Source organism: Uloborus diversus, chromosome 4 (assembly GCF_026930045.1).
Source record: "Uloborus diversus isolate 005 chromosome 4, Udiv.v.3.1, whole genome shotgun sequence".
NCBI classification, from domain to species: Eukaryota; Metazoa; Arthropoda; class Arachnida; order Araneae; family Uloboridae; genus Uloborus; species Uloborus diversus.
In genome coordinates, this window is record NC_072734.1 from 123,728,934 (window position 1) to 123,801,022 (window position 72,089).

The 72,089-nt window shown below is 32.6% G+C and overlaps 1 protein-coding gene across 1 annotated transcript; it reads right to left on the reverse strand.

Annotated features, from left to right (window-relative positions):
- Nucleotides 1-208: 208 nt before the first annotated feature.
- Nucleotides 209-53,447, reverse strand: LOC129221351 (protein-serine O-palmitoleoyltransferase porcupine-like). Its single transcript, XM_054855822.1, has 11 exons — nucleotides 53,249-53,447; nucleotides 48,989-49,190; nucleotides 42,060-42,103; nucleotides 37,855-38,033; nucleotides 34,168-34,274; nucleotides 26,332-26,432; nucleotides 24,626-24,702; nucleotides 22,445-22,508; nucleotides 16,390-16,475; nucleotides 5,162-5,269; nucleotides 209-439 (listed from the first exon to the last, which is right to left on the reverse strand). The coding sequence occupies exons 1-11, from the start codon at nucleotides 53,445-53,447 to the stop codon at nucleotides 341-343; spliced, it is 1,266 nt and encodes a 421-aa protein (XP_054711797.1). The 3' UTR covers nucleotides 209-340.
- Nucleotides 53,448-72,089: the final 18,642 nt, after the last annotated feature.

Here is a 72,089-nt window from a genome sequence, read left to right on the forward strand (position 1 = left end):
TGACAATAATAGACCAAAAAATTTCAGATAAAGTTTTGGGTTAAAATAAGTATAGGATTAGAGTCCACAAACATAAGGATGGGATGGGAAAAGGAACAAAAGCAATCAACAAGAAGACGAAGAGGGGGAGGGGGGCGGAAGGAAAAAAAGAATACAACCAAGAAATATAACTATAAAAATGATTGTTGACAAATTGGGGTATAATACATTGTTTACATATTTTAACCATTTTAGTTAAAATAATTTTTGATCATTTTTCATATGAATTTACAACTATAGTGTCATTATATTCTACTTTTTACATGATTGCACATGTGTAAAGGCTATATTACTGCTAAGGTTATATCAGATAATAAAACAGGTAACAACACATAGCAACCCAAAGACTACTGTAGTCCAACTGGGACCATTTCTCTAAAGTGTGATTCATGCTGTAGCCCTGGAAGAGAAAAGAAATGATATTCAGTGATAATATGTTGTTTAGTTTTCATGAAATTGTATCAAATTAAACAAGAATTTAAAAAACCTTGAAATAAACAATATGTTCAACAGCAGTAGGATGTAACGATGTCCCACAGCTGTGTATAACTTAATTTTTGAATGAGCTAAAAATAATGATTTGGAATAAAACCATTGACTAAACTATTTCAATATACAAAAAAATATTAGGCGCTCTTTATTTACAACTTTAAAAGAATTTTATATTAATAAATAGCAAGCAAAAATTTTTAAAAGAGAATTGCACTTCATGTTGTGTTCACATCAAAACTAACTGCTTGGTAAATGATTTACTTTAATTATATTTTAAGTTCATTAGAAACATTAAGTTATATTTTGTTGTGCGCGTACTATTGCTTTCGCACATAGTTTCAAATTTTAAGTTCATTATTGCCACAAAAGACAAAATACTGGTACTCTATTACAAATGAAAAACTAATACATTTTTTTACTACTGTTGACAATGCTAAGGATTTATTAAAATAGGAAATGAAGTGTTACAAACATACATAAAAACTTCGATTACTAAAATTAGTTGTAGAAAATTACAAGACCTAACAACATATCACATAAAAATTACATAATTATACATTTTAAAATTTAATAATAGAGAGCAGGGTTTGAAAGATTGCTAAACTTTTGCATGACTTGTTTGGCAGGTTGATCCAAAACCTTACCATGCTTGAGTAAAACTTTTACAAGCGAAAATATTTTATCATATTGCATGTAAATAAAACTATACCATACACGTGAATCTACTACTGATATCTTGATAAAAAATCTACTTTAGTAACACATCTACATTAATATAAAATAATTTATGTACAGATGAATGAGGAAACATTATACACATGTTTATAATACATTACATATTTGGATAACATATTAACACCTGTAAGGGTTGGTTGGTAAGTTAATAACAAAAGGCTATGTAATATAATATTATCAACTTAAAATTAAACAGCACACAATGTATGACAATATTTACTGATTTCTTGAAACTTAGAAGTTCCGATTAAAGTCATAACGATAAAACATTTACCCTTGGAATTGCCTAACTATATCACCTATGTTTGGGTGATACTAACATAAGAAGGAAAGTGTTAAAATTTTTATAACAATAGAACTTTAAAATACAAATGCCAGAACAAATATAGATATTTTTTAATTCAAGGACAAAATTTTTAGTACAATATTATCAATAAAATTATAAATACTATAATTATGTATTTTTATAACAATTATTTGGTATTTTTCTTGGGAGAAACTAAAAAACATTTCTTGTAAATACTAGTGAAAAAAAGCAAAACAGGAAAATAATTATAAGTACAGTAAAGTATCATTTATACACCTCTTAAAAGAACTGACATGAAATGACGTATAAATGAAAACAATGCAGGGCCGTCCGAAGAGGGGGGAGAGTGGGGCAATCGCCCCGGGCGCCATGATGTATAAACTAAGCTTTTACTGCATTTCAAATTCCTGTTTAGAATAATTCTTTTTTAAAGAAAATTTTTTTTAAATCTAACACAGTTTCAGATTACTTGTTTAATTATGTACAGCTTAGTGCCTACACTTGTGACACTACCTTAACTTGGGACATTTTGCTGAATTTAGTTTTGGGGGCTGGTACACCAATATAAAATAAATGGTGTTACTACAGAATAAAGGAATCGTTATCTTTTGAGGCTATCTGAGTAAAAGTTTAATGTATCAACTTTATGGGTTAGATGAATGAATTTGTCAAGACATTACTTATGTTAGTTCTTACTAATGAAATTGAGTCTCATAGTATAGATGAGATCAATTTATTTGTAGTGAATTTCAAATATTATGAAGGAATGAAAAAGAATGTGAAAAGATGTGAAACGAGGAACATTGAGAGCTGAAAATCAGTTGCATTAAGAATTATTTCGTTTCACCAATTGGCTTTTTGCTTCCAAATATAGAGGGAAAACTAACACGGAAATATTATTTAAAAGAATTAAGAAGACTGGGGAGACATTCAATATTTTTAGGTGCAAATATACATCCTGAAATCTTTGAACGTTTCCAAGATTATATTATTTCTATGTAATGATATTTTTTCTTTATTGATTTTTAAAATAAATTTCGTTAAAATGATATTTGGTGTTGCAAACTATTATCTATTGCTGCATGCATGAAAGAAGGATCAAAACATTAAGTGTCCCAAGTTAGGGAGGGAGATCCCTAACTTGGAACAGTGAAAATTTTTTTGTTTCATTTTCAAAGGGGGATATCTACCCATCTATACCGTGTCCTGAGGTGAAGTAAAGCACATCCTAAAAATAGAATACTTCCTTTGGATGGAAAACATATGATTTATATGCTACTAGAGATTAAAGTTCAAACCTGTCCCAAATATGGGAACTTAACTGCAGTAATTAATATAAAAATGTTCGATACTTTTCCAAAAAACGCACACTATTCTATGTGTGGGAAGGAGGCGTAAGAAAATATTCTCCCCAAGCGCCATCCTCTCTTGGGACAGCCCTGAAAGATTGTGTCATCCAAACATTAACAAATAACTTTGGCTTTTACTAGTTTAACTATACCAATGCAAAATTATGCAAATACTGAGTTTAAAGTGAAATTTAAAATATTGAAAATAACTATTACAAATAATGTTTGAAATAACTGTTACAAATTACTCTGCAATAGTTTTATACTAAAAACATAAATTGAATTTCAAAGGAAAAGATACCTTTTAAGTAAAAAATACCTTGAATATCTTTAGTATCATGATAATTATATCACTTTTATTAGATATATTTACATGGCCGGAGTTTTGCTTTTTTTACTAGTGCTTTGACAAACAAAATACCCCCCCCCCCCCTGCACTTGACATTCTATGTAAGAGTGAATTCTCCCATTACTAGAAAACAAGGATAAAAACAGAAAATTTTTAAATTTTAGGGAGGGGAAAATGATACTTAAACAATATTTTGGAGAATACAGAAGATGCATTTTTGAATTTAAATGAATGGGAATGAATCAGGATTTTATGAAAATGACTTATAAATGTAAAAGATGTATAATCAAGAGACATATAAACAATGTTTTACTGTAGTATGTCTTCCCAAAAAAATTTGTTCCCCCAAAATATAACTTGGAGATATAATTTCCCCAAATTTATTTACGGTAATTTAATACAGTTAAACTTTTAACAACTTCTTGCTTTCTGTTGGTTTTCGCCGGTTTCTTCTATTTCTCGTCCTGCAGAATACAGGATTCCAGCTCATTTTTTTTTTGTTGGGAATTGAGCCCCTGTTACAACCCCAATCGCAGAAACAGCTTAACACTGCAATGCTCTGTAGCCAGGCCCGTATCTGCGTACGCGCAGATACGGGGAGGGGGGGGGGTGCATGTCCTTAAGAAGGCCTAAATGCCCGGGATATTTAAAAAAAAAATCTAGCACTAAGACTTATAACATTGCAAATATACCCTGCTGGCCTTTGGGGAAGGGCCCTACAAATTTTGTTGCAGGGAGGGGGGGGGGGCATCACATTTGTAGATCTGGGCCTGCCTGTGGCAGATTCTTGAGAAAATCTGAAGAGTATTTCTTCATTGGACTTTTTTTTCACTTTCTGCACTAATCTGTCGAATTTAAAGTAGAAAAATACAGTTCAGAACAAAACAGAACAACAAAAGTAAGAAAGTTTTATGACTGTTATGACTAATCTAAAGCTGGTTTGCCTTGCAGACTTATTTTGGATTTTGAATCTGTGTTGCAAAGTGCTGAAAAATTCTGCTCCCGGAGTTACAACTACTGTTAAACACCGATAACTGGTAAGCATACTTCATTCTGGACCTTGTTTTACATGAGGTGCACAGTTTTCATTGGGGAATGTGCTGATCATTAAATACTTGCTATATTTGAATTTGACTGAACATAAACCAAGGACGGATACAAGGGAGGGGCAATGGGGGCGATCCCCCCTTCCTTAAAGGACTTTGTACTGGCAGTTTTCTCGAATTCAAATCCTAAAACACAAGTGTAGGTCATTTGTAGTGACATTATGGAAAGGAATATTTTCGAATCTACCTTTTGCAAACTTTTCAGAACTGAAGTTTTAAAAAGCCATTTTTAGGCTATCATTCAACGATGATAGAAAGCCTCTTCTCTTGCACTTTGCAAAATTTAAGTTTTAAAGACCTGATTGTAGACACCACAGGAAGCATTAGGAGAAAGAATGGGTTCAGTGACTCTCTGCGAGTAATGTTCCAAAACTGAAGTTCCATAAAGTGCAATTTTAAACCGGGTTTGATGATGTTAGTGGGAGGTTGCTTAGAAGCATCCCAACGGAATTATTACAAAATTAAAATTCTAAGATGAAATTTTATATTATCTTTTTCATCGGTGAAGGAAAGGAATAGGTTCAGAGATCTCCTTGGTTAAATCTCCATATTTTAGTTGCTTTTGATAAAAGTGCTGTAGCAGCCTACCCTTCCTCCCTCCCCTCAAGCATGTATAAATCAGATGCGTAGTATGAAGTAAATTAAAAAATCAACTGCTCCCTCCTTAAAACGTCTCTAGATCTGCCCTTGATGTAAACTCCCCTTTTACCTGTTTCCAGTTTAAACCGGATAAAAAAAAACATTCCATAAAAAGTAGATTTCTCTAAAGATAAGACCAACTTACTTCTTCTTCAAGACAGGAAGAGCTGTCAAACATCACCCCAAGGTAAGCCAAGTGAAAAACAGCAAGGAATCCAAAAGCACAATTTGCTATGACAACATATGGATGAGTCTGAAAACAAATAAAATGAGCAATGTATCAAAACCAGGCCCAATTTCATAATAGCATTTTTTCTAACAAGTTTTCCTCATACATGGCAAAAATAAAACCCTGTTTTTCATCAAATAAAATGCTTTTTGAGTGTAAGAGGCAAGATATTTAAGCTTGTGAATTCCATAACAGCTATATGAACATAATCAAAAATAATCCTTTATGTGTGGTTGAGTAATGCATAAATGTCTATGTTTTAAGAAACCGTGTCAATCTTATAGAGCCAATGCATCACTAAATTGAAATACTACTTATAATTTCAAGTAAATGTAAAAATCAGCTAAAACTGACAATTCTTACTTAAAACATGTTGAATATTTTGTTAATAAGTTACTTTAAAGAGTCAGGGTTTGAAATAGAGTGCGGGATTGCGCGAAACGTGCACAAAATCAGTAAATCCCGGCAATCCAAGGGTTTGTGCGGGATTCCCCAACCCTCCAGTAAATTTCTAAACTCCATAACGAACCCCAGATGGGGAAAGCAGAGAAGAGAAAAAAAAATTTCCTCCATGTGGTAGTATTGGCGAAGAGCGAACAATTTCTTCCCCCTCCCGCCCCCACAAGCACAATCAGCGCAATCCAGAATTCCCCGTCTCATCAAACTTAGAGAACAACCTTACTGGAAACGAAACGTCATCCATTCTTTCATACAAATAAATAAGAGAGGTCATAGGTTACAACATATTTCTTTAAGCGCTCAGCTCGTTTTAAAATGCATCAAATCCTTTTCGCCATTTTGTCTTTGCGAGTTTAAACGTTTTTTTTTTAATTTCAAACTCCATAGCTCCTTTTTCATTTTGGAAAGATGGATAAATTTTTAATAAAGCATCTGTCAATTCAAAGCAATTCCAGTTACATCGAGGAATTCTGATTTGCCGGCATCAACGAATTCCGATCCGCCGACATCAACTGATTCCGATCCGCCGCGCGAAATGTGATCCGAAAGCTGCTGGAAACGACAGTCTATTTTCAATAGGTATAGGCAATTTTTTACTTCAATTATCAGGCAAGTTTTTGATCGTCAAAAAGTCTTTGTGCAGTAGAAATATTATTCTAATCAATGGGGACTGAACCCCATTCAGATAATTAGATCCAAAAAATGATCTATTTAAAAAAATAATTGAGTGTATGTGTATGGTACTTAGTTGTTAAATATGTTATTAAAAATGAAATAATGAAATAAAATCGCAAAATTACTAAATAATTATTTGAAAATGTGTGTGGGGTTTATATTACGCTAAAAAAAATTATAATTTAAAAATAAATAAATAGAAAAATAAAGAATTATTAAAAAATTCTAATCAAATTTTCAGTACTTATAAAAATTCTCCCTCAAATTCAAAAAATACCCCCTGGAATCTGAAGTAAAGGGGGACATTCCTCCCTAGAAATTGAACCCTATTTCAAACCCTGAGAGTTTTTAATAATAAAAGTTTTACTAATTCATAAGCCACTAATACGTTTTACAAACCTTCCTCCTTATTTAAATAAATAAATACTTCCATTACATCATAAATTTAGGCAGAAAAAAATATATAACACATTAGTTGTTATAAAAAAACCTTCACTCACAGATCTTTGGACCTGAAAGTTCTGAGAAAGATGAAGTTAAACAGTTGACAAGAAATATGGTTGAAATTGTACAAAAATTAATTAGGTTACCCACTGCCAGTACAAAAGAAATGTAATGATAAAAGATAATTTTCCAATTACAACATCCAAACTGTGATACTATGACATGACTAACAATAACATGAATAGAAATTATTAAACTTATTATATTTGACAGCAAAAAGTGCAAAATAGATTTTTTTTTTTTGGTGAAAAGAAAACAAACTACTACACACACTCTTACAAAACAGTACATTTGGTATTCATCAGCATAAAAGTGAAGTAAAAACACAGAAACTCATGCCTTTATTTTAAATTGTAGCAAATATATAAAAGGTGCAGGGGACCTCAGGGTCAGTGGCGTAGCTACACTTTCTGCCGCCCGGGGCGGTTCCTCAATTTGCCGCCCTTTATGATGAGATTTAGTTGACACATTAAAGAGTCAAATGTATTTCAATGTGATTTTAATAAACAAGAAAAGAAACTTATTTTTTTCCCTTATTATCTTTCTTGCAGAAGGAAAAAAAAGAATTCAGAGCAACACCGAAACATTCCAAAACTTAAGTCAAAATTCGGAATTTTTAGCAATTTTTAGTAACACTTATAGAAAAGATGCTTGGAGCTCCCACAAGGGTTTTTTCTTTTTCTTTTTTTTGTTTAAAAAATTAAAATTAGTTTTACGCATTCTTTGGTGACATGAGGGAGTCAGGACTTTTCAAGGAAAATTTCCAAAACTGAAGTGTTAAAAAAAGCAAATTTACGCTATTTTTGGATACGATAAGATATTGGGGAAGGTCCGGGGGAGCTGTCCAGAAAGTTTTTCAACTAAACAGAAAAACACGTAAATGTAGGAGGCTGTCTAGTGGTGTAGTGGTCTCCCCTAATTCCAACAGAGACTGGATTTTCCTGCAGAAATATTTTCAAACTTGAAATCAATTTTAGTCTATCTTTGATGACGTTAAAGAGAATAGGGAACGTTCAGGAGCTCTCTGAAAATTTTTCGATGACGAAGTTTCAAAAGCGCAATTATTAGCTATCTTTTAGGGCAACAGTTTCCAACTGTTTCCAAAAATGTTGGGAAGTCAGATGGTTTTTCTGTCTCCTCTTGAAACTTTTTCAAATGACGTCCTAAAAACGCGACTTCAGCCATTGTTTGACGGACAACGTAATGAGAGAGTTTAGATGGGGGTTTCCCACCTGAAATCTTTTTCAAAACTGTTGCTCATTTTAAGCTCTTCACTGTTAAAAAAAGGGGGTTTGCAGTCTTCCCTCAGAAATTTCTAAAAACGAAATTTGGAGCCAAATGTTATGACGTTAGGTGATTTACTGCACATCTGGGGTCCCTACCTTAGAATTTTTTTGAAGTTTAAGTTCCAAAAACCAAACTTTAAGCTATTTTTGGTGACATTGGATAAGATGGGGATTTTAAAGTTCGAAGTTGATGTCCCATTTAGACTATCTTTAATCATTATACAGGAAGGGTCACGGCTTGACCGCCCTCGTGAATTTGTTGGTATTAAAAGTTAGAAAAACTCAATAATCAATATTAGGGTAAAAGATGAGATGTGAAGGGTTGGGGTGGGCGTTATCCCTTGGAAATGTTTCGAGACTCAAGGCCTAAAACTGCACTTTTGGGCTGTTTGGTGACGCTAAGGGATAGGAAGTTTCGGTTACTCTTTCCAAAAATGTGACATTTATTGGGAGTTTAACAAAGCAATTTTAAGCTATCCTCAGTTGATCGAAGTCCCAAAACACATTTTAAAGCTATCTTTGACACACTTTAGACAACAAAAAGGGAAGGGGGAGTGTAAATGGCGCCCCCCAAAAAGCTGTTTTAGGCTATGTTTGGACAAATCAAGGGAGGAAGGGATAGTAAGTGACTCTCCTCTGGAATTTTTTCAAAATTAAAGTCCTGAAATTGCATTTTAAGCTTTGCGACAATAGGAAGAAGCGTAAAGGTTGGGGAAATTTTCCTAACTTTAGGTTTTAGAAACGCAAATTTAGGGTCGATTTGGTTTCTCAAAGGGATTTATTACTCCCTTTTGGATCTGTGCTTGACCAACTCGCCTAATGTTGACAAACTCAGAAGTTGCCATCCAGGTACGAGCAAGACTCATCCCCCCCCTTCCCTAGATCCGGAACTGCTATATTACCAAATTCGAATGATTTTCTTTTTCACTAATGGAGGTCCAAATGTTCTAAGCTTTGCCTAGAGATCGTTTTACTAATTAAAAACCTTTTCTTAAAATAAATGACTAAATGCGAAACTCATTGTGTAAAGGAATTACTTGATATAATACAGTAATACAAACAATTATGATTCGAATTGTGAATATTTTTTTTTATAAAATGAACATAAAATTCATTCTGTCTCAGTGAAAATTTTGTAGTCAATGACCAATCAAAGCAATTGTTAATACAAATAATGCTACCCTGAAAATGAGCAAGAAATCGCCCACCATTTGAGACCTTTCTCCTTTTACTCTTGTTGTCACTTTCCTTTAAAAAAAGTATTTTTTTCTAAATACGGTGGTTTCCTGGGAACTTACTTAAAACCAAGTGGTAGCTTCATCATATAACGAAAAGTTATGAAATTTATTGTTTCCTCTGTAGTAATTAACCTTAACAGCAAAAAGAAAAGAACAAAAACATGGTCCCTTGACTTTACACAACCACCTCCCTCAGTCTGTAGCTTCAGACGAAAGAAGAGAACAAACAAACAATAGTGCTGAGTCATTCCATGTCAACTGACCTAATTTTTCAAATCGTCCCCACTCGACCATTTCCGATTTGGATGAAATTTTATAGAGGCGTAGATATGCCTTTGGAACTAACCTGTGCAAATTTTCAGCTTCCTAGATCTAAATCCTGAGGATCTAGGATTTCCGAAAAATGTGATCCAAAATGGCGGATCAGCTTTTTTTGCCAAATTGCCAACTTTAGACTAAATTTACAGGAAGTTTTATCACACTGGAAGCCTGAAATTTTAGGCGTTTAAAGTACGTTTGGTCGTTAATATGTTCAAGTATTTTCGTGAATTTGAGCTCATTAGATTTTGTGTAGCACGCGCGTGAACTTGTGGAAAAGGGCGATGAGGCAAGATTTTCCTGGATTTTAAGTTGTCATAAAATCCAAACAAAAATAATTCAAAAGTTCTTGCTTCGTGATTTTATTGTAAAAATACTTGTTTTCAATGGGTTACAGTTACAGAGTTTAAATATCCATTTTCTAAACGATATTGTCATTCAAAGTGGCTATCAAAGCCGTTCAAGTAAAAAAATAGCCTATATTCAAAGCGTTATAGCTCAAGTTTGTCACCTCGCATCTTCTTTTCGTTTAAACCATTAGAAAGAAAAGATTTTTTCCTTTCAAAATAAATTTTTTTTTTGATGGTGTTCTTTCGTTTAAGGCCAAAAAAATGAGCTCGAAATTTTGTCTGTCGTAACGAATTGCGATGTTTAAGAGCAGGTCGCAAAAAATTTTATCACACTAATTAGGGGGAAAATTTTAGGGGCTCAAAGTACGTTTGGCCGTTAGTATATTCAAGTATTTTTGTGAATTTGAGTTCGTTAGATTTTGTGTAACATGCGGTTACACTCGTGGAAAAACGCGATTGTGAAAATTTTCCCTACATTTTAGGTTATTATAAAATCTGAACAAAATTAATTCAAAGGCTCAGGCTTCGTGATTCCACTGCAAAAATACTTGTTTTTAACGGGCCACAGTTTCAGAGCTTAAATATCTATTTTCTAAAAGAGATTGTCATCCAAAGTGGCTATCGAAACCGTTCAAGTGAAAAATATCTTATTTTCAACGCGCTGTAGCTCAAGTTTGTCATCTCGCTTCTTTTTTTCGATAAGACCATTAGAAAAAACAGATGTTTTCCTATCAAAATAAGTTTTTTCTTCGATGGTGTTCTCTCAAATAGTAGTTTAAAAATTAGCTTGAAAAGCTCTTTGTCGCTCGCACGAGAAAAGCTGGTTCCTTAATGTATAACGGGTAGTGTTTGCCTTGGAAACGAGTTTATGGTGGTTTATGGCAGCTACTAGTCAGAATTAGCTTTTCATTCTTCTTTCTAAGAGTTAAGTTTGCAAATTAAATATGACAGAAACAGAAAAATACCTTGTTCTGAATAAAATGAAAAAGGAAAAAAAAAAAAAAATTATTATTCGCATAAAGATCATCTGCAACAAAAATAGGAGGATATTAATGTAATGTAGCGTAAATTTGTCAAGATCTTTTTTTTTTTTTTGTACCATTATAAAAAGCAAATTTCCTCCTATCGTAATATGGTTTTTCAAGTGTGGTGTTCTTTCAGGTAGAAAGATAAAATGGGATTGAGTTTTTTTTTTTTTTTTTGCGTATATCATGAGGTACGCTGTTACCTAAAGTGTAATTAATGTTATAATATTCATATAACTCACTTTTGCCCCTGTCTTTTTTCAAACCAAAGTTAAAAATGATAATTTTTGAATGTCTGGAACTTTTTTTGAATCGACTTAATTGTAGATTCTGCAAAAGTATACTGCTTACGAAATGGTGTGGTGCTTAATACTGGTACGACTGAAATTATGTGATCTTCATGAATCCAGCACGTATCTCTTACTTTTGGCCAATGAAATGAATGTGCAGGGCCTTTCGGATGCAGAAAGTTTACCAAAACATCATGTTCTTCAATTGAAACCTCACAAACGTTACCAATCCACCACATATTGTCGTAAATGCAAGCAACAAAATTCCCCGGCTGAAGATTTGACGCAGAAGTTTTTAATATCTTTCCTGAATGAGAAACTTGTCCGATAAAGGATACAGAATTGTTTGAAACCCTTCTTATGCGTATTTGATTCGAGTCGATAGGAAGAAACTGATGATTTTCTCGAGTTCCTGCAACAGAAGATGCGTTCTGAAACCGTTTTTCCTGAATCAACCTGGTTGATTCAATTTCATCTTTGGAAACAAAAAAAAAATCAATATTTTTAATATGTTTATCACAAAAATGAAACAAATTGGTTGGTGTCAAAATTTGGTTATTTTTTGTTCTCTGTAAGCTTGCATGAGTTGCTAATCTTTTAACAGTACCACCAATGGCATCACAAGGTGATTTCCCGTGGCTAGTACCGAAAAAGTTCCACTCTGCTTTAATGCCAAAATCATCATAGTGATTACAAAGATTGACTAGATTCTTGAAATTTTTATACTGAGCAGATGGCCCATCACTGAAGTATATAACATAGTTTATCTCCGCAATTGATTATTTTACGAAGTCAATCACTTTTGTCAAAAATGCATGAATAGCTATTGTATCATGTCTTAAACAGTCACTTATAACACACATACTTAAACATTGCACTTTATCAGTGGAATCACGAAAATAGACTACAATAGGGTGCAGTGTAGCATGACTGTTCTCCCAATAAAATCCTTGAACTGCATCTTGGATTAAAAACGAATAGTTTTCTGAAAAATCCAATATAGTTACGATTTCGTCAGATTTCAGATTTTCTTTAACACTTTTGAGGTACATTGCTTGATGTTTTGAAATGTAATAATGAACCGATAGATCAAAAAGTTTTCTTGCTAGTTCTTCCAAAAAGTCTTCCACTGTCATTTGCTTGGATTCTAACAAAGTACGGTCAGTTTGAGCCCACTGTTTGAATTCAACAGTTTCCTCAGGATCAATATTCCTGTAACTTTCCGATAAATAGAGATCAAGAGCTTTTCTGCCTGGACATTCATCACACTTTCTCAACATACAGTCTTTGGACTCAATGTCACACACAGTTTTTGATAAAAGAACTTTATAATCATCTTTCAATAGACTACTTGAAAGCAAAAGCTTAACGTTCTGGTGAGCAGTGCACACGCAAACAGTATGCATTCCGGATGAGCCAACAGTAACACACCACTTTGGTCTAAGTTCACAAAATTTCGAGAAACTAACTTCTGGGTCAAATTTTTCACGATATGAAACAAACATCTCCTTCAAATTGGAAAGCAAAAGACGCTTTTGCATCTGTTTTTCCTCGCCTCCTATCCTAACAGATACATAATCCTTTTCTCCTGGGCAAATGCGGCTAAACTCATCGTCTTCAAAAAAACTAACTACTCGATTTTTAACCACTTCAGACAAAACTTTGCCCCTTTTTCTGGCTGGCAAGGCAAGCACACCACATTCTGCTTTTAGCTTTCTCGCCGTTTTGATCATTCTTTCAGAAACACAAAACTCGGACATTACTTTTTTAATTGACCAACTGCTTGGAGCCAAAGTTAAGATTTGTAGTTTTTCATCTCGATTTGTCGAAGTATTCAATTTATCTTTGATGTCATTTAGGAGCTCAGCATAATCAGAGCAATCTGTACAATGTTGTATGATGGCAGCACTAGGTTGTGAAACAATTGCAGCATTTAAATTACCTGAAGCTGCAATTTTCTTTCCGATTAAGATCTGTGTCTCAGCAATTTTGCGTTTTGCATATCCCTCTGAATCCCGTTTACTCACTCTTTGAAATTTCAAAGGAGATACGCCGATGGCTGTTAAACTGCGATTTAGTTTTCGGTAGCTTCAACTGGTTCATCACAATCAGATGATGAGGATGATGATAATGATAAAGTCAAACTTCCTAATTTTTTACGACAGCTGATAGACAATTTTTGACCAGGTAGAAAGTCCTTCTTTGTTACTTTTTTTAGTCGATCAATTGTAGATGTATTTAAAGCTCTTAGACTTTTTTTCGAAGAATGACCAGGATTTTGAAACGGATTGCAACAGCATTTTTGCAAGTACTCATATTGGGATAAAAGCAGTGCTTCTTGGTGCAAACATATTGTTGATACATTGTTAAAAGTTCGACGAGTATGCTTAAATAGCAAATTCTGGTGATCTGGATCAAGATCGCGAATCAATTTCAATCCTTTTTTTTTTTAATTAAAAGTCATTAAATGGCAACTTGAATCATTTATAAGTCCAATGGAGCATGGGGAAAAATCGTCACCTTTATTTGATTCCATTGAAAGTTAATAAAAATTCAAACGTAAATAAATTGAAAAGTACAAGTAAACCAAAATAAATTACTAATGTCTATTATCGAAACCATGCTTGATAAATAAAGTAATGCAGATGAAAAATGACTACTCACTAGAAAGCATTTCGAATATCTCCCAGCAATGTCGACATAAGTATAACATATTATGATGAGATAGGCCAAGTAAAGACATTTTTTTGTATCCAACTTTACAATAAATAATCGAATTGAAGAAGAAAAGCGATAAATAGTTTCTATTTTTTTTTTTTTTTGAGCAGCAAACGATTTTTAAATTATTATTATTCAAGCTGTTGCCATACACTTGTTCTTAACGTTATTTTTTAATCTGTCAGAGAAATCGTTTGTAATAACTCCTTTTATTAAAAGAAAATTTCAGGTATCCTATTTAACTTGAAAGATTAACTCTCAAAAAGAAGAATGAAAAACTAATTCTGACTAGTAGCTGCCATAAACCACCATAAACCCGTTTCCAAGGCAATCACTACCCGTTATACATTGAGGAACCAGCTTTTCTCGTGCGAGCGACAAAGAGCTTTTCAAGCTAATTTTTAAACCACTATTTAAGAGAACCCTATCGAAGAAAAAACTTATTTTGATAGGAAAACATCTGTTTTTTCTAATGGTCTTATCGAAAAAAAGAATCGAGATGACAAACTTCAGCTACAACGCGTTGAAAATAGGATATTTTTCAATTGAACGGTTTCGATAGCCACTTTGGATGACAATATTTTTTAAGAAAATAGATATTTAAGCTCTGCAACTGTGGCACATTACAAACAAGTATTTTTGCAGTGGAATCACGAAGCATGAGCCTTTGAATTAATTTTGTTCAGATTTTAAGATAACCTAAAATGTAGGGAAAATTTTCCCAATCGCGTTTTTCCACGAGTTTAAACGCATGTTACTAAAAATCTAACGAACTCAAATTCACAAAAATACTTGAATATACTAACGGCCAAACGTACTTTCAGCCCCTAAAATTTCAGGGCGTCCAGTGTGATAAAATTTTCCGTGACCTGCCCTTAAACATCGCAATTCGTTACGACAGACAAATTTCGAGCTCATTTTTTTTCGCCTTAAACGAAAGAACACCATCAAAAAAAAATATTATTTTGAAAGGAAAAAATCTGTTTTTTCTAATGGTTTAAACGAAAAGAAGATGCGAGGTGACAAACTTGAGCTATGACGCTTTGAATATAGGCTATTTTTCACTTGAACGGCTTTGATAGCCACTTTGAATGACAGTATCGTTTAGAAAATAGATATTTAAGCTCTGTAACTGTAACCCATTAAAAACAAGTGTTTTTACAATGGAATCACAAAGCAAGAACTTTTGAATTATTTTTGTTTGGATTTTATGACAACTTAAAATCCAGGAAAATCTTGCCTCATCGCCCTTTTCCACAAGTTCACGCGCGTGCTACACAAAATCTAATGAGCTCAAATTCACGAAAATACTTGAACATATTTACGACCAAACGTACTTTAAGCGTCTAAAATTTCAGGCTTCCAGTGTGATAAAACTTCCTGTAAATTTAGTCTAAAGTTGGCAATTTCACACAAAAAGCTGATCCGCCATTTTGGATCACTTTTTTCGGCGATCCTAGATCCTCAGGATTTAGATCTAGGAAGCTGAAAATTTGCACAGGTTAGTTCCAAAGGCATCTCTTCGCCTTTGTGAAATTTCATCCAAATCGAAGATGGTCGAGTGGGGACGCCTAGGTCACTTGACATGGAATGACTCTGCTGTGATATATACAAGAAAAACACATGGTTTGTATTACAGTAGTTTTATTATCATAGTCGTACTAAAACCTTACTATTCGAACACTTTTTCTTCTTGTTTGCCTCCAGTAATAGATCAAAAGCATGATTTCCTTACTGTGAAAACGCGATATATTTTTTTCGCATCAAAAGTGAAATTGCCACCCCCAAAAAGTGCCGCCCGGGGCGGACTGCCCCCTCCGCCCCTCCCTAGTTACGCCACTGCTCAGGGTGGAAAAAATGAGCATATATATACATACATGCATACATACATTATATATATATATATATGTACAATATATATTCAAACATTTCCTTTTCCTTAGATAAAAATAAAAAAGACAGAAAGTTAAATGTAAATTCAGTACTGCAAATTTTGAAATTTCAGAAGTGTTGTTTGGGAACTGAAGAGGATGATTCAAACTTCGAAAATTGTGCTACATAGAAAGCTAAAAGCAAGCAATGTTTTGAGAAGCAAAAAATGTCTGTAAAAGCTGAGTAATATTAGAAAGCATCCTGCTGCAAAGGCTTCAAAATGATATACAATGGGAAGAACACCATAAGTTCAAAGACAGAGGGAAAATAGAGAGCAATGGTATTTTTAAATTTCAGGAGAAAGTTTAAGTTTATAACCTTAATAATCTATTTAAAAACATCAACTCACATGTTTATAGGCATGATTGCACTCAGCCTTACACTTTCGAGCCAAAATACATGCTTTGAAAATACTAGCCAACTTCCTTCTCAGAACTGAAACAAAACAAGTTTTTAAAAATCATTGATACATTTTACATCAAAATGTCAAACATAATACACTAAAACCTCTCTTATGCGGATAATTTTTAATTCCTGATTCCAAGGCAAATAACATTATTGAACCCCTGTCCAGCGGACACCCCTTTATTGCCCCCGGCCGAAAGGTCAGTACTCTGGAAGCCCACGATGGCACAGCAGAGCGAGGTTCCCTTTTGTGTACCCCTTTATTGCAGAATAAAAACATTTGTCTTGTTAGTGTCCGCATTGAAGAGTTGTACTATAATAACAAAATATAGTGAAGCACCATTTATACGTTTTTGAAGGGACTGTATGAAAAGAGCATATAAATGTAAAAAACGTATAATAGGTAAACATTAATGTGTATTAGACTCTGCAGGGATCAATTTGAAAAACGTGTAATTGATAAAAACGTATAAAAGAGAAACGTATAAACGGTGTTCCACTGTATATATAAATTAGGCACAAATGATAAACTATTTTGAATATAAAGAGAAACTACAATTTAAATGATGATTAACATAATCAATCAAATGAATATTATGATCTTATAAGTTAAAACTGCTGAGCTTTTATTTTGATCTTTTTAACATCTCATTCTTAAATTTGTTTGGTACGACATTTTTGCAAGAAACATTGAAAAAGAAAGAGAAAAAAACTGCTATGAATGAAACTAATCAGTTTTGTACTTAATAAAATTCAAACTTTATCTGTGAATGAAAGATATCAAATGAATTAAAGAGCTTTGTAGCTGTCCAATTTGCAACTGATGTACTGTTAAACTTAATTTATTTGCTAGACATTTTATCTTTATTATTTTTAATGAAATTATTTTTGAAATAAAAATTGAATAATAATACAAAAAATAGTTTAGTTTGGTAAAATTAGAAATTGAACAAATAGACCAAAATATACACAAGATATTTATTCATCTTGAGACATTTACGGTTAATTTTAGATGTTAGGGTTTCAAATCACACAAAAATTTCAGTTCGCTTCAATGAAATTTTATTTGCTGTATGTATTTATGCAACTTTTCAATTTGCAATTGATGCACTGCTAAACTTAATTTATTTGCCAGACATTTGCACACAAAATATTTATTCATCTTGAGTAAAATTTAGATATCAACAGTTTCAAGTCACACAAATATTTTTAGTTCATTTGAACGAAACTTTATTTACAAATAGTGACATAAAAGTAGTTATTAAAAAAGTTAGTATTAAAAAAAAGAAAACTTCGGAACTAAGGAAAAAGAAACTTAATTTAAAAATTAAAATTAGGGTAAAACATCATAGACAATAATTAAAAAACAAATATTGCCTCTCCATTAATGATGTAAAATTTCCGGAAATTTTGAAGTGATGGAAGAAAACCGTTTTTTTTTTCCGGAAAAATTAGAAAAAATTCAAAATTTGATTTTTTATGAATAAAAATAGGGTTTCTTCATTTTTCTTGGAACATATAAAGGGTTAAACATTAAATAAGTAAGTTTCATTGGAAAAAAATAGTCGTTTTGTTTTATAACCGAGAGCTTTCTTTTTTTGGTCAAACACAAGAAATAAGTCAAATCGTGGTTCAACCATCAATATTGGGCAAGGTGTACCTACTCATAACAATGTGGTTTTCTATTTTAAATTAATTGCCTTTGAAACTTGAAATAATAATAGCAATCATTGACATTCAAACATGATTGATATTGTTTGAAAGAAAACTAAGTAGGATTTCCCTACCTTTCAATATGTAAGTTTACTGTCTGAAAATGAAAGCTTTTGAAGTATGATTTTTTCCAATCCAGTCTAAGTCCAAATCAAAACTAAATTGGTTTTTCTTTATCTTTCTAGCAGAAACCCCAAACCAAACTGCCTAATGGTTTCTAAAGCTGAAACAAAACTCACGCTGGAGTTTCAGTAAACTATACGGCTGTGGTAAGCACAGTAGTAAAAGTAGTCATACCTGCACTTTTGAACAAAATTGAGTTAAGGTAACCAAGTCGTTATCTGTTTCGCATTTTGCTTAATAAATGAAATGTTTTAGTGTCATTTTATTGGGAACAATTTTTTAGAAAAATTCTGAAAAAAAAAAAAAGACAACTGAATCAAATATATGGTAGAGATATTAACCCCTTAACGATCGGATAATTTTCAAGAAAACAGTCATAAAAGTGTCTTATTTTTTTTATTTAAGAAAATGATATAAAAATAAGTGTATGAACAACAAGTGCATTCATTTTTTCATTTTCAACATTTTTTCGATTGAAATTTTAAAAAAATTTAAAATTTTATGAAAAGTCAACAAGCAAGTCTAAGCAAGCAGCGAAAATTTAAGAAATACGTCTTTTATACATTAAAAAATAATTTTATTAATATATTGTGTAATATAAGTAAAGATAAGTAAATTTTTCTTGTGTGGTAAATTTCAAAGCTTGAGATACAGAGGCCAACATCAAAATCTCATTGATTTGAAAATGTGTTCTCTAATAATTTTTTAACTTGATATTTTATTTTTTAAATGTGTGTGAATAATTCTTTAATAGGTACATTGAAAACAAATCAATTTTTTGAAAAAAATTATAAATTTTAGGCCTCTTGATGGCCATCTAAATATTTTTCAATTTGGATAAATATTTTTTGTGGTACATGTTGGGTTACAAAGCCAACATTTTTTATCAACATGAAATTTCCAACTTCCAAAAAAAAAAAAAAACTTATTCTGCTTAGTATAGGGTTTACACTTTCAGGCGCAAGTCAGCATGTGTGTGGGTAGCAGTTGTTTAAATTATATGAAACTTTTTTTACAGTTGTTTTGATCTAAAAGGAAAAATATAAGAGGATGTGTGACTTGAGAAACCGACTTTCGTTTTTTTAGGACACTCAAATAAATAAATAAATAAATATATAATTGTTTTTATTGAGAAAATTTTGTGGAAAAAATTTCATTTTTTGGGCAAAAAATATTAAATGTTTTTTGATCTATATACGCAAATTTTATTATCATACAACGACTTGCATTATCGAAGTTAGACAGTATTTTAACATACAAGAAGGGGGGGGGGGAGAAGGAAATAGCATCAAAATTTAAGTATGATATTTACTAATTTTATCACTTTTTGCTGAAAATTTCAGCTAAAACTTCCTGAAAAGTTGAAAAAAATTCAATTTTTGGTTTTTTCGAACTGTTTTTATCTCTACACTGTATACAATATCCCTACAGTAATAACTCAACAAAGCCCCCTGAGTATCAGAACAGGGTTCATACTCTATTTAGATGAAAAAATTCCATGACTTTTCCAAGACTTTTTCATAACTTCAATGAAAATTTTCACGACCTCGTTACACGAAGAGAATAGCACTATTTAATCTCAAACTTGGTAATATTTGGAAATGAGCATTAGCAAAACGTCTATATGAATGCCACAGCCTCATTGAAGCACATACTCGTAATGGAAAATATGTAAGTGCACACTTAAAAAACTATTCTCATTTGTCTTCATGGTATAAATTTAAGAAAAGTAAAAAAGCACTGAAGCGAATATGATGCTGCTTAAATATCTGATATATATTTTTAAAAAACAGGCAGAATGATATTGAATGGGACAAAGGTTGAATGAGTCATCACTAAGTTTCAATAAATTTGCTTCAGAAGTTACCTTTTAGTGTCAACAGTGCCTTTAATCATCCACGCAACTTGACAGTATTTTGGTTCTTTAAAGTAAAGCCACATAGTTTAGTTCTTTATGTTTCTAAACCAAATCTTTTTTTGAAAAAAACCATTCAGTAATGAATCAATCTTCTGATTCCAAAGTATATTTGTTTTGTTTACAAATTTGCATATTTTCAAATGCATATAAATTAATAGGTTCAGAAATTCCAGAACACATTTAATTCTCGACATTGAATGTAGAAGTGGGTCACCATGAATTAGTTTTGTGTGCCGTATGTTGGGCACTACTGTTTTAGAGCATTAGAAGTCCTCTTTTTCTGTATTCTATCGTCTGACTTGAGATCTTTATTTTCTAAAACATTCAACAAATTAAGATAAACTCTGATAAATTTAATAATAAAGCCCTTACAGGTGATGGAATCGAACTCGCATGCAATTGAATTGCTTTTTTTTTTTGAGTAGGCCTGGCAAAACTAAGAACGTGAAATTTTGCTACTACAGAATATGAAACATAAGAAGTGTTGAAAATAACAGAAAATTCAAAATAAGTGATGTCCAGGCAGTAAAATCACATCGCAAAAAATGGCAAGCGGCTACGACAGAAGTGGACGCAATGAGATTTCAAAATTCAGATTTGATTTTTGAATCTTTCAATTTTCCACTTTTAAAGGCTTTTATGTGCTATACTATTAAATCACTCAAGATTTCTAATGCTCCATTAGCTGCTGTTTCTTTCTCTTTGTCCAGGACATTTTTTTCATGACCTGGAATAAATTTCCATGACTTTCAATGAAAATTTCAATTTTCCATGACTTTTCCAGGTCTGAAATTCTGTTATTTTTTTCCATGACTTTCCAGGATTTCCATGACCCGTACGAACCCTGCACAGTGAAGCTTACTGCTGTACATACAACTGCTGTACATACATTTTTGCAATAGAAAATGTATATGTGTGTAAGTCACATCATGAATTGAATCGGCAGGTTTAAGAAGGGAATAAAGACCAAAAATGACCAAAAAATTTTTTTGCAATCTAAAATATCTCCTAGCTTAAATCTACACGTAGGTGGTAAGAAATAAACAAAAAACATTCCCTATAGATAGTTATAGAGCATTGAATTTAGCGTCAGGTGTAAGAAGGAAATAAATCTCGGATTTATTTCCTTCTTAGAACTTATAATTAACTGATGCGATAGGTGAGCAGTTTACCAATTGAGAAAACTATTTTGAATGTTTATTATATGATCATTTTTTCAGTGTGTCAAAGTCTATACCGTTATTTCCATCAAACTATGATTAATTAATTATTTATTATTAACTTATTTACTACAACAATGTCATAGGGAGATTCCGATGAAGTGTCTGAAGTTTGAGGTTTCCCACAACAGGGGGTGGGGGAGAGGTGTTCATAAAGTTGACAAAAAGGAGACATTCGCAATTTTGAAATACAGACATTTAATACGTGAATCTTCAACTGCAGGATAAGTAACTACTTGTGAATTCATTGCCGGCCCTGTCAAAAAAAATTTCTTCCTGCAAAAAATAAGAACTAATGTGAAATTCCCCACGGATCCAGCTTAAAACACTAAATTCTAAAAAATTGGATGACCTGAAAAAACTTCTTCGTTACATTCCAGACGAAAAGAAACCATTTTACGACGTCGTGGCGACTTGGCCTATTACATCTCACCAGGATGAAGATCACCTGGATGATTGATTTTGTGTTTTTTTTTTCTTTAAAATTTAAGATATACTTCTCATAATTTAACTTTTTCACTTCTGTAATTTTCAATTAAAGTAATAATTTCTCACAAATTTCAAAAGCTGTTGCTATTTTTACTCCGATAAATGTCATAAGTTTTACGAAGGAAATAAATCCAACAACTTCTACCTGATCTAGAAAAATTCTAAATAGTTCCAATGTTTTTTTTCATGAAACTACCTAACACATAACTGAGATCGCAAACTCTTGTACAAAGCCGGAAAATATCGAATGAAAGTTACGAAACTTATAGTTTTTTTTTTTAATTTCTCAAATATTCGATTTTTGACCTTATTCCCTTTTCAAACCTGTCAATTCAATTAATCTACTGAGATACTGCACCTAGATTAATTTACCTAAGTCAGAACCCAAGTGGCTTCTTAACATTTTTCTTCATGAACATTCTAACTGGCACTACAAGCAAACTTGCCAGTGCTACATAAATAAGTGAGACATGGAACTGTTTTAAAAATTAAAACCGTAAACAAAAAACAAAAAGATGTTTTACATATTTACTCACCATGTTCAATGTATGTGTAAAATCCTAAGGAAAGAAGAACTGCTGCAAGCTGAAAATTTAGTCCCTGTAACAAAAGAGAGACATTTAATACAACTTAAAATGTGCATACATATTGATTTAATACGTAATGATAAAATATTTATTACTACGTAAGATGTATTTCTTTAAATTCTATCAGTGGACTTTTTTTTCCCTTGAAACAAATACAAACTTTTTAACAAAAACATATTAAGATCATATAAAACGCATGGCTAATTAGGTATGTTAGTTTCATCTTTCTTTTTCAAAACGTTTAAGATAATCGTCCGTCCATCAGGGGTGTAGGTAATACGTACAAATTTCTGAAATCAGAAAAATTAATTTGAATTGCACATCAGTACAAAATTCAAATTACTTCAAAATAAAATTGGTCACCAATTATTAATAAAAATATAATGGAATTTCTTGACCACCACTAGATAGGAAATTATAGTATGCTAATAATGGAATCTAATCCAATGTCAACAATGTGGGATCCTGAATTCGGGTCCTAGCCAAATGATATACACTTCTATAAGTCTCATCAACTGTTTACATGCTTGTCACATTTTCAACCAGTTTCAATCCATAGTAGTAAAAATCTGAGACTAAAGAAGGGAAGGATCTCATTATTTTTTTCTTATTTCCCATTGTCAACATAGAAAGGTGTGAACTTATGGATGTAAAATCATCGCACAAAAGCTAACTTTTAACTTTGTTTTTTCTCATCAGTTATATATACAAAGATAAGAAATGCTAATAACTAAAAATATTACACATGTAGGAGAGAATAAAATAAAGTGTTTCAAGAGCATTACAAAAGATAAAATATTTCTTTTTATTACCTCTTTTGTATCATAGGTACTAATTATTATGAGTTGTGAAGTAAAAGAAATTTAGACTCAAAATTTGATGCCTAGGATTGAGAATCCAGGCATCAAAATTAAGAAATTTACTAACAAGGATAACTTTACACCAGGATCACTTATTTCTTAACACTAAGAGGAAGTACTCCTTTATAAATTTAATGATAATAATAATAAAATTAATATTGTTCAAATGTGTTTTTTCCCCTTGGTCAAAGTCATGTACAAAAAAAAAATAATACAGTTCATCCTCGTTATCATGACACCTTTGGGATTGTCAACAAAGTATTGTCATAGTCGGAGTGACGTCATAACCGGAATAGTTTAAAAAACTCATAATTGAACATTGGTTAACCATAAAATTAGATTTAATGAAGAAATTAATACTATTTATGTTTTTAATTAGATTTAACTAATGCAAATTTAAACTATTGGTGAGTACAAAAATTATTCAAAATAAGAAAAAAAAACCTTTCACTTATTATTATATATTTTTTTCTTTTTTTTTTTTTCAATTCTGCAATACTTTCCAATAAAATTTTTGATAAATTTTTGAATAATATTTGTCACACTCCTTCCACAAAATTACCAGCTAGAAAGAAATCAATTCAAAACTCTTCACTTTTATCTGCAATTTGATTAGATTTTGACGGCTAAGCCTCACCTTTTGAAGGTGAAAAAAACCCTTTCTAATCCTTTTATCCACTTTAAGAGTTGTGTAGCCCTTTTCAATCTAATTAGGAGCCCCTTATCGCTTTTTCTCTCATGGGAGAAGCTTGTTGTTACCACATACAGCTTAAGGTGGCCATGCTCTTGCTCTTCTCTTGCTGTTTCCCTCGTCCAGTATTACAATACACCTGCTTTGAATTCCTTTCTATTGTCCCTCTAGTCAAAATCTGAAACATGTACCTTTCAGAACTTATCTACTCTCCCCCCACCATTCTCGAGGTGTCATGCCTGGTCGAATCTCTTGTTAGAGTCTGAAGTTCCCACAACAAACACTGCCAGATGTCTTCATTATTTTACTGAAAATGTTTCAATTGCAAAGAAATTTGATTCAGTCTGCGCAGCTCGAAGCGTCGTCATAACCGTAGTGGAAGGAAAAAAACTGTCATAAAATCCGGAGTCACTTAATATTAAAATTATATGGCATAAGTTCGGAACTTTGAAAAAGTGACGTGACATCCGGAGTGTCGTGAAATCCGGGTGTCGCGATAGCGAGGTTCGACTGTATTGCTCAAATGCGTTTTTTTTTTCTTTTTTTTTGTCTAAGTCAGAAACAAAACCTATAACTTACATGTAGCAGTGAGCTTGCAACATAAGTAAGCAGTACTGCAGCAAAGTCCCCCAACGGCTTTGCAGTTTTGAATACATCTAAGGGAAAATGTCAGTTAGTTCTCAAAGTTTGTATGAACATAAGTTTCGATTTTAATTCTTTGTGAGCATTGCCATAAAAATAAAACAAATGTAAGATTTAAGACTTGCAATTGTACAGATTATTAGAATTTATTGAATGGATAACATCAAGAAAACAGCTACTAATATCATGCAATAAATGGTGCATTTAGTACTAAACTCTCCCAAAAAGGTCTTTTAGGGACCTAATATTTAAAAAGGAACTTTTAGGAACCCAGCATTTTAATTTTTAACATCAGCTTAATATCAAGAAAAACATATTTAAGTGTGATTTCTTTATGTTGTGAAAAATGGAAGAAATCACATAAAATTAATCAGCTTTTATAAATGAAGTCTCATGATTTTTATAATAACTGAAAACATAAGAGAAAGTATCGGGCATATTGCAATACTAAAGTTCGTAGAGTGATAAAACAAAACAAACTCATCAAAAGCGTTTTATATTAACAGTAACATCTTACTATCTAGCTTACTATTCTACATGATCGCCGTTCAAATCTATGCTGCTCAAACTACTGCAACCCCTCTACATAGAAGTCTACCACCTGGAAATTAAACCAATCAATAAGAAGTCTTGGTTTTTATTGTCATTTTGAAATCTATGAACCAAGCCTTTCTTTTTTCTTCAGAAATTAGAAGCATAAGGCAGAAACTGTATTAAGGGGGAATTAAAAAGTTCTGAACAAAAATCTTGAATCTATTCCTTGGTTTTGGCAGCAGTGTGGGTATGTGCATTGTTGTCTCATACAACTAAACATCACTCACAATGGATTTCCCCAGCTGCAGATCCATTTGCCAACAAAACTCCAATCATACTACCCTCTTCACAACTGACTGCATCTCAATTGTCTCGTCCATTGCAGTCTGTCTTCACCGACTGGCAAATGACTACTGCACCAAAATCATTCAAATCTGGTTTCTTAAGGAGCTGTTAAGTAGCAGAATTTCATTCAGGCCTACCATCAGTTAAATATTGGTCAATGGACCTTTACTTTTGAAATACTCCTCATATATATTATACCAGCGGTACCGGCATGGCTTTGCCCATAGCAGAAAATTAAAAGGTCATTTGTTTTGCCTGATATATTTACAAATAGTGGATGATGAATTTCTTGCCAATTTGCTATGTTAAATTGCTCGCCCATGTTACAGTTCCACGTTATGATAATTTGCTCAGTAAAATGTCCTTTAAATTGGAATAGAAGAAGAACAAAATCAATTTTTCGAAAAATCAATTTGAGATGCACACCCTCATGCTACAAACTAATTCTGTGCCAAATTTGTGAAAATCGGCTGAACGGTTTAGGCACTATGCGCGTCACGAGAGACATCTTGACAGAGATCCGGACAGATATCCAGACAAACTTGGAGCTTTATTATTAGTAAAGATAATATTATTTTGCACCGAAGATGCAGTTTGCAGTTAATAAATTGAATGGCAGTTCAAAGCACTGAATTGGAGTTTTCAATGTTTTTAAATCTTACTTGTACCACTTTTACAGCAAGCCAAAGAAACCTGTTTTCATTTTACTAAATGTCAAGGCATGCAAAATAGTCAAAAGATGAACCAACAGATCAGTAACTCACATGTTTTAAGCCAGAAATGCATAGGGACATTCCACCAAATGACAACTTCTACCAAAGAGCGTGGAATTTCGATGTCTAAGGCAGATACAACAGAAGATATCCTAAAATTACATTTAAAGCTATTGATGCTTTGCTTTTTTTTTTTTTTTTTGAAAATGGACTGAGACATAAATGATTTCAGTAAGCAATTCATATTACTTTCAATGGCACAATTTAAAAAATCATGGAATAAAATCAAATAAAACATAGCTTTATACAGTACTCAATTATTCCTTTATAAAAAGTTGTATTGTTTTAAAACACAATATTTAAAGAAAAAATTCTAAAAAATATTTAAAATTCCTTGCTGATATGGGCTTTTAAAGAATTAGAGGATACCAGTACTGTAAGAAGTATTATAGGAATAAAAAATTACTTTTATTTTCACTAATAAAATTAGCATGAAAATGTTTCAATATCAGTCTTCACGAAATAAGTAAAAAGAACACTAGACAAAATTGAGTAGGTATTTCCAAGCAATACTGAAATCATCAGTTATTGATGATTTTTAGCTGCTTGTCTTCGCAAAGATACTTAATCAAAGGAAAATAGATGGGTGAATTGCCATCAGATTTTTTTTTTTTTTTAAATAAAACAAAGCATTCTTTCACAAAGTAAAAGCATTTCCAAGCTTTAATAAAATTTGCAATTATTTGTTTTCACAGGGTTTGTACCCAGTTTTAGAAATGAAAATGAAGGAGGTTTAAAGAAATAAATGGACCTTTTGAAGGACTACTTTTACCATGTCAAAACTGGCATTTCCTAATCAGTCTTAACAATATCACTTAATATTTTCTGAAGTATTTGGAATATTTTGAATAATTGGTAGACAACCCAGTTTATATTAACAGGCTATATTCCTTGATTTATAAAGACTAAGAGAGTCTCAATTTGAATGAATGAAGAAACTTCAATGCTTTAAAACCATTTAGTTTAACGTAAGATTATTTGCAGTAAGAAATAGTTAAAAAATATTATTTACAATAATCACACAAAGTCGCTGTACAGAGTATGTTATTTCTCAAGACAAAAACAAATACAGTAAAAGTTGCTTCTTTACCATGTTAAGGCTAGGAAAACAGAGAGCTCCAAATACTGCTTTCCTCTATACAGCAGACCACAACAAACTTTGGGTTATACAGTCATATCTGATCTCCATCTTCAAGTCTCCATTATAATAATAACCCATTATAATAATAACTCTAAATAACACCCATTAATTGAATTTTTGAAAAATAAAAAAAAGTGAGCTCTTTCTTCTATACTTAGAATTTTGAAAAATGTGGAGAATGGGGAGCAAAATTTTATGAAAGGAGAAAAAATGAAAATGAAATGGAGGAAATATAAATGAAATATAAATTGCAAAAAAAAAAAAAAAACCTTGCACCCAGTTTCATAATAATCCTGTCATAAGTGTCAAAATATGTTACACATTATCATTGAACTCTAAGTTATAAAATCATTATCATTAAAGTACAAATATATCAGTCATTATCTTTAAAGTCACAATAATAAATCAGTAGTTGGCATAAAAGTGCTAAAAATTTGCAAAACTTGCGAAGTTTTTTATTTTGAAAATCCTAGAATTTCACTTTAGAGTTGGCAAAATTCATAATTAATTGAAAAAATAAAAAGAGAAAACATTGAGAAACATGGTTTATTTGCCTTATAGCCCGGTCAAAATAGACCAAAAAAAAGCGAAAGTTCGGAAAAATTCCCATAAAGCTGAAAATTGGTACAGACCTTAAGAACATTATTATACATGAAATGTCAAAAGTCCTCATCGATCCGAGTGGAGCTAAAAATTTTATGCAAGGTCAAAGGTCAAAAAATCAATTTTTCATATATATCTCTTAAACGATAATTGTTAGCGAAAAAATGGAGGTTACAAAGTTTGAAAGGTATGCAATTGTGTACAAACAAGTGGGGATTCCGAGGATGGGTCCTGGGGGTCATACCTTCCACCCTAAAGCTACTAAATATAGGTTAAAATGGCATTGGAAACATATTAAAAAAAAAAAATCCCTTATACCCCTTATTTGTACCCCTATTTGGTACTTTGACTATGAAATTAACACAAATATAGTTAAGGACAACACTAAAGTGAAGTGTCAGAAGTCCCCATCGATCCCGGTGGAGCTAAAAATTTTATTCAAGGTCAAAGGTCAAAAACCGATTTTTCGCAACTATCTCTTAAACGGTGTTATTGTAAAAATAGGGGATACAAAGATTGAAAATTAATAGATAATTAATAAATAATTAATAGATAATTATGCACAAACGGGAGGGGATTCAGTGGATGGGTCAAGGGGTCATACCCCTCTCTCCCTAAAGCGATAAAATAAAGCCTAAAACTGCAGTTCAGGGACTCAAATTTCTAAAAATTCACCCTAAAATCCCAATTTTTGTCCAAATATTGCACTTTGACTATGAAATTACCATAGAAATAATTAGAGACATCATTATAAACGAAAATTCAAACGTTCCCAACGAATCCCAGTGGAGCTAAACGTTTTATTCAAGGTCGAAGTTCAGAAAATCAATTTTTCACAAATATCTCTTAAACGGTAAGTGTCTTAAAATAGAGGATACAAAGTTGGAAAACTATGTATTTATGTACATACAAGCGGAGATTTAGAGGCTGTGCCTTGGGGGTCTTACCCCCCAGCCCTCCCACCCGTAAGCGACAAAATTAAAGCTGCATTTTGATGACATATTTCGTTGACCTTAAACCCCCTATTTGTGCCCTAAAATAACTTTGATCCCTTTCTGATAACAAGTACTTCCAAAACCAAAAACTGGATTTGCCCTAGGTGTTAAAAAAGCCCAATATTCGTGCTCCCCCCCCCCCAATAAATGATAACATTCATAAGGTATCGCAGTTTTTGAAACTTGGAAATAGTACTGAAGCTCCTTTTCTTTCTTTCGAGTGACCTCGAGAAACTACACTTGACCGCTATGCCTATCCCCTCTTACGATTCACACCCCCCCCCTTCAAATTGAAAAGATCAAATTACATTCAGGGGAGAGTGGATGCGCTTAGATTCCTTTGTATGAGCAAAGTCAATCGCTCAAGTACTCCTATTAACAGGGAGTGATTCTTTGTTGTGAAAAGTCGGGTTTATTGATACTATTTTTGATATGAACACGTACCCTTAACAAATAATTCTTCAAAGATGCCGCAAGATTGCTTCATTTGCAATAAATCTTTGACTGACGGTGAAATTGTTACTATTGAACGTGGACTAAAATCTATAATTGATTCAAGTAGTGCAAGGAACGATGGGTTTGTTGAATACTTGAAAGACAAACAGTCGGTGGATCAGTTCATGTAGTGTCGCGAAATGTACACCCGAAACTGGGCATTGCGGCAGCTAAAAGACAACAAGAGACAGAGGCCAGTACATCTATGAGTAGTCCACCTTGTACTAGAGTCCTATCAGGTGAGACAACATTTTGTTTTAAAAACTGTTAATTATTTTGTGGTGATGAAGCAAATGAAGAGACTGAAAAGAAAAAACAGCAGAATATACGGCGTAGAATTTGTCAAGTTGCTACTCTTTCCTTTAAAGATAATATTCTAAAGATTGCACATAATCGTTCAGATGACGTAGCAGAAATTGTTATTGCACGCATACAATATGAATACGATTCAGTTGCTGCTGAAGCGGAGTACCATTCTAATTGCTACACTTCATTTCTAAAGCGTTCTGTAGGTCTTAAAGCAGGTCGTCCTGAAAATCCCGCTGTTACTATGGCGATGACAGAAATATTTGATTATATTGAAAATAATGATGATTGTCAGTTTTCACTGTAAGAACTAAAAAATATTTGTAAAACTGAAATCCCAGATGATAAAACAATCAAAAACAGATTAAAGTTAAAGTATGGCAATAGAATGATTATAACCGAGAAACGTGGAAGTTTAGCAATGATTTGTTCACACTCAGCACGATATACTGAACAAAGCTTGGTACGAAAATAAAAGAAAAAAAAACAGCAAAAGAGGAAAGATTTAGGGTACTAAAGACTGCGGCAGAAATTATTCAAGAAGATATTCAATCTGTCGTGTGTGACACTAACAATTATCCCCCGCCATGTCAAATGTTTGAAAATATTAATAGTGACATTCCGGAGTCATTGACTTATTTTTTGGAGCAAATTATCTTAAAAAGAAAACGATCTAAATTGGAACATTTGAAATTAATATGTACTAATGTCAGCCACTCTATTATGGCTGCTGTTCGTCCTAGATCTTTCATCTCGATATTACAATTGGGTCTCTCAGTTTTTTTTTCATCGACGATTTGGATCTAAACGTTTGATACAAATTTTCTCGTCTTTTGGTTTAAGTGCTTCGCATAATGATACTATGGCGTATGAGGCGGCTACAGTTTTTAACCATCAGCCACATATTTTACCACCAGAAACCGGGACATTTATTCAATACGCAGCAGACAATACTGGTATTAACGTACACACTTTAGATGGCCATAACACTCTACACATAATGGGAATAATCCAAATTATTACTCCTAGAAGTTCAGTTTCAGCAGAAGATCCTTTATCGCGAATGAAACAAATTATTTCAGCAAAAGATTTTGCAGAAAAAGCTCATGTGCCAACACAAGAGTACTACAATAATGGTGTAGTAGGAGATAGTAAAATAACTGCTCAGAATTTTGCTTATGAAAGTGATACAACTTCTTTCTTACTCCGGAAAATAGATTTGTTATGGTTGTATGGGAAATGGAATAATTAATCGCTATCAGGTTGGAACGGTTATATTGAAGGTTTAACAAAGAATAATATGGATTTTTCAATTTCGAGAATTTTGTTCTTACCATTTATTCAATAACCTGCAAATGACTACAATAGTATATACACTACTTTACTTTGTGCTTTGGAGAATACAAAGCATTACTTGTTACTTTTGATCAACCTTTGTATGCAAAGGCTAGAGAAATTGTTGCTGATGCACCTGAAGAATCTGATTAGGGATAATAGGTACTGAGAGGCACCTTATATCCGTTAAATAAGGGATAATGTTGTACTTGTTTCACCATTTTCACTTAATTTGAACCAGAAAGAGTTGAACTTCATATAAAAACGTCTTTTCAACATATTGTATAATTTACAAATTAATATGCGCTTTTTATAATAACAGTTATGTTTTGAAATAATTGCAAAATAACAAAAAGCATTTTTTGACCTTTGACCGTGCATAAAATGTTTATATTAAGTGGGATCGATGGGGATTTTTTATATTTCATTTATAATTGTGTATTTTGTGTCTCTGCCAATTTTCAGCTCTATGTGAATTTTTCCGATTTTTTAAGTTTTCTTTGTTTATTTTGACCTTTGACCTTCCATAAAATTTTTAGTTCAAGTGGAATCGATGGGAACTTTTCATATATCATTCACAATGATGCATTTAAAGTCTGTACCAATTTTCAGCACTGTACGAATCTTTTCAATTTAAAAAAAAAAAAATTCAATTTTGACCTTTGACCTTGCATAAAATTTTTAGCTCCACTCGGATCGATGAGGACTTTTGACATTTCACTTATAATGATGTTCTTAAGGTCTGTACACATTTTCAGCTTTATGGGAATTTTTCCGAACTCGAATGTCTATTTTGACCGGGCTATTAAGATCTTAAATTTAGCAGAAATAGCCATAAACATGTAAAAGTTGCAAGTACGGCATTTCATTTAGCTTTAGAATGTTGTGATCTCAATGCTCTACAATAATCTCTTTTGTAGTCCTTCAACGAATTTGATGATTCAAAGAAGAATCACACAGGCAAAAAGGATGAAACTGAGAATAGAAACTAATTGCACTGTTTACATACAATAATTGGATTAAAAAGGTCAGCTGGTCAATCAATACCTGATGCCAGATGTCAAAGCTGTGGCTTCCGACATGTAGCACACAAAATAATGGCTGGATCTGAATGATAAAGCATCACGATAGGCTCCGATCCACCTGAAGGGAAATGACAGTTACATAAGCATACAAAATACAAGAAAACATGTTAGTGCATGTCCATAAATATTTCCAGGGTGAAATTTTTAGGATTAAAAGTTAGGCATTAGGCAGCAAAGACTAATCGCCCCCCCCCCCCATGTCCCCATCCAAGTTTTATAAGTTGAAAGGAATCAAATTTTTTGCAGAGAGAAAAGGTAAAAGTATTATTTCATTACGTCAACCATTGTGTTTTCCCGTTGTCTTAAAGTTTGTATTCAAAAATGTTTTCCCCCTATATCTTCAATTTTATCGATACTTGAAGAATCAGTTATTTTTTCTACTAAAATTAGATGCTCCAAATTTTAAAAATAGTTCCTCAAGTTTTGACTAATCAAAAATTCTTTCAATGGCAGAATTACATTTTATAAAGGAGGACGTAAGTTCTTAGACTGCTTTGGCAATATTTTTGCCGGTGTTGAAACACCCAAATATTTAAGTTTTTAAAGCTAAGAAAAATTTTCATATGTGCTTTTAGAGACCATTCTTAGTGCCTTTCTGTACTTTCTAGTCTTGCATTGTGTAGTTCACAGTCTCAAAAGTTTTAGGAAATCCGAAGACTTTACTTGCCAATCCATTATAGCTACTAAAATAAGAAAAGAAATGAAAGAATTCGGCAAAAATGTAAAAATTAAAGGAAAAAATAACATAAAAAATAACTAAATAAATAATAATAAAAAAATGTATAAGAGCTCAGAAATATCTTGTAAAATATTATGACATAATCGCACACCAGTTTGGATATGCTGTTAATTAGGGATGTAGCAAATATTCACTTGGTATTTGGTATTCTGCTTATTCAGCAGACAAATTGATAATTGGGTTTGGTCCAATACTTTCATATTCTGCAACCACCATAAGCAAATTTAAATGTTCAGCATTTGGTAAACAAACTCTTTTTTTTTTCTACATAATGAATGAAAGTCATGGTATAGTAGAATTTAAATTATTAGAGTTACTTGCATTCAAAGTAATTATAAAAAAAATTAATACACTAAAATGTTAAATTTTGTTGTTTTTCAAAGTTTTTTTTAAATCTTAGGACACATAACCTTACTATTACTAACTCATATCAAAATAAAACAGTAAATAAAAATTTGAAAAAAAAACAACTTAATATTAAACTCATAAATATGCAAAGTCAATAAGCTATAATTTTTTATCTTTAGTATTTGAAAAGATGATAAATAATATATAAAGGAAACATCTTGATATTAAGTTTTGCAGTATTTATGTTCTTGAAGTTTTACCCTACATGAAATATTGTAAAAAACAAACGAATTTTAAATTGGTCATTGCCATCAAAGTTTAACTACAGTAAATTATGGCACAGGCGTGCTGCATTTTCACGTTGCAGCCTATTACGTTTTGGCTCAAATATTACCTGCTTCTGAAAATACACATTTATTATCATGCTAGATGGTGCAGATATAACAGTTAAAAAGGTTAGCTAAATATTTGGCATTCAGCCTCATGTTAAGTTTGAATTTGAACCAAATATTCCGTATTCAGTGCACCTCTACTGAATTGAACTGAAATTCTTGGATAGCCAAGATAGAACAAATATGTCTTTTTACTCGTCAAAATTACAACAACAAATAATAATAATTATTATTATTATGAATAGTGGCAAACATCTAATTGAGGGAGAAGTATATTTTGGTACATTGTGGATGTGCAAACAGAGCAGCAGCACCAGTCGCAAATGTGAAAGTTATTCAAATTTCTCAGATTAGCATTTAGTTGAATAACTCAGAACAGTTTACTCACTTCCATCCAGGTGAATAGAAGAACCATGATGTCCAACACGTGGAAATACTCAGAAAACCAAAACTGAAAATGAGGCTGCGAATGATTGATGAAATCCAAGAGAAATCCTGAAAAATAAAACAAGACATGATACACAATAAATTCAGCAACAATGTCACAGCATTTCCGACTATTCTGAAACCCTTATAATCATAATAACTAAGTCAATGAAAATTAACTAAAAATAAAAAAATAATAATTAAATAAGAACAAAAATCTGACTGCGTATAAACAAAAAAAAAAAAAAAAAACTATAAAGCAAAAAATGTAAGCCCAGTAGTTTAGAATGTTATTAAGTACTACTGAATAACTACACCATCGAAATAGTTTTATAATCGATATACGCATAAGACAAATCATAAATTCAGAAGCAGAATAGAAGGATCAACAGTCAGGACTCACTTCTTTTTGACCAATCAAGGACCCAGTAAAATTTGAATGCTTCAGTAATTCAATCAAAATTAATAAATATTTAAAGTAAACTAATAATTCCAAAATACATATAAACATTATGTATTACAATGAACAGTTGTACTAACATAACATATGGTTTTTAATAACTTTTTCTTAGTTTAACTTTACATGATATTGTATGTTTTATTTATGTATATGATACTTTGCTGTTTTTCTGTGATTTTTACAGGGCACATGCATATAATGTAATCAGCCCGTATCACAGGGGTTAAAATGAATTTGAAAATTATTTAACAAAAAAGCTAAAACTGGGGGAAAAGTTTTGAGCAAAATGCTAAAATTCAACCTAGGCATTTTTGAAGAAATAAAAGTGCAATAGGTAATATTTTTGAAAAATTTGAAATGAAAAATTCAGAATTGTTTTTAGTATTGAGGGAGAATTTTTTTTTAAAAACCCCAATAATGCATTTGTTGGGAGACATAATGCTCATTAAGACGAAATATTGTTGAACTTAATTGCAGTTTATATATGTTAGCTAAGAGTTATAAATAAGATTAAGTTCAATATTGCCATGCTTGCCTTCTTTCTCCGAATTGTGTATCCTCCGCCCCCCCCCCCTTTCTTTTTCTTATTATACTGGAGTAAAGAAGGGAAAATACATTGTCCATTTTCGCATTTTGCGAAAAATGGGACTGCAGCGGAAACCCTGCTGCATCAATATCATTTATATTCTATTTTATTTTCATAGCAACAAATTATCATATTTCACCTTATGATTGTAAATATCATTCCTACCTAAATACCATTTTAAGTACGTACATACATTTTTACACAAACTGTATACATAAGCTATGAAAGAAATATTAGTTTTAAGCCAACCGATATATTAATAATAAGGTAAGAAAATAAATAACAGCAATTTTTGGATACAGTTACCATTTAAAGACTTTAGTTTGTGCTGATTGAAAATATCCAATATATCGGAATTTCATATCAGAATCAAAATATCGGATAATCTCGAACCCTGGCTTTTGCTAAATTATCCACTTAATGATGCTCTGTTGATCTGGTAATTGGTACTTTGAGATTTCCACTGCTGATGAGCTCAATCTCAAAGCAGCTATTTCTTTTTATTTAATTTTTTAAAATCTTTATATACCCATGTTTTCTACTAACATTTTAATTATTTTTTTCTGTAAGGTACGTAACTTATTCTTTGTTTACCACAACTTATATTTTCTTTACTTAATTAATTGCTGCTTTGTGCATTTTTAGGCTAAAGGTGTTTCGAGTATTCGTTTATTGTCTTTTATTTTATATTTTCATTTATTTTTATATTGCATACAAGCTGCCATCGCCTGGCTTTGCCCAGTCTACCTCGAAAATAAAAGTTATGTCAAGTGACGCATGTTCAACAATCAAGTTTGAAGAAAAAAAAATCTGTAACATTTTCCGACAGATTGCGGAAAAATAACCTAAAAGGAAAATTTTTAAAGCCCTCGATTACGAGAAAAGCCTCAAAAAAAAACAGCCAAAATTTCATTTGTTCATATTCGAGAAGAAAATAGCAACAGATCTTTCTTCTCAATGATTTTCTTCAGGCTACAAATCTTAAGAAAAGCATTTTTCAACAATGACCATGATCAAGAATGAATTTCTAACTGAAGGCTTACATACATTTTAGCATGGAATTAGTTAAAAATAGCTATAATTCATTCTAATTACCTTGGAACATTGGAACCAAATTAATTCATCTGATGCACAAAAATCAGGGGTTTCTATCGATATTTTATTCAAATTTTTACGAGCATTTTCTTCGTCATCATATCATAGAAAAACACCATTTTCGGGGCCTAAAATAAAAATACGAACGGTACTATTTTGGCATTCGAAAACCTCTATACGTTACTTTTCGGGTACCCAAGTACCTTCATGCCAAATTTGGTCGAGATCTGACGCAAACTGTGAATTTGTATAGGGAACATACACACATATATTCTCTGTTTTATTTATATAGATATCTCAATGGCTCAGCAATGGAAGGAGGACCAAATAAAAAGCCCTTGGCTTTAAGATACATTGCTAATTCTAATACAGTAGCTTTTACATATTTAAGGACTGCTAGGACTACAAACACTCCTTCTTAGAAGGTCAAGTCTGTGTAACTGTGCTAGATATATATATATATGTATTTTTATGAGCTTACATTGCTTTAAATGATGGTAATTAAAATTATTTGATGACCCAGGTAAAAAAAAAAAAAATAATAATCTATATATATAAAAATGAATGTTTGTCTGTATGTCATCGATGAAGTCAAAAACTACTGGACCGATTATTATGAAAATTGTTATATATATATGTATTTTTCCACGAAGAAGGTGCATAATATGCTTATTGAAGCCATTCGCCACCAGGTGGCACTGCAGAGTAGCAACTTCTGCCCCGTTCAACCGATTGTCATGAAAATCAGTATAATGATGTATTTTTTTGTTGCAAACAAACGCGCGTCGGGTACAGCTAGTAATAAAATAAAAATAAAAAATTAATTTGAATTTTGACCTTTTGAATTCAAATTATGTTTTTCGCAATCACGAGTGTGTGTGTGTGTGTGTGTGTGTGTGTGTATGTAGGCGTGTGTATTTATGTGAGTGAGGGGTATGTGTGTTTGTGTGTAGGGGAGGCATGAGTGTGTGGGTAGTTGTGTATATGAGTGTTTGTGTGGGGGGGATGTGTATGTGTGTGTAGGCATATGTGTTTGTGTGCAGGCGTGAGTGTGTGGGCATTTGTGTGTATGTGTGTGTAGGTGTTTGTGTGTGTATGTATGTATGTGTTTGTGTATGTGTGTAGGTGTATATATGTATGTGTATGTTTGTGTAGGTGTGTGTTTGTGTGTGTGTCTGTGTACGTGCGTGTATGTATGCGTGTAAGTGTAGGATATGGACGCAACCTGGAGACTGTTTTCGCTATAGGAGCAGCATCGTGAGGAGCCGGTCGACGGTGATGCTGCAGAGGGTGCTGCTGGGGAAATAAAATCATAGGAACGCCAAAAACAGTCAAATGAAAGCAATAAGCAATTGTGATTGCTCAATAAAATAATGATAATAATTAAATACTTACATCATCTTTATGGGAGAAAAAACTGACTTGAAAGCATAAAATTAGCAGGCTGTAAATAGAGTGTAGCAATGGCAATGTACTACAAGAGTGAATGCTAAAATTACTGAACTTACAACTTTTATGCTCTGCCTGCTGTTCATGTATGAGGAATAGCTTATCCAGGGTCCAAATATCACAGTTCCAGGATGGAATAAAAAACCAAAGCAGGCAATTACAGGTGGAAGATCATTTCCTGAGAATTGGGTGTCAAATGCCAAAGATATAAGTTTCATAGAAAGCAGCATTTGAGACCCTAAAAAGAAAACGTACACAAATGTAAGTATTTCTCATAACTCTCTCTAATTTCTGTAATAGAAAATAACTGCATAAGTGAGTGGGGAAAAAATAGTAAAACCTGGTTTTAAAAATAAATCAGATTTTCTGAAAGTTTTTTTCAAATAGTGAAACTGAGAATGTGTTAAGAATTGAAAGAATTTTGAAATGTTTAACCTTACTTTATTCATAAATTCCTCATATTATTAAAGTATATATATATATATATATATATATATATATATATATATATATATATATATATATATATACATATATATATATAAGCAACTAAGTTAATATCCATCTATAATGAATTGGGTGTTTTTTAAATATATATATATATATATATATATATATATATATATATATATATATATATATATATATATATATATATATATATACAGTGAAACCCCTCTATTACGGACACTAACGGGACAAACTTTTTTGTCCGTAAGAGAGGGGTGTCCGCTTTACAGAGGTTTTTTTAATTTAATTAACTTTAGTTATTTGTTTATGTTTTTTGAAATCTTAAATGAAATATGTGTGAATTCTACTCTTTCATATGCATAGATTTTTTTTAATTTACTAGTTTTTACCAACATATACATAATAAACAATTATTTTATCAGGTTAAATTCAAATATTACAGTTTTGCACACTCAAAGAGATTTAAATAACAGGTTCGCATAAAAATTACATTCCTAATTTGTACTTTTAAAAAATTGTTCGATTGATGTCTGTTGATATGTTTTGATCGATGAAAGTCTTTCATTTTCGAAATGTATCTTAAGTTCTTGTACCAAGTCTAGTCCTTTAGGATCGTTGTGTTTAATTGAAAATTCCCTGAGTCCATCTAATACGCTTAAAGCTTCGTTAACATTTTTAATTGTTTTAACGTCTTCTTTTACGGACAGTTCATCTTCATCGTCATCCTCAACTGTATGATCTTCGTTAATTTCGCGCACTATGCTTGCAATTTCTGTTTCGCTTTCTTCAGTGAAAACTTGGTCGTCGATGGGAGCATAGTCTTCAGCGGTCACATTTGTGAAACCTGCTTGTTGCATTAACGACTGCAAATCGGATCCATCATTGTCACAATCAACTTCGTTGTCAATTTCCTCTGTGGCAGATCCTTTTTTGAATCCAACGCGATTAAAGCAACTTACTATTGTTTCTTTTTTAACTTCCTTCCATGCGTGCTTAACCCAGCTGATTGCATCTAACACATCAATTGTTTTGGACAATTCGCTACTTGTTTTAGTTTTTTCCATTTTATTGATTAAATGCTTCATAACTAGTTGTCTGTATTGAATTTTAAATGCTTGAATTATCCCAGCATCCATAGGTTGGCATTTCGATGTTGTGTTTGCTGGCAAGAAGACTATTTCTATATTTTTCAAGTGAAAGTCTTTGGGATGTGAGGGCGCGTTGTCCATAAAAATAACAATATGCCTTTTTTCTCTCCCCAACTTCTTATCAAAAGTTACAAGCCAATCAGATATGACACTGGTTGTCATCCACGCTCTTCTATTTGAATACCAGTCTACAGGTAATTTTTTTATATCCAGTCCTTTAAAACACCGAGGTCTGGCTGCTTTTCCGATGACAACTGGTTTTAATTTTGTACCATCCATGCTGGCACCCAACAAAACTGTTAAGCGTTCTTTGGAGATTTTGCCACCAGAGCAGTTTTCTTTCCGTAAAGTTAAGGTTTTATCTGGCAGAGCTCTATAAAACAAACCGGTCTCATCAATGTTATAAATGTCACATGGCTCGTAATTTTCAATCAAACTAGGCACTTTCTCAAACCATTTCTCACAAACGTCAGCATCCACATCCATGAATTCACCACATATTTTTTTAAAAACGATATCATGTCTCGTTCGAAAACGATCTAACCGTCCATTGGAAGCTTTGAAATTTTCTATACCCATTTCAGTAGCTGCTTCTTTCGCCTTTTCTTGTAAAATAGGGCCAGAAATCGGAATATTTTTGCTTCTTGCGGACACAAACCATTTAAACACAATTTCATCCACTGCAAGGGCATTACTTTTAGGAAAATCTTTTTTCTTCTCTTGGTTTCCATTTATGAACCATTCTTTCTTAAACTTCTCTTTTCCTTTTAATATACAGCAAATTTGTGTGCGTCCCACACCAAACTTTTCAGCAATGTTCCGTATTCCAATTTTATTTTTTTCTGCGAAATCTATAACTTCAATTTTTTCTTTAAGAGAAATTTAAGAGAAAGAGTACGACGCTGACGATGAGTATTCAGAGCCATTTCAATGAGAACGATGAAACAACTGAATGCTTTTACCCTTAAGTTTACTTTATGATATTGCATTGGCTTTACTTTTACTCTCTATAAAATATTTTTGTTAGATGGCGTGTCAACTCGGCTCCACTTAGACACAACACGCCTGCTTGTTAGTCATCTGAAAAGGAACAAGGCAACGGGGGAGGGTGGGGGTATACAGACAGAAACTTGCAGAATAATCATTTTCTCTTTTCTTTTCTTTTATTTTTGACGATTTGATGATGTTTTTTGGAATGAAAAATGCATTTCGGTGTCAAGCTGAAAATTTTTTGCTACGCAGTAGATGCAAAGTAAAATTGCAAAGAAATATTTTTTTTTATCTCCGTATAAGCTGGTCGACTTTGCATTAAATGAAGCCTTTCAATGGAGTAGCTATTTAATTCTCAAGTTTTAAATACTGTCCGCAAAAAAGGATATATCAATGTAAATGACTTCGAAAAGGGTGTCCGTATTTGAGGGTGTCCGTACGAGAGAGGTTCCTTATACATTAGGTTTAATGTCTCTCTGCCGGGGAATTAAAAACTGTCCGCATAAGAGGGGTGTCTGCATTAAAGGGGTGTCCGTTAGGAGGGGTTTCACTGTATATATATTTCAGAAATAAATACAATCTGGAATTAAAGTTAAAAGAAAAAAAAATAAATACACATTAAAAGGGACAAAGACAAACACATTCCCACTGAATGGCTGGATATGCTGTTAACTCGCACATAATACCCAGCAGTCAGAATCCAACAAAATTAACATCCTTCCATTGCAACCCTATTTAAAATTCTAAAAAAAAAAAGTTAACAATACAGTAATTTCAAAAACCCATTTTATTGTAAAATAGAGCCTAGTTGAAGACATATATAAAAAGGAATAGTAAAAGTTAGATCTGACGTCTGACACTACGGATATATTAAGAGTAAAGTTGTCATTAATAAGAACGAAATATTAGGCACACTCCCAACTAGGAATACGTTCTTCTGCACTGGAAGAACTATCTTGGTTTTGAGACCAATTTTTTTACATTTAGCCTTGATTTAAGCTTTAAATTTTGTTTAAAAAAACTTTATCCACCCCATGAATATAAACATCCCTCAAGCTGTTTTAATAAATATACACTTTAAAAAAATTAATGTTCAACTAGTCTTATTCCTTGAGTTGCTGCAAAAAAAAGTTAGCATTGCCACCTCTAGAAATAGAAAGAACTGTCGTTGAATTAAGTGTAATCGACAGAGAAAGCTATCTTTTATGATAAGGAAAATATAAAACTAAAGATGATATTTTATACTCTGAAATTAATTTTCTTTCTGTGTTGATTCAAAGTAAATAAATTGAATAATAAGCCAGAGATTCCCCCAAGATTAAAAAAGGGCAGGGAGCTGTTTTTTTTTTTTTTTTTAAAGGGCACTTTTTGGAGAAAAGGGGCATTTTTTCGAAACGAAAAGGGGTCTGAATAAACTAATAATAAGTTTTCTTTTGAGAAACACTTTTTAAAGACTACGAAATGTTTTTGTCTAAGTGATTATGATTCATACTAAAATAAAAAAAAAAAAAAAAAAAAAAATCCATTTAAAGACCTAGTGTGCCAGAAAAGTTTAAACCCTAAACAGTCAGTAACGAATTGAATGTTTGAGATTCAAAAGTCAACAAAGAAGAAACAGGATTGAAATTATAATGTATACTGTGGGAGTTACTCACCTCTGATGCGATGCCAAAGAGATTTCTCTGCAAAAAATAATTCACTGCAACAAAAAAGCATATTAATTTAAAATAAATATCAAAAGTTGCTAAAAAAATGAAATAAGAATTCCAGAATCTTATTAAGTACTAGAGGACCCGACAGACATTGTTTTGTTAAAACTTTGTAAATTGAAAAGTTTAAAATATTTCAATAAACTATTAAGTGTTTGAACTGTTCTGTTAGAAAAAAATAAGTAAAAAAAAATGTTTTAAGCTGCTTTGGTGTCAGAATGCGTATATTTATTACAACTTAATTTATCTAATGCCCACTGAGCAGTTGTTTTACAGTTGACGTTTGTTAAAACGACCCGTTGCTCAAATGAAATTGGTCGCTATAACGAGAGGTCGTTATAACGTATAGTCGTTTTTGGAAATGCAGGAATAATTTCTCATAGTTATGCTTCATTTTAGAAGATAATCAAGAAACTAACAAATAATTTTTTAAAAATTGCGTGAGTTTATTTTTCTTTTTTAAAGTTTTATGCTGCAATTGTAGAAGCTTTCCGCTTTTTTAAAGACTTTTTCCATTTGTGATGTCTATCCATTTGTGATGTGTACGCTACTTTCATTATTTCTTTTACCTTATACTAAAAAATAATTCACTTAAATGAACATATTTTACCTTTAGAGAAATGTATAGTGTTAAAACCTTAGTTTTCGGATAGTTAGTCCTGAGATTAGAACAAAAATTTAAACTTAGTTTTGGACGTTATATTGGAATGAACGGTTCAGTTCGGACGCTCTAATGGACAGTAAAATAACATTGCATCTATGGAATTGGAAACGGGACTTCATGCATCGGTCGCTATAATGGAAAGGTCGCAGTAATAGGAGGTCGTTATATAGAGTGTTGACTGTATTAACTATTTTTTCTCCCGTACTTAATAGTTTGCTCCTTCAGCCGCACTCAAAGGATAAAAAGTGTCTTCAGATATTAAGTATAAAAATCTATACCCATCTAGAACAAATGGGAAATCCCACCGCAACATTCCCTACATGAAAAAGAATACAACGGTCGAAAGGATATCGTTTTAGAAAAATGATAAAGGTAAAAACAGTTCTCTGAATAAGCAAAAATCACTCATCAACCCCCCTCCCGATGTAAAATAAACATTCTTCAACTAAAATGAGTAAAAAACACTTTAAAAACGAAAAACAATTCTTTGCAATTTGAAATATTTCTCCAAATAAAAAAAATACGATAAATTATATTAACTGTAGCTTTAAAATGTAAACAAATGATCACACAACTCTATTGTTTATAGCCAAAGTCACCAAGCCACAACGTTACTGTAATCGAGCCGATCAGTGAGCGAAGCCAACTCCCAACGATTAGCAGTTCGATCTTTTAAAAAAAACATTTTGAACTTCATATATTGCATAATTTGTTCTTTCCACCAAAAATTAAGATCTTCCACAGCACTGATCTTTTGTGTACAGAACTACCCTGTTGTAATTTATCTGGACGAAAATAAAATTTGTTTCGTCTTTATATTCCACCATCTTTTCCTTTAATAATGTACTGATTAGTTAGATAATCCTTAAAGTATTCTTCACATTGGTACCAAAACTCAGATGGATTTGAGCCGTGAAACAAATGTTGCTAAGTACAGTACTTTCTGATCATTTGGTTAGGAGAAACTAAAGCACTGATCCGGTCACATGAATCAACTATGACGACAGAACACACGATTTGTGTGAATCCTCCAGTACTTTCTTTAAAATATATCACGGGACCTAAAATCTTTGCCTTCAAGAAATGAAAGCTTTACTCTCTCTCTCTCTCTCTATGCTTTATCTACTCTCAATTGACATATCACAGTAAGAAATTTCATTACAAAAAGCAGAGCTGGCTTTCTTATCGTCCTTCGGCAACTGGTTAAATATTTATTTCAGTTCTCGCTCAACAATAGGTGAAAATAAATATCAATCATTTGGGAGATATAAGCATCCAATGTTTGAATTAATTAATTAACAAAAACATTTCCGATTCCATCCATCATGCTTCAAAACCATGCTTGCCACAATTTAATTACACACAAAAAATTTGATCAAAATCTGTCCAGACGTTTAAAAGCCTTATGGTGACAAACGTCCGCACAGAAGATTTTTATATATTAAGATATGCTCCCCAAATGAGGCTGATGTTAAGTTCAACCAAAAAGGGCAAATACAGTTTTGTTCAAGTTAAAATGGTTCAAGGAATCATGTGCAAAAGATATATGCATGATTGAGAAATTAATTTTGATTGGATTTAATTTTTTTTTACACCATTCGATTGTTAGGAACAGGGAAGTTCCAATTAATATGCAGAAATTGGCCATTTCGCCGAATTTTTATATATCGGCAAATTTTTACCAATAAATTAGAGGACATTTTTTTTTAAATTACTTTATCTGGGATTAGAAACTATGCTGAATTAATTTTTCAACAATAAATAAACAATGTTCTAGAACATAAGATACTATGTAACTGCAACAAAAAATAATATGTTATAGTAAATAAATAATAAATAAAATAGAATTGAAAAAAAAAAAATATATTATTCACTCATTCATTTAAAAAATATTTATTGATTTAGTGCCTTTAAAAAAAGAAATAGTGGATAAGAGATGGATGATACATGTCTGTGGTTCAACCTTTTAATTTTTGATATGTTAAAAATTAATTCATGCTAGTTAATCTAAGAACGTAGAATTAGTATTGCTTCCTATACAGGAAAACAACAAACAAAATTTCTAGCAAAGTTTTAAAACAAAACGATTTTTTTCACACACCAGACAGATTTGTTCCATATTCAAGTTTTTATTTATCCCGATATGTTTATGAAATTTATATAAAATCTAGTTATTTAATATCAAACGAAACTCATATACTGGGGTAGGGGAAACCATTGCTTTTAATATTTACAGCATAAAAACACGTAGAGTTCTTATGCACAGGATAAATAAAAAATATTATTTTTTTAATACTACAGTCGACGCTCGATATAACGACCATCTCTGTCCTAGAGAAAAAGGTCTTTATAACGAGTGGTCGTTATAAGAGGTATAATTTAAAAAAATATACACAGTCATCATGCATGCCCCGTTGTTCCATAAAAAAAATAGTACTTTTTCAAACATTCCAGTTAAATGCCCAAATTATTTTTATCGTAGGAATTTTTTAGAAAAATCGTGTGCAAAATACTATGACAGAACATTAAAGAAATTTTAAAGTAGAAAATATAGGGAGGAAAATGTTACACACTTACAAATCTGCTATTACTAGTGCTACCACTACATTTTCTGAAGATAAAACCAGAAACAGATGTTTGCCTTTTTAGCAGACGTGATTTTCGCAAAACATTATTTTCCGTTTCAGATATAGGTGATAAATTGTTTTTTTTTCTTTGCTTTTCAAAGAAACATTTAAAAGTCCCTCGAGAACCGCACATCTTAAAAACCGCTAGATTCAAACACCAAACTACCAACACATCTGTCAACTCCCTTTTCTTAGGAATCTGGAAATTTCTCCATTCCCCCCCTCCCCCATTATTATTTTTTTTTGTGCTACCTGCGGTGAATGGTAATCCCCCCCCCCCCCGCACCCCCTTTCAAAGTTGGATTTGACATTGAAAACTTCAGGCAGATGTCTGTAAACAATAATCAAGGCCATTTCAAGCTACAAATTTGTTTTATTGGGAAGAACACCAGAAATAGCGTCCGCTGAATTCGGTCGTTGTATTGGATTAGACGATACAGAACGGTCGTTATAACGAAGGCAAATTAACGTAGTTTTCATAGGAATAAAGTTGGGACTCTTACCACTGGTCGTTATAATGGGACGGTCTTTATAATGTGTGGTCGTTATAATGAGCGTCGACTGTACTCCTATTTTTTTACTTTTAGAAAGTTAGTATGGTCTGTAAATAAATGAATGAAATAAAAGTAATAATGTATTGATAAATAAAATCTTACAAGGGAATATTTTAATTTTAGATTTCTTTAACATTTTAAAATTAGAACAGAAAATTATCTTAAAGTTGCACAATGGAAAGATTTGTATCCTCAAACAGTAAAACAGCATAGGCGGATTTAGGACTGAGTTCCTGGGGGGGCAGGATTTTTTTTTTTTTTTTTTTTTTTTGAGCAACATTTTTATAGCTCCCCCCCCCCCCACACTCCCATGTTTTTGTCTATGCTTTACTTTTTTGTGTTGTTTTTATTAATATGTGTTTTCATGTTGTCCTTTTTGAATTGACCTTAAGAGAGGGGGCTGATATCAATAGAATGACACAGGGCTCCCTTTTAAGTGGGAAATAGAATATCTCTAATTTTAGGGGTCCCGAGGGTTTCTCCCCCGGAAGAAATTTTGTAAAATGGATATAAAATTCTGCATTTTGAAGCCTTATAAAGGTTAATGGGACAGACAAAGAAAGTGATAACTAGATTATACAGTTGTACAAACTTTAAGAAACAGCCATTTTAAGTTCGAAAGAAAAAATAAACTATAGATTTCTCATTACAACAACCTTTTTTTAATTATAAGAAATGCAGAAAACAAAAAGGAATAGAGGTAGTGTATGATTTTTTTTTCGGGCTAAACAGATTAACAATATGCAGTAGAAGTAAGACAAAAGCAATCAATGCTAAAGAATTTCCAAAATACTGCATTAGGGATTGAATATATAGCAAGATATGAAACATGTGAGTCACAAAAATTTATTTCAAATAATGTTACAAATGCAAGAACCATGATTTTTACAATTTTTAATGCAAGATGTGGCAAGGAGCTGAATTTGACAAATTTTGGCATTCCTCTTCCTCTACCATTTGTTAGAAATTTTAAAATTTAAGATTTGTAGCCACATGTTTCCAAACATTCAAAGTGTTCAAGCACTTGAAAATGAAATTAGTTTTTTCAAGCAATTTCCGTTTTTTAAGGAACAAATCATGAATTTTGTTTTGTGGGAGTTAGGGACCCACTTCAAAGCATGGACCCTAAGCAATAGCTTGTTTAGCTTATAGGCAAATTCAGCCCTGTTTGTAATTCACTCTTACCTGCAGATTTTTGCTTGATTTTCTTGTAATTTTTACAAAAATTCCTCAGTTTTCACAATTAAAGGATCTCACCAATGGATTTTACCAATCTTTGTTATTTTTTTTTATAGATTTTTATAAAATTTTACACAAATTTTCCAAAACTTTTAATGACTCAATTATTTAGATTTCAATAATGACAAGGACTGACTCACTTAGACTTAGATGATTATGACTTACCTTACTTTTTAAACAGTATTTATAAAGTAAGTAAAATAGTACTTTCCCAGTAAGTAAAAAGATTCAATTAATCAGAATACTCAGATAACTGAAATTTATTCAGATTGTGTTAGAATTAAATTTCTCTCTCTCTCTTTAAAAGGCGGGGGGGAACTATTTTTTAGAATCTCTCAAAAAGCCAATTAATCTACTAAGAACATAAATATTATGCACAAATCCGCTTTAAATGTGGACACAAATCATAACAAGTAGATCGTTCTGTTAGCGCGAATGGGGGCAGGGGTTCCTCCCCCATTTGCTTTATGTTCTAATTTGTTAAAATAATCGTGAACTATTATTGAGTGTTGCAGCTTAATGTATAGCTTGTTTAGCCTATATTTTCATACACTTGCCCAAATGGTTTTCAGTCCAAAATAGTGAATTTAGACACATTTTCAGCACCCCAGTGACAGCTGCACTATTTGCATTTAATGTTAGTTTTTTTTTTTTTTTTTTTTTGTCCTTTTCTTTTCTCCTATCAGAAAAGGACATTTGCTATTCTCTTCATTTTCACTGAACTATTCAGAAAAGAAAAAAGTCATGATTTTTTTGTTTTAAGATTTTGGAAGATGTGTTGTTACTATATAAAGTCCTCTCAAAACTGGGGGGTATTGCCCTTATTCCCCCCCCCTATAAATCCACCCATGCTCTTCTAAACTATTCAAAAAAGAAAAAATAATGATTTTTTTTTATTTTTGGAAAATGTTATTACTACATAAAGTTCTCCTAAAACTGGGGGGACATTGCCCCCCTCTGCCCCCCCCATAAATCCGCCCATGTAAAACAGTTACAGCATAACCTGGATTAAACGGTTGTCAAGGGATTGGAAAAAGTTATCGTTAAATCAAGGAGCATAGACATTCAATGCAACCAAACACAGACTAGTGAAATGTATCATTAAATTGAGGAAATTGTTAAATTGGGTAGTGTTAAATTGAAGTTATATTGTATACTAGTGGTATCCGCATGGCTTTGCCCGTAATAGAAAAAATTAAATGGTCTTTTGGTTCGCCTGTATAATTACAAATAACGTATGGTTAATTTTCTCGCCAACTGGTTTATACCCCATGTTACGGTTCCATGTTATGATAATTTCGTATCTCGCCAATTGGCTAGTGCCCATGTTACGGTTCCACGTTATGATAATTTCGTAATTTACTCGTCCATCTTATGATAATTTTGTTCTTAAAATTGAAATAGAAAAAGAACCACATCGAATTTCGAAAAAAACCTTTTTGAGGTGCACACCCCATGCTACAAACTAACTTTGTGCCAAATTTCATGAAAATCGGCCAAATGGTCTAGGCGCTATGCGCGTCACAAAGATCCTAACATCCTACAGATATCCAGACATCCTCCGGACATATTGACAGAGAGACTTTCAGCTTTATTATTAGTAAAGATTTTCAATTATTTTGAATATTTCAATTCTGATTTGTTAACTTTTTAGAAAAGGCATCACAAAATCATGTTTACTGCAAAAATCTATTAATGGTCTTATTTTTCCAATATACAAATTTTAAGCAAAGTCAATATAATCACAAAAAAAAAAAAGAAAAGAAAAGAAAAAAAAAATGGAAAACTCACCATATTATTGCAAACATGAAACAAGAAAAGACACACACAGTTCCTTGGTATTGCTTAAGAACATCATTTGCTAAGATCATGATTCCATAACCAACAGCTGCAAAGAGGATGATGTACAAAATGTCGCTGCCAAAAAAAGAGTGCAGGCAGTAAATGCCAGTAGCTGCCGATGTGAAATGGAAGGAGTAATCTGGCATGAAAGCTAGCAAAAGAAATCAAATTCATTACAATTTATGACAGTATGAAAATAAAATCATGAAAACATTTGATTTTTTTTATCACAGGTCGACTTGGATTAAGATGGTGTTAAAGGGTACAAGGTGTCAAATAGAAATTTGTTTGAAGGACTCTACGTGATAAACTATCTTTCGCGAAATACATCTTTTTATCCAACTCTTTACCTTAGTGCCTACCTTCACAAGAGGTGTACACAAGGGGGGAGGGGCAGAGTTCATGGTGCAGACTGCCCCATTGATACTTTTCAGGGAATCAATGGGGCCTAAATCATGACAAAGGGAACAACTGAGGCATAAAACCTTGATTTTTACAGGGTTTTAAACCATAAGTTCTTTTTTTGGTGGGGTGGAGGGGGGTTACTCTGTAACCTTTAAATAGTTGCACCATCGGTCAGATGGGCACCTTCAGCACAATTACGAGAAAGATAGTTTGCATCTATGCCCAGAAGCAGAATACTACTAAATTTGCGACGTACGTCGCAGAACAGCATCTTGAGTTGCAGAATAATTCTGTTATTATCTGTATTTTACCAATTCAGCTAACTTCATGAAAACTCACTTTTTTTCTTGCTTTTTTAGCTTATTTTTCTTTAAAAAAAACACTTAAATTCTATTATTTTCAATCACTTTTATAAAAAAAAATCCAGTTTTATCATTTGTTTTTTTTTTTTCAAATGCTTTCTGATTATGGGCTATTTAATATAATGGTGTCACTTTTTTTTTCAACATTTTTTGACACTCCTCTACCCCTTCCTCAGACTCAACCCTATGCTTCTCTTTTTCCCTTAACATAATAAATCACTGTAGATAAAAACTAATGTTTTTGAAAGAAAAAAAAACATGTTGGGGGTGTTTTTAAAAGTTTCTATTTTGAGAATCCACAAACTGAACTTCTCGAAATATCGATTTTAAACCTTGATGTTGACAATACAAGACAAACCTGTGCATTACTGGCCCATAACTAGTCATTCACTTACACCTGAAATGTCCTTTTCTAATGTCGTTACACTTTACCAGCAAGAATAAGAGCCTGGTACACTGTAAATTAAAATTACTTTAACTGAATTTCTAATGTTTAATTTTAAATACAATACATGCAGTTCAAATTCACACAATAAAGTTTTGAAGGTAAATTTTTAATGTGTTAAACAATCTAGCAGAACAATTTTGGTCAACTGGTTTTGCATGATACAACATTGCAAAGTATTCTGCTTTGGGACATGTGTGCATAATGCTTTAAAATCAGGGTTTAATATCTAAGAAAAAGAAAGTATGTGAATCTCAGCCATTAGTTTTTGGGCAGTTCTCAAAAGGTGGGAACAAAAAAGTTAACTTTGAGCAATTTCAAAAATTTTCAAATTTGACATCAATTTTGCTTTTATTCTATAGTATGCATACCTACAACATAATATATGAACATGAAAAGACAGCAGGTATTTGTAAAAATTGTTAATTAACAAATTAAATCAGCAGTCTGTAGATAACAGATTTTGGACATCATCATAATGTAATTTTCAGCATTTTTGACAATTGTTAATCTGATTTTTAACTTTTCCAATGAAAATTTTATTTACTACTTTTTGAATTTTGCAATTTAATAATAAAGAGGATATTAATGAAGTACCTAAATGGCTATACATACGCTCTTTACATATAATAAAGTTTTGGAATGATTTTGAAGAAGTTGATAAAGGGTTATAAAAAAGCTTCAAATTAAAAATAATACAAATGTAAAAAGTGACATCAGTTTTAATAATGATATTCTTTCTAATGTCATAAGAATTAAAACGATGTCCAAAAAAAATTATTGAAAAAAGAAATTCGTATTTCTATTTGGAAATCGAAAAATTATGTTTCCAAAAGAAAGAAAAAAAAAATCTAAAATAACAAAAGCGGGGGGGGGGGGGGGGGGGGAATTGCTTGCACAGGCGATAAAGTCGTTAAAACTAATGCAGCTGACGATAAACTACATTTGTCAAACTGTAATTCCCTTCTGGTAACCTTTAGCTTTATCATATACTGCGTTGTCGCCAATGGAGGTTTGCTTGGCAATTTTAGCGCAAAATGGCTTTTGTTGCGATCATAACCAGCCATGTTTCTACTGTAATTTATGTATTGTTCAATGTATAATGTATTAATTATGCAAAATACCAATGGATTAAAGAAGATAACATTATAATAACCTTTTTTATTGAGGTTAGGAGACAGTGGATCATCAAAAATTATGAATAAACGGACAGAATTATCGGCGTCAAGATCGTAACGCCATTTGGACATCTCACATGTATGTTTAAGAAAAATTATTTTTCTTCTAAGATACTGCATAAAAGCTTATGAAAACACTTTAAAACAATTAAAAATTGATTCTGAGGATCGATAAATACTTTTAAAACGAAAACATCATATACTTAATTCTCAAATAATAGCATTGTAAAGATCGTAACTTTTGGACATGCATCAAATTTCAAACTTACTTTTTTCTAAAATTGTTTACAAAGTAAATAATCTGTCTTTACTTTTGTTATTTGTGTAAAATATTAACAAAAAATTATTCAGTGTTCGATTCATACCTTTAATTTTTTTTTTTTTTTGAAACGTATGGAAATAATTAAAAAAAATTTTTTTTTTAATGCCACATTTGCTCAGTTAACGTTTTGGTATGTCCAAAATTGTGCTTTTTAGCGAAGAAAATATTTTTTAAGGGTATTTGAAGAGCATTTTTTCCATAATTTATGCCAATTCTTGTCTCTATACTGTATTATTATTTAACTCAAAAATTTTTGAGTCAATTAAAATGAAAGTTATTTGGTGTTGAAGCTTCAAAGTTGAGGTCTGTGTTTGCTCCCACCTTTTGAGAACTGCCCTTTTATAACTTAGTTTCATACATAAACAGTCCAAATTATATTGAAGGGGCATTTCACGGTATTTTTTATATTTATGTAGAGTTTGTAATGTAACTTTTTTTTTGCCATAACTTTTTAATTTATTGTTTGATTTGCAAATTATTTTAATTTGAGTTGGTGTGTTGGTAGGGAAAGCTCAAAATAAAATAATTTGCAAATCAAACAATAAATTTAAAAGTTTATGGAAAAAAAAGGTCACGTTACGTACTCTATGTAAATGTCTAAATTACCGTGAAATGACCCTGAAACTAAAAAATCACTTTTTCTTGAAAAGTACAGGAGCTGAGCTCATGCGACCTTGCATCAAAATTAAGCTCAGCACAAAATGGACTGCCTCATTGAGTCAAGTTTAACATCAAAAAATTTAAGGCTTAATTCAAAAAAACAAAAATTGAATAACATTTGCAGAAGAGATTGTTTACAAATGATGTCACGTTTTGAAGGGGCAGAGAGGACAGGCCTGTCATTTAAAAGATCAAGGGGTCAATTGACCTCCCATATTATAAGTTCTGCAGGGCAATCTAAGTCAATGCCAAGCCTTACTGGCACCATTGCGCCAAATGACAAGTGAAAAAGCTATGTAGAGGAAATATTAGAAGCATCAATGGCTAATAATTCTCACTTGAAATGAAGTTGTATTGCCAGGTCACCCTGGCGACTAAAAAAAAAACTTGGTGACTACTTGTCAAGAGCCTAATTTTTCTATTGGCTCCTTACAATTTTTGAAGGTACACGCATATTTACTACAAAATACATGTACGGTAAATACATACATATTACTTATTTTTTAAGAATCAATGATAACATTTAATTGTCAATTCTGTGAAAAAATGTTCCAATTCACGTAAATCATTTTTTTTCTTTTGCAACCTCCAAGACCCCAATGCATGCTGCATACCACCTTACTGACAATACAGAGGTATTGTCAAACTTTTTTCAAAATAGTAGTATTATAAAAAAGAAGCAGAGAAAAGCAAGTGTAGCCAAAAAAAAATAGTGTAATCTTACAATAAACTAACTTTCCAAAAACGCTACTACAAAAACAATATAAGAGTTGTGATCAAAAATATTTATCATGATCCATAGATTGAGAACATTGAAAAGGATGCATTAATACTTACTAAGAGCAAGATTCAATTTTAGGAGTAAACAGCAGATTAGTAATTTGAAAGTCGATGCAATTCCGTCCGATAACGTGGGCACCAAACAATCACTCCACAAGTCTCGGAGATTGTATTCCATGCTTTCGGGGAACCCATCCGCATATTCATATAATTCGTCAGCTGAATAGTCAATATCGTAGTCATAATCTTCATCCATACTTAAATTTTCATTAGAACGATATGAATTAATTAAAATACTATTACATGAACACTATAATTGTACAAATTAAGAAATGCTTTGTTACGATTTCTTCAAAGATTTCTCAAATAGATCTTCTGGTTTGAATTCCATTCAATAATTTATCTAAGTTCATAACAGTGAGACAATTTCAGTATTAATCGTAAAAGAATAAAATTGTTTAACATTATCTTTGACCGAGAAAAGAGAAAAAACTAATATTATTGGGAAGGGTAATGCATGCATAATTGAAATCAAGCAAAAATTTTGAGATTCTTATTTAAAAATTGGTGATTTTGTAAAAAATTTAGTAAAATTCTTGACTCTTGAAAGTCCCGCAAAAATACAGGTACAGTTATGACGAAAATTCTATCTGAATTTCGCCTTGGTAAAACCAGCAGTTTTGTGACATTTTGCACAATTAATCCATTCTTCAAGTGATAAAAATGTATTTTCATTTCAAATAAACATTATATATGGACACAAATGAATTTTATTTTGTTTAAAATTTACTCGAGGAAAATATTTACAAATCGGAAGAAACATCTAAACTCCATTGCGCAGACTCTGTTACGTATTTGAGTTTGAGAAGCAGTCAACGCTTTTTAAAATCAGTGCTGTTTATTTACTGTTCGTCTGCTTCCTCTTACCGATTGGATTTATATTGTGAGAGTGGCTTTAAAACTATTAAGTGTCAACAAGATGGGCATTAACCTATGTTTGTGATTATACTTGTTCAATTTCGATCGTACGTGAAATCAGGAAAATAATACAAAATTGTGTCTAACTATGGATGATTTCCATGCTTTTATAACTTTGTCTTTGAAATCTTTCGCTCTTGGATAACAAAATTTACGGTTGGTACAAAATTTATTTATAATACTTGAATTTTTATTTAATTTGCTTTTTTAGGTTATTTTATTGACAAGTATTGCTTTTCTATTTTATGCTCATTTAGGTTTTAAATAATGATCTTATTAAAGTTAGATATGGACACTCGATGTCATTGAATTCTGCGTTCAGAGAGAGTGGTTTAAACAAGATTTCGGTTTGAACTTACTATTAGATAAATAAAAAATATAAATATTCTCGCATTGCGCGAATTTGTTATTTTATTTAAAAAGCGTGTACAATTGTTTTTTGACTCAACTTCAAGATCGGATATCAACTATCGAAAAAAACACCGAAATATTTTATGGTTTTCAATATTATCCTATCTAATTTTTAAGGATTATTTATAAATAAAATCTTTCTATCATATATTTAGTAATAATGGACATTGATTTTTTCATCCTTTATATCATCTCTGAAAAAATTTCATGTTTATTTACTGAGGTTTGCAACATGGCTCGAAAATTATATTGCCCGACATGTCCAGGGCACGTAAAAATTCCGATCGGGCATGAATCTTTACTATTATATTTTTTTGATTCAGTATTGGGGAATCTTAATGACGTATGGACAATTTATTTTAACTTTTTTTTAATGTTTTATGTATTGAAACAATTCTCGATTCAGTTGTAATTTTTTGTCTGATTAATGCTATACGACAAATGCTATACAACAAATTCAAGTATTTATTATTATTATTATTATGCAATAAAAAAAACTTATTTTGGAGTGTTTTTTTTTTTTTTTTTTTTTTTTTTTTTTTTTTTTTTTTTGACAAACATGCCCAGCAGGGCATGTAAAATTTTTAAGAATTTTCTTGCCCTGGTTTGCAAGATCTCTGTTTTTATGGGGGATAATGACTTTTCAGTAGGATCCTGCTCATCTGAGTCCTGTTAATCTGGGTTAGCGCAAATAAAAGTACTTTTCTACCTCCTTTTGCAAGTGCTTAAAATTTGTTATAACATGACTGCAAAATCCTGGAGTCAGAATTACACTGATTTTCGAGTAAAGCAATCAGAGTTGGCAGCTTTAAATTTACTCTTGTCAGAATCTACAGCGGTCTGTTTTTCTTTGAATTTTAGCTGTTTTTTCTTCATGTCATTCTGACTTTTTTAAGATAATTTGTTTTACTTTGTTCTGGGTTTTGTCTAAAACAATTTTGTCACAAATCTTTGAGCTTCTCTCTCTCTCTCTCTCTTTTTTTTTTGATATATTTTCTCTCTTTTTTAGTTTCATATTAAAGCTGATCCCTTTGATTTTGTTATGTAATCCACACATTCAAAGTTTTCAGTAGTGTGAATCAGTGTCTTTTCAAATCAATTGAGATTATCTTGACTGAACTGTATTCGTTATCAGTTTCAGAAATAAGCAGCAGTCATTAGATGTTGTCCATAAAATGATGTTCCAGCATAACCTGAAATTCCATTTCAACAAAATACATTTTCGGTTTGGATTTAATTTCCATTACATTATTCAAATTCTTGTTGCAATGAACAAAATTTGCGATCTCTTGTAATTTGTTGTTACAGGATTTCACTATAGATGCACACCTGCACACTACTGTTTGCTGTGCAAAGGGTATCTACCCTTTGTTGTGGATATGTGCACCGCCCAAAAATCTTTAAATTATATCGTTATTAAGCAATCATTTAAAATATATAGCTAAATTAATAAAAAAAAGTTTACCTATTTCTTTCATAAGTTATTAAAAGCAAAAGGCATTGTCTCACTAAAAATTTTCTTTACCCACTGTATATTGTTGATCATGCCTGTTGATAGTTTTGAGTTATGGGTGCAGATACTTTGTATTTTATCTTAATATAGATGTCATGCTGTTTTTCAGGATATTTGACTTACCCCCCCCCCCCCCTCATATTTTTTCATGATATCTATTAATTTGTGTGTGCGTGTCTATAACCCTGTCATGTCCCGACAATGAATGTCTACCAGGTCGATACTAGTACCGTCAGATATAGGACATCCAGGGGAAGTGATTTTGCCCTGTCTCACCTCTCTTAACCTTAAGGAGCTGAACATACAGGGATAGCCTGCCACACTGACAAGTAGAGATGTACCAAGTACTCGGTAACTACTCGGTACTTGGCCAAATTTTGATCATCTACTCGGTCAGTACCAAGTAATTACGAGGTACGGGGAGATATACCGTATCTCACGGTGAGCAAGACCCACACATTAAGGGGTAAACACCCAGCTGAGCGGAGTATGGTGACCTTCCCCGGCGCAATAAGCACCAAGCCCGTCCGTAGCACAGACGACTATCGACCGCTGCACTCAGTCCCGCGGGGGGCCCGCTACGCGGACCCCCGTGAGATGGAACCTAAGGCCTACGGCTAAGAGGTGGGGTGTGTGCGGAGAAAAGTACCAAGTAATTGTAAAAAATGGAATATTGTTAAGGAAGATTTTAGAATTAAGAAAAAAGTGCAAACGTATACTGCAATCATTTACAATTCAAATTTACAAGTCAAATTTAAATTTTGAGAATAATGAAATTTGTTGTGCTTCAATGGAGTAAATCTTTATTTTAATGTCCCCAAAGTTAATAAAAATTATTTAATAAAAAATGGAGCAGTGTAGAAAAAATATGAAATTTCTATGTTCTTATATTTGGCAGAATAGAACCAGGGACCGTTACAGGGGTGGGGGAGAGGAGAAGGGACACCCGAGCCTGAAAAGGACCCAATATTTTTTTTAACTAGGTATGAAATATAGAGGCAAACAATATGGAGGGGGACCCGGGAAAAGTCATTTGTGACAGGCCCCAAAATTTCTGTGCACGCCCCTGACTATAACTAAAAAAGATTGATATAATTTGTTTTAATTCTTACTTGATTATGGGTACGTTTTACTTCATTTGAAAAAAATTAAAGAGACTAAGGCTCCGGGGCCAGATAATATTTATCCGAAAATTTGAGTTGAATGTGCAGAGGAATTAGCAGATGTAATCGCAAACATTTTCAATGCTTCTTATAATTCGGGGACAGTGCCAGAGGACTGGAAGCTGGATAACATTACACCGCTCTTCAAGAAAGGGTCTAAAGGGAGTGCGGGAAATTATAGACCTGTGAGTCTAACTTCGGTGGTTTGCAAAATTTTTGAAACATTGATGAAAATTAAGATAGTAAATTTTCTAGAGACTAATAATCTATTGACTAGTTTTCAGTACGGTTTCAGGAAAGGTAAATCTTGTGCAACTAATTTATTACATTTCTATGACAAAGTTGCCATGGCTTTGGACAATAAGAAGCCTGTAGATGTTGTTTACATTGATTTTCAAAAAGCTTTCGATAAGGTACCGCATGTTGCTCTACTTAGCAAATTAGCTGATATAGGAATAGGAGGGAAAACTTTGATTTGGGTAAAAAATCGGCTGACCGGAAGGAAACAAAGAGTAGTTGTAAGGGGAAATTATTCTAATTGGAGTGAGGTCTTAAACGGGGTTCCTCAAGGATCAGTGTTAGGGCCTGTTTTGTTCATTGTCTTTATGAATGATATTCACAAAAATATTTCTGGGAACATGAATTGTTTTGCTGATGATGTCAAAGTTATGGGGACTGTAGAAAATGAAGAACAAGCAAATCAGCTGTAAGAGGATCTAGATCATATTACGGAGTGGGCTGATAAATGGGGTATGGCTGTTAATGTTGGGAAATGTCAAGTGCTACATTTAGGGCTTGGAAATAAGTGTACAAGTTATTATTTGCAAGGTTCAGTCATTAGTCAGGCAGACAAAGTTACTGATCTGGGGGTCCTAATAAGTCAGGATTTAAAGTTTAGCCAACAGTGCAGCATTGCTAGCAACAAAGCCAATAAGATGCTTGGGTTTATCAATAGATCTATTTCAAATAAATCTAAAGAAGTTCTTCTGCCCTTATATAGAAGTTTGGTAAGACCCCATTTGGAGTATGCTGTTCAGTTTTGGTCTCCTTATCTTAAGAAAGACATCAATGTATTGGAAAGGGTTCAAAGGCGGGCTACAAGGCTAATAAATGGACTTTCCCACTTAGATTATGATTCCAGGCTTAGAAGGCTAAAAATGTACAGTCTTGAGCAAAGAAGAGACCGAGGGGGACATGATTCAGCTGTTTAAATTTATTAAAACGAAAGATGTTACGGGGCTAAAGTTTAGCACTGAAAACAGGACAAGGGGTCATTGTTTTAAGCTATTTAAATCTCAGGCTAACATGGATATTAGGAAAAATTATTATTTTAGCAGGGTAGTGGAACCTTGGAACAGCTTACCGGAAGAGGTGGTAATGAGCAAAGGAGTAGACAGTTTTAAGAGGGCCATTGATCTTCACTGGGGATTGTAAATTGACTAGGACCAGTCTAGCTGGGCCCAGAGCCTGTTGCTGGTCGTCACTTTTGTATTTGTATTGTATTTGATTAATCATACCTTTTGTTTATTTTTAATTTTAAAAATAACCTTTTTATAAAATTTCGACACAAGCAAAATCTTTTAAATAATGCATAATTTAATTTCAGCAAGAATTTTGTTTTAAAAACTATTATATGGACATGGAGGTCTATACTACTATTCCAATAAGTTAAAAATTCATCACGTTTGTGTCAGTGGTTCTTCTTAAAACATATACTCGGTACTCAGCCGAGTACTTGGTACTCGGCTACTCGGCCAAAGTGCAACTCGGTACGTCTCTACTGACAAGCATTAAAGTCATCAAGTCTCCGCCACAGGTGGCATTGAGCCTCGCAGGTGGCGAACTTAGACTAGCAAGCAGAGAACAGAGCCCCCTTGTTTGATTTTAAAGTGTGACACCCCGTTGTCACAAGGTGTTGCACTTCACCTTAGCCCCTTCACAAGAACTGCAAGAACACTTTTTGAACTGCAAAGTTCTAAAGCATGAACATTTGGAGCAAGTTGGAAGACTCATGAGGGGTATTCCATTATTTAAAGAATCAACAAAAATGATCTTTGTTTTCTAATGGCTAGTTTTACAGCAGTTTCAATTATTTTCTCCATAAATTCAGAGTATAGGACTCATCCCTGTGAGTCCTATGTCCAAAAAATGTTCATGATGTAAAACAAATTTAAAAAATATTTTTAAGCATCATATTTTGAATAACAACTTCTCACTAATATGTAAAACATTAGTTTTCAAAGGATGGGGGAGCAATTGCTCCATGACTTCTCCTCCCCTCCCCTACGTGACAGGTCTTGGGGAAGGAGGCCTTAAGGGTTTCAACCGTCACCCCATTGAATAGACTATAAGTCCGCCCCTGACCCCATGTCTCCTCTGACCCGCCACATTTTTTTTGCACCAGATACCTATGCCTGCCCCTATTTTAAATTATTATTGCTGTTGTATAGCTGGCATTCCAGGAGCATGTATAAATTTAATTCTATAGAGACTCACGCCCAATATTATGCACTTTCCACAAGTAAGTGTGAAAGGATTAAAATCCTATTAACAATTAGTAAGTTATAATTTTATTTCAAAAGAATAAATTCAAAAGAAAGTCATCTTTATGAAGATGACAGACATTCCCCCCCCCCACCTGCAAATAATGAAAAAAAAATATTAAAAATTAATTTGAATTTTGACATCTGGAATTCAAATTATGTTTTTTGCCAGTCAATGGTGGTACTGCCGAGGGAGGCGGGGGGAAAATAAAATCATAGGAATTCAAAACAGTCAAATGAGAACAATAAGCAATGTGATTGCTCAAAAAATTTAAAAAAAAAAAAAAAAAAAATTGAAAATTACATCCCATTTAATCTGAGAAGCATATTCTATGCTGTAATGAACTTGATTAGAATAATGACAATTGTCTATCAAAGCCCCCTTTTCCACCCTCAAGAAAAGCATTTTATTTGAGAAATGCACTACAACGCAAAAGAAAAATCCAACCTAGATAAAACATTTTGCTGAACTTTAAAATTCAAGTTATTGAAAAAGCTAAATTTAAACAAAAACTAATATCGAATTGAAAGTTTAAAGAATCCCCAATTCAAATGCTAAAAATATTCTTGACTAAATCATCCTTCCAAAAAAAAAAAAAAAAAACAGTTCATCCGTTTTTGAAGCTTTGATACTACAGACAAACACATAAATACACATGTTAAAATTTTACTTCCCCTATTTTTCTTTACATGAAATATACCATCAGTGTCATGTTAACCGCATGATATACCACATAGGATTAATGCTAAAGCCATAAATATCATGTTATTTCTTTTTGAAAAAAAAAAAATGTAAGACTCCAACACTAGTCTCACTACGTACCGCACGACCCATGCAACACGGGGGGCGGTGCGGAGTCAGAAGAGGCCCGAAAATTTTTGAGCTTTGTTTTCATTCAATTTTATAAAAAAAAATTCTGTAAATCAAACTCTGTTTGATAAGCTTATATTGGTTCTGGGGCCCCCTAGAACCCCAGAACCTATCGACGTTGGCCCCCAATTAGGATATTGGGGCCCCAGGCCAGACTTTTTTTTAGGGCCTTCTTGTAGCTAAACATTACAATTTTTGAAATTTGCTAAAACAGTATTAGCTAATTTGGGGCTCTCAAAGAGCAGGGATCATAGGCCACGACCTATTCAGTAATCGGCCTAAAAGTGGAAAAGAAGGACCCATGGACCACCTTCCATGTGCGAAAACCAAATCTTGGCATGGCACGGAGCAAAAAGGGGAGAGAAAGGGAAAAAGAAGGAAAAAGTCCTGACCTAAGAGTAGAGGGGAGGAGTGTCGGAAAATACCTGAAAATTTTTGAACTTTGTTTTTATTCAATTTTATTAGTTTTTTCCATAAATTAAACTTGATTTAAAAAGCTTATATTGGTTTGGGGGACCCCCAGGGCTATAATATCAATCAAGATCGTCTAAAATTGAGTTTTGAGGGCAATAGTAAAAAAATTTCGGGGGGAGTCCTGAAAACCTTGACTTCTTATCATTTTTAAATATGTTCCATACTTGTTTTTTTGGGGCTTTTATTTAAAAAAAAATTCGGGGGAGAGACTCGAACCCTCTGTTATCCCAATCCCCTATTAACATCCTAAAAACGCATTTGTGCACCACTTTCAGTGCTGTAACTGAGGGGGTTTGGAATTTTGCCCCGAAATTTTCTGAAATCAAAGATCCAAAAAGGTAACTTAATGATGGCAAACAATTGCATTTTAAATACTTAAATTTCGAAAAATTACAAAGAAGGTGACCAAAACTTTTCCCTCTTTTTTAATATTGCGTTTTTGGAACTTCAATTTCAAAAAATTCATGGGCAGAGTGCCCAATTTACTCCTTTCTTCTAACGTCACCAATGGCGGCCTACAATTTCATTTTAGGAGTTCCATGTAGAAAAATTTCTGGGGCAGGAGTCTCTTCAATTTAATTCCATCTTCTAACGTCTTCAAAAGTGACCTACAACTACATTTTTAGAAGTTCCATTGAGAAAAATTCCTTGGACAGTGCCCTCGACACCGTTTCATAAAATTAGCAAAGATTTGTCCAAAATTACGTTTTTGGAACTTTAATGTGATGAGATTTTCGAAAGAGTCCTTCCCCAAAGGTGGTACACGTTCACGTTTGTAAAAACTTTCGTAAAATTTACGGGTAAGACCACCAAACCTTCCATCCTCCTAATATCACTGACGAACGTTTAAAATTGCTATTTTGGAAATTCAAAAAACTCTTATCGGCATAGTTCGGAATCTCATCCTTTCAACTAATGTCTTCAAAAAATTGAATCTGTTGAAAAATTTCCTGGGGTTACCCCCGAGCGCCATTGTTTTAACATCATCGAAGATCTTCTAAAGTTACGTTTTTCGAACTTCTATAATAATTGCAGGAAGAGAGTCATTGACCTCTTTCCATTATGTTAAAAAAGACTTATAATCATGCCTTTGAAACTCCAAATTCGAAAAATTTAAGACGAAGAGCCCTGAACTTTCACTGTTCCAAATGTAGTCCAAAATTCCATTTGCTAAACTAACATTTTAGAAACTCCTCCCGATCTTCTATTTTTGTACAAGTATTATATTTACAATTAAATTCATATTTCTTATTCTTTTTCTCCTCATTGTGGCGAACTCTCCTGATTTCTGCCGACTAAAAAACTCAATATGCCCCCCCCCCTCCTCTTTTTTCACTCTCCCTCTCTATATATAAGTATGTGTGTTTATGTTTGGAAATAAATTGCCGGGAAAAACTTGATTTGTAGTACAAACTTGAAAAATTGTACTACAAATATAGATTAATACAATTTTTAGTATGGGGCCCAAAGCCAGATTTTGCGGGTGAGCTGAAAATTTAAAATTATGCTACTGGACTCCAATTTTGTTGTGGAAATTGCATTTTAAAGAAATTTTGAATTTAATGAAATCCTTCTTCAGTGGTGCCCGCCAAGGGAGGGGGGGGGGTCATGGCTTAGACTGTGTGCCATGAAATTTTTAGGGGGTTGTTTTCTGGGTTATTTTTCTCTTTTCTGAGGGGTTCTCTTTGTTGGGGGGTTCGGGTCTTATCTGTATTTGGGCGGGAGCGGGGTGTGCTATTGCTGTCAGGAGAATGAACATCAAAAACTCCTGCCTTCTTAAGTGTAAAAAAGAAAGAACAAGAGTGCAGTACACTATGCTATCATATATTAATAGATTTATTTATTTCAATTTAGTTTTTAAATGTTTTTTAATGTACAGTGTTAATCCAGTGTTTTTACACTGCATCTGATAAGTTGACTTCTGATTGACTGAAGCTTAACTTATACTCAATTTGTAAAAGTGAAGAAAGTCGCTACTTTTTCCAGACTACGACTTTGTGTTACCGTTCATTATAATTTCCGTTGTACCAAGTTAAGAATTTCTTCTTTTTACCCAAACAGATGTGAGTTCGCCCAAGGCTTAAACGTTTTCTTACCAGAGCAAGTCCACATAGCTAATTTTGTTTAAAAAACTCATTTTTCTTACCTCTGATTATGGTGATTGTTGGTCCTCTGGGAGAGATTAAAAGCAGCAGGAAGCAAAGAGCTGCAAGTGATGAGAAATAATCGGTAAGCAATGGCAAATTTTGAAGGCTTTAATTAATCTTTATGAATCAAGGTAGGTTAGCATCACCTGCTAGGTCTGCTATTAACATCTCATTGCTACCAAATAAAGAGGAGTTTCTCATATTGTGTGCACGTCGCCAATTTTTCCCACCACATGCGCGGTTCTTTTATTCATGGTCTGCAAATCCCGCCTTAGGTCGCCAACAATTACCATGGGTGCAGACTTGATGGAAACTTTCTCTTCCCTTCAGTGCTATACCAAAATTGTGGAGGAAATACTGCTATCTCTCTAGGCCAAGTAATGCTTTTCCCCAGGGCTTAATTTATTAAATGCCTGCAATGTTAAAATTTGTGTAAAATTCCAAAAAAAAAAAAAAAAAAAAAAGTGCAGGAGCTCAGCTTCCTTGAGCTGAAGGTCAAGACTCAGAATTTTCTAAGTGACCAATGACCACTAGATCCAAAAAGAAACTTACTTGCCACCTTTGTCGCCGAGTTTTGCGGTACAAAAAGAGGAGAGGCTGTAGTTTTTACTACTTTCATATTTAAAAAAAAAGAAAAAAGAAAGAAATACTTTGCAAGTTCTAAAAGAGTGTTCAATATAGTACCTATATTTCTTCACATACGGAAAATGTAAGTTAAAAGCTTTTTGAATTAAAAAAAATAATAATAAATGAAAATTAAGCAAATGAGAAGTGGGCAGGAAGCTGCATTTTTGATGAAACAGTTTTAGTTTGTAGCAAAGTCTTCAAAAGAATATTAGAGACGCGCCGAACGCCATATTTTGCCGAATATTGGGTTTTAAATTTTTACTGTAATATTTACATTTTGCATTAATTTGAAATGGGGAATGTTTATCTATTTTGGGTAATGTACATACATTTCCATTTAAAACGTTGTAAATTTATTTACATTAAGTAGTGAATTAAAGTAAAATTATTCCAAAAGCAAAAACAAATTCGTATAGTAAATGGCTAATATGGTTTATGTTTATCTGCAGTTTTGCATAAAGGAATAATTAATTTATTTCCTGGGTGTATGATTTGATAATTGATAATTATGTATTTCAAATGTATAGAAATTGTTTTTAAAACCGCTTTGTATTTCTAGCTAAATTAAACAATTTTTATGGCTGATTTGCTTCCTCCAAACTTACGGGGGAAATCAATCAATGTTTTTTGTATTGATTTTTTTTTTCTTGCTTTTTAAAAAGTGAATTTAATAACTTTTAAGTGAAGAAAGCACATTTAATCAAAATAGTTAACAATGGCTGCATTTTTTATAGCAAAGAATTGCACTTATCATTGTTCCAAACTTTCCATAAATCTGTGATTTTTTTTCCTTTTGTATTTGATTTGAAATATAAGATTTAAATAATTATGTTTTTCAGATGTTTTCTTTTAGAAACATATTGATAGTTTTTCTTTGTTAAAACCCTTAAAAATGCACTAATGCTAATGTGTAAAAATCTCGGGGAAATTTCACGTACATTAAAGAATACACAAGATAATTAAAGTATTTACTTCGCGCATATGTAGCAGCCAAGGACTACGTTTTCCCCATAGTTTCTCTGATTTTATGTGAATTAAATTTTGTTGATATTTCTATGTTGCCAATGCGTATTTTGTTTTGTTTCAGTATTACAAAGTTACTAAGGCAGTGCTCAAATCACACACTTTGAATGAACTGCTTGAAACATAGGAAAACGTTTCTCACACCACAAAGTGAGAAGTAAATAAAGAACGCCATAGAGTTCTGTCAACATAGAGGCGCATTCGACGACAATCATGGATCACATCCTCATATAAATAATAGCCGATGATCGAGTAACCCGCGTGTTTCAACAATGAAACTCGCGCAACGGCATGATAACTTAAAAATCTGTTCTGGTAATGTTTACTGTGCAGGAAAAAGCTTTATTGTGACAATGGTGAACTCGATCCGATAACTTAACTGTTTTACTGGTAAGACTGTTATTTCAGGGGAATGAAGAAACGAAAAAAATGGTCAACAAATAAACGCTACCAACTGGGGTTTAGGGTTAATCCACTGGAGTTAGGCTTACAATTTCAACAGTCAAAATATCACCAAACAAGTAATGGCTTCATTCAAATGTAGAAGAGTAGAAGCAATTTTCACCCGTCATACACTTGACGGACGATTTTCTAGTTTAAAGAGAAAAAATCAGATTGAAAGAATTGACACACTTATGACTTTTTATAAAACTAAAAGTCAAGATTAAATGCTAGTCCAGTGGGAAAGCTTAAGTACTATGAAAATGATAGAGTGAATTATTTTAGGTCTTTATGAACATTGTCCCGAGTACGAGGAATATGAATGATAAAAATTTTGTGCGGTTTCGTTTTCGCAACCTGTTTGCGGCACTTTTTTCTAACATTTGACAACTTTACGTCGTTCCTTCTTACATCCTTCTTAGGAAATTTATATTAATTAGGGGAATAGATCGAGTGGTAAAGATTGTTTAAACACAAGTATACGTTTTCATGTGTAAGATTCATTTTTCATTTCTTTCATGCTTGAAGAAAATCCGTGAGAGAATTTCTATCTTTTTTCCAATACGTACATATCTTTCAATCTCCGTTCCTCATCTGCTTAGAGCTGCTTACAAAGGTGAAAACAAACACGAGTGCGCCAACTACGATCAATCATATTCATTACCCCACTGGCTTTTGAAATGACGTCACACTTCAGATGAACGCTGATATGATGTGCCCTAATGAATCCGAAGTCTTGGAGAAGGGTCGGGCGGGTGGTCATTTCGACTTTTCAACAATTTCACCTTTTTCTCTTTATCTCGGCGATTCGTTCTTAGCAGTTTTGTTCATTAGTGGGTTGTGTACCAGCGTTGAATAAAAGCTTTAATCTGTAAAGGCTTTAAAAAGTAGTTTGCAACCTGTTTCTTTTTTTTAATTGTGTAGATAAAATATTCAACGGTCTTTATTCGTATCTTTCACAAAGGGCAGCACATCCATTCTTTTTCTGTGCAATTATTGAATATGATGAGTTATGTTCGTTAAGAAGGTTTCGCAGCGAAGATTTCAGAAAACACTTTTTTTCTCCCGCTACAAAAGACGCTCCTGCGATTTAAACTTGGAATTGTTCTTCAGGGTATGTTTGTAAAAGAGTGACCATTAAGAATTTTGTATGGCATCGATGAGTGCAGAAATGATTATTATCCACTCCAAGAATTTCTTTATTTGATATCTTCGAGTTACATTGTCATGGTGTCTAAGAAGGAGTAAAAATGGTTTTATTTCTTTTTGTATCCGTGAAATTGACTGGCGACTGAATTCATTGAATTTTTGTAGCAGAAATTTGTGTAAATTTATAATCAATTGGTCAACAAAACTTTTTTTTTTGTTTTTCTTTAACTACAAAGCTCTTGACTTCACAAAAGAAGGAATCTGCTTAGTTGGGGGACGAGGTATGATATTTACCACCTGAATTAGAGACCATGGCCGTCCCTAACTTGTGAAACCTGGAGAATAATGTGCTAAGCCCGTTGTAAAATTTTTGAAATTGAAATTACGTTATTTAGAATACTTTTGGGCAGTTTATATGCACGTCGTTGGTGATTCGAATGCAGAAATAAATATAAAAAATTTTTTGAGCAGCTTATAGTTTTTTAGATTTTTTTGAAAAAATATTGTTTTTCACATCTTTTTTATTTGTTTCTGAATAAAGTAGAAACAGTTTATTTGTCAGACTTTGTTTAAAATGTAAGGAAATTGCTGGCTGCCTGCGGGGAAAGGGGGAGGGGATTTCATAGATGGCAGTGGAATCTTGAAGGTAACTTTTAGAGAGTTTTCGATCCCATTTGGGGGGTGGGGGTCTCGTTCTTAAGGTGTTCCATAGAATTTTAGGAGGGGCGCGCCATTTGTCATTGGGGAGATGGGAGGAATCTCTGATTATGTTATGTTGCTCTTCACTGGTTTTACGACGCTAATGTGAACACTACTTCGCATTTGAAGTAGGGGAGGGTGCTAATGAATGGGCCAATTTTTGGTTTTTAATTTTTGTAATTTTTCCTGATACTTTTTCTAGCTCAGAATTGGCTCTTTAGTTACTTTACTTATTTGGTTACATAAAAAAGTCATACGAGTTGGATTAGAAAATGTCTATAATAAATGATAATAGAAAATAAAATTATAGAAATTTGGCCCATTTATCCCCACCCATGGGGCTGAATGGGCCATTGAAGGCAATGAATGGGTCACCAAATGAATTCAATGAAAATATGTGGAATTGATCTCTTAAAAAATTCTCTTAAATAAATAAATGTACAGGCAAAAATTTTCCTTAATATCATTATAATTACTTTCAAATTTTATATATTCTTTTAATAATTAAAACATTAATTGCTTTTGGTAAAACTCAATATTATCAGTGACAAAGTGTTAATAATAATTGAAAATTATTATTTAGCTTTTCAAATAGACAAGTAATTTAAAGAAAAAGTATTATTTAGATACACTAGCCTACAAAAGCAAACAATAGGACATTTTCAAAAAAAATCATATAAAATCAACAAAGTAAAAGCACACAATTCTACTGTAACCTGTTTATAAATACTGGATTGAATCACTCATATCAAATCCAAATGGTAAAATACTAGCAGGTGTGGTCAATAACTGGAAAGTTTATCTTAAGCATTTATAAAATTTCACTTATGTTTCTAATAAATAGCTAATATTTCTTGGGGTTAAAATGTGCAAATTTTAGAAATGACTATAAACCTATTCTAATAAGACAGTAATCTAAATCTAAGACAGCTAGTTATGTCTAGTATTACAAAGTAAATCAGAAAAAACGAAGAAAACCCATATTTTGGTGGTCCATTCATAATCATAATATAGTGGCCCATTCAGCCCCACCTATACTTCTGGAAGTTATTTAAGTTTTTTTAATACATGAAATTGCAAATAACATCAAAATACATCTTAAAATTAGTTTAAAGATGTGGAAAGACTTGCTAACACACAAATTTGCAGTGAAATAACAGATACTTTTTAGCTAGTATTTATTTTACTGAAAAGGGAAAAAATTACTTTTGAATTCAGGGTTCGTACTCAATTTCAGAAATAAAATGAAGGAGTTTTGGAGGAGTTTTGAAGGAGTAAAATAAGGTTTTGAAGGAGTACTAATGGGCTGTCATTATAGATGATGCCACACTTTTTTCAGCATATTTAACCCCCTTCCCCCTTTATCACTTAGTGTCACACTTCACCTAACTCCTCCTCTTGTTACACACAAACGTCATACTTTCTACAAACATTATTATAATAACTGTGATGTCACATTTTGTTACCCTCTCTCTTCCCTTTGTCACAATTTTCTTGAACCTGTCTCCTCCTCAAGGCATGACATCACTTGTGGAAGACCCTTTTTACAATATCATAATTGCTATTTACTAAACAATTATTTTTTTGACACAATCACTTAATATAGTGCATCTGCTTATGTAGTTTTAAAGATTTAAATAATAATTAAACAACCTGACTTCCGCTGCTGAGAGTGTGGTGGAGGGAAAAACAATAATCATAAAAATTGAAAAAATAGCCAAGCACCATTTAAGCATGTTTTACTTCACTTATGAAACACCTTCATCATCTAATACTATTTTCACCTTCAACTTTTATGACTTAACTATGATCAATTAGTAAATGACATCTACGTAAAAAATAAATAAATGCACGACATTACTACATTAAAATCGCCCTTGTGACGAAGTTAGTTGTCGATCCAAGTATTATAAGTTACTGTCATAGAGGAAGATTATGTAGTCTTGAACTAAAAAGAAGGAGTTTTGAAGGTGTTAAAACCAAAATGAAGGAGTTCAAAAAAATTTCCTAAATGAAGGAGTATTGGAGGAGTTTTGAAGGAGCGTACGAACCCTGTCAGATTCTTGATCATCTTACTCTCATGGAAAAATGGATTCTCTCAAACAATTGAAAATTGGATGAGTTTAGTGGAACAAATAGCTCCATCTTTTAGTGGCATTTAAAATAATTTTATGCAGTTACTTTTTCATATTTTGTTAGTGGCCCATTCGTCCCCATGGCCCATTCATTACCACTCTCCCCTACTCTCCTCTGAAAAACTGAACTTTAGAATGTTTTCCAAAATCAATTCAACTGTTTCTCTGATAAAGATTTCGTTGAAAAAAATAGAAGAGGGAAATGAAGAAAAAAACCTTTCTTAGGAAGTAAATTCATATCTACACCCCCGGCCGCCACACACAAATACACTTAATTTTAACAGTGCTGGACTTGTGCCTCGCATTCGTGATTATCTCCGCGTTCTCGGAATTATATGTCCCTAGAAAATATGTCTCCCCATTTCCCTCTTCATTCGTAAAGATAACTATTCCAAACACTCGGTGTTTAAATCCCTCTACTTAAGCACGATTCGCTCGTGGAGTCTCAAAATAAAAGAAGAACGACTCTTTAATTGGTGTATTTTCCTCATTCAATCATAAGGATGTCGACTGAAATCACGGAAGATTTTAAGTGTCCGATATTTTAAAGGGAAGTGCGCCTGTTCTTTGATTTATGATTATAGAAGTCTGATGAATGGTGAAATTCGTTTTACGTTTACCTTGATATCTGGGAGGGAGACAGAGTTGACATTTTTAATGTGAATAATATTTTATGAAATGAAAGCATCGATTGTGGAGGTTCTCGTTTTTATTGCAGAACACAAAACAGTTATCTTCTGCATCGTGGTTTAATGAAGGAGTCCTCTTATAAAGAATGAAAATTTACTGAACAACAATTAATAATGTTCTTTAAACGTCTTTGAGGAAAATGTCAGTAACTTTTCGTCTCCGTCGGCTAAAGCCACATCGCACATAACGAAGTGAAAAAATCCCTGTCGGCAACGTTATACAGGCTGATCGAGAAATGCGTGATCAAATTTTTGAAGGGTTTAGAGGGCAGGACTGTGGAGTCGGAGTCGGACTGATTTTGGGGTAAAGGAGTTGGGGTCAGAGTCGTTAGAAAACATGCCGACTCCGACTCCTGGCTTCTTTTTTTCTTTCCTTTTCATTGACTCTCCTTGCATTTTTTAAAAACTGACTACCAATTAGTTCGATAACATGTATAAAAAGATACTAATGAGAAAATAACTGCCATTATGGCAATCAGCTAGCTTGAGTGCTTACCGAACTTTCTGTAGCCGTCCCCTAGTTTGCTTGCTTTTTAGCTTAACTAATAGAACTGTCAGCAAACGGTTTTGTTGCCTAACATTTTCAAGTAATCATTTTCAAATAAAAATAGAAATTTGTTCGATCTCAGTTATAAAATAGTAAAAGAAACGTAACAAATTAGTAAGTCAAAGCCCGTAGCTAAGATTAAAACGTTTAAGGGTGATCGGCAAATTCAAAGAAGTTCTGGCGCGAAAGCAGGAAACTAAAAGATTCGATGAAATAATCTAATGTTTTTTTCTTTATTAAGACTATTTCTATAAGCTTGGTTCTTTTTAAAAAGTATGGAACAAAATAAGTGTAAATGATTTCTTGATTACAACACACAATAACTGCAGTTAATCATAAAATCTAGGTTAATTCTAAAGCAGCCAATAAAATTTAAATTAAAAATTTAGCGAAGAAGAAATATAGGTATAGTAAAAGCAATTCGTACAAATTTGTATACCACCACATTTTGTGTAAAATTAGCTCCTGATGTATATGTGCCCTATTTTCGTTGGAGTTTTATTGATGAAATATAATTTAAAATATATTTGCGAAAATTTTCTGAATTAAAGTATTTATATTTTTTATAAACTCTGAAATTAACTTTGGGTGTCATTTACCAGATGGGTGTCACCCGGGGCAAACCACCCCCTCTCAAGAACTTGGATTTAGAAAAAAAGCTTTTTTTTCTCTCAAGTTACAGCTTTCAAAAATTGAAAGCACACGATTTGATCAATATATGTTTGTTAAACATTAAAGGGGGGCAAATTACAGATAATCCTTTTCAATTTTTTTAAAAGGGATTTTTAAGTTATCTCACTATTTAACTCGTAACTATTGGAAAATTTGATTTTTAAATTGAATTTCTAACGTTGTATGCGTCTTGGGTTTAGAATAAAAAACAAAATGCGAAATTTTCATAAAAAGGAATTAATATTTCAATCTCTGTTTAGAGGTTTTCCCCCTTCCCCTGAAGGGAGAGAGAGAGTTGAAAAAAATACAATTAAAAAAAAGTAAAAAAATCCGGAATCGGAGTCGGGCGTTTAAAAATCCAGGAGTCGGGGTCGGAGTCGCCATTTTCCTTCCGACTCCGCAGCCCTGTTAGAGGGGACGATAACAATCAAGAATCGTGTAGGCAGGGGCGCCCCGAAGTGAATTTTTTGGGAGATGCGGAAACTCTCAATTTGCCAATTAGAACTCCAAATTTTGCCGAATGATGATTATTTTGTCGAATCGTCAGACAAAACTTGAAGGAAATTTTTGGAAGGTCAAGGTGACCTCCGATTAGGGTGCCCCTGCGTGTAGGAACATGTGGTCGCAAATGAAAAATTGACTCGTTGCATGGACACAAAGCCGGAAACTAACGGAGGCGAAACATGTCACAAAATAAGGTAAATTATTTCACAAACACTATTTTGTACTACATTTTCATTTTGAAGGAAAGTTTAAGGCAGTTATTGAAATTTATGGCCTATATCTGTAGTGCACGCGTCGCAACGACTATGCAGC

Excerpts from the sequence above, each read along its gene's own strand:
- LOC129221351 (XM_054855822.1), bottom strand. The coding sequence starts at position 53,447 with ATGGATGAAGATTATGACTACGATATTGACTATTCAGCTGACGAATTA. Across the intron at positions 49,191-53,248 it reads AAAATTGAATCTTGCTCTTA|CTTTCATGCCAGATTACTCC; the intron begins GTAAGTATTAAT and ends TTCTTTTGCTAG. Across the intron at positions 440-5,161 it reads CTTCCTGTCTTGAAGAAGAA|GGCTACAGCATGAATCACAC; the intron begins GTAAGTTGGTCT and ends TTTCTCTTCCAG.